Genomic DNA, 72,089 nt, shown 5'->3' with positions numbered 1-72,089 from the left:
TCTGGCAATTCAGGAAATTTCTCAACTCGGTAGCCAAAATCCGGCACGTAAATCCAGAAGTTACTGTCAGTGATTGTCTGCTTTTCCAGAGGGTGCGCTGTCGAAGTATCCAGATTGCAATAATTAGAAATCATTGAACTCGCAAGAAGTCCCACTGCTACCCTCTTTGTCTTTCTGTAATAACCACTCAAAAATTTTTAATCAGATATAACTGGGCTTTTCAACAGTTTATTAAGTTCATAATTACTACGGAACAGTCTTGTGAGCCATAGAAACAGAAAAATAGAAGGAGTAGGTCATTTGGCCCTTCGAGCCTGCTCCACCATTCAATATGATCATGGTTGATTCTCTATCTCAGCGTTATACTCCCGCTCACTCCCCATATCCCTTGACACCTTTAGAGTCCAGAAATCTATCTATTTCCTTCTTAAATATATTCAGTGACTTGGCCTCCACAGCCTCCTGTGGTAGAGAATTCCACAGGTTCTCCATCCTCTGAGTGAAGAGGTTTCTCCTCATCTCAGTCCTAAATGGTCTACTTCGTATCCTGAGACTGTGACCCCTTGTTCTAGAACCCCCCCAGCCAGAGGAAACATCATTCTTGCATCCAGTCTGTCCTGCCCTGTCAGAATTTTATATGTTTCAATGAGATCCCCTCTCATTCCTCTAAACTCCAGTGAATACAGGCCTAGTCGGCCCAATCTCTCCCCATGCGACAATCCTGCCATCTGAGGAATCAATCTGGTGAACCTTTGCTGCACTCCCTTCATGGCAAGTATATCCTTTCTTAAGTAAAGAGATCAAAACTGCACACAACACTCCATGTGTGGTCTCACCAAGGGCCTGTACAGCTGCAGTAAGACATCCTTGCCCCTGTACTCAAGTTCTCTCTCAATGAAGACCAACATACCATTTGCCTTCTTAACTGCTTGCTGCACCTGCATGCTTGCTTTCAGTGATTGGTGTTCAAGGACATCCAGGTCCATTTGTACATCAACATTTCCCAATCTATCACCATTTAAACAATACTCTGCCATTTTGTTTTTGCTACCAAAGTGGATAACTTCACACTTATCCACATTATGCTGCATCTGCCATGTATTTGCCCACTCATTCAACTTGTCTAAATCACCTCGAAGCCTCTTAACATCCTCCTCACCACCCACATTCCCATCTAATTTTGTGTCATCAGCAAACTTGGAAATATTACATTTGGTTCCCTTATCCAAATCATTGATATATATTATGAATTGTGGGGAGGCAATGGCATAGTGGTATTATTGCTGGTTTTGTAATGCTCTGGGGTCCCGGGTTCAAATCCTGCCATGACAAATGGTGGAATTCCTGTCCCACTGGCAGGACAGGCCCAGCAGATGTGGTGGCATAGTGGTATATAGTCGAGCGGCAATTGCCCTGGGAGTCCTCAACATTGACTCCGGACCCCATGAAATTTCATGGCATCAGTTCAAACATGGGCAAGGAAACTTCCTGCTGATTACCACGTACCACCATACCTTAGCTGATGAATCAATGCTCCTCCATGCTAAACACCACTTGCAAGGGTGCAGAATGTACTCTGGGTGGGGATCTTCAATGTCCATCACCAAGAGTGGCTCAGTAGCACCACTACTGGCCAGGTCCTATCACTAGACTGGGTCAATGGCAGGTGGTGAGGGCAAAACATGCTTGACCTCATCCTCACCAACCTGCCTGCTGCAGGTGCATCTGTTGGTGACAGTATCGGTAGGAGTGACCACCGCACAGTCATTGTGGGGGCGAAGTCCTGCCTTCACATTGAGGATACCCTCCATTGTGTGGCACTACCACCGTGTGAAATGGGATAGATTTCAAACAGATCTAGCAACTCAAGTCTGGGCATCCATGGGCCATCAGCAGCAACAGAATTGTACTCGAACACAATCTGTAACCTCTAAGCCTGGCATATCCCCCACTCTACCATTACCATCAAGCCAGGGGATCAACTCTGGTTTAATGAAGAGTGCAGGAGGGCATGCCAGAAGCAGCATCAGGCATACTAAAAATGTGGTGTCTACCTGGTGAAGCTATAACACAGGACTACTTGTGTGCCAAACAGCATAAGCAGCAAGTGATAGACAGAACTAAGTGATCCCACAACCAACGGATCAGATCTAAGGTCTACAGTCCTACCACATCCAGCCGTGAATGGTGGTGGACAATTAAACAACTCATTGGAGAGGGATGCTCCACAAATATCCCCATCCTCAATGATAGGGGAGCCCAGCACATCAGTGCAAAAGATGAGCATTTGCGATAATCTTCAGCCAGAAGTGCCGAGTGGATGATCATTCTCAGCCTCCTCTGGAAGTTCCTAGCATCACAGATGCCAGTCTTCAGCCACTTCAATTCACTCCACATGATACCAAGAAATGGCTGAAGGCAGTAGATAGTGCAAAGGCAATGGGCCCTGACAATATCCCGGCAATAATACTGAAGACTTGCTTCAGAACTTGCTGCGCCCCTAGCCAAGCTGTTCCAGTACAGTTACAACACTGACATCTGCCCGGCTATGTGGAAAATTGCCCAGGTATGTCCTGTACACAAAAAGCAGGACAAATCCAACCCGGCCAATTACCGCCCCATCAGTCTACTCTCGATCATCAGTAAAGTAATGGAAGGGGTCATCAACAGTCCTATCAAGCGGCACTTACTTAACCATAACCTGCTCACTGATGCCCAGTTTGGGTTCTGCTAGGGCCACTCAGCTCCTGACCTCATTACAGCCTTGGCTCAAACATGGACAAAAGAGCTGAACTCCCGAGGTGAGGTGAGAGTGACTGCCCTTGACATCAAGGCAGCATTTGACCAAATGTGGCATCAATGCGATATAGCAAAACTGGAATCAAGGGGAAAACTCTCCACTGATGGCAGTTATACTGAGCACAAAAGAAGATGGTTGTGGTTGTTGGAGGTCAGTCGTCTCAGCTCCAGGACATCACTGCAGGAGTTCCTCAGGGTAGTGTCCTCGGCCCAATCATCTTCAGCTGCTTCATCATTGACCTTCCTTCCATCATATGGTCAGAAGTGGGGATATTCGCTGATAATTGGACAATGTTCAGAACCATTTGCGACTCCTCAGATACTGAAACAGTCCATGTCCAAATGCAGCAAGACCTGGACAATATTCAGGCTTGGGCTGACAAGTGGCACATAACATTCGTGCCACACAAGTGCCAGGCAATGGCCACTCCAACAACAGAGAACCTAACCATCACCCCTTGACATTCAATGGCATTACCATCACTGAATCTCCCACTATCAACATCCAAGGGGTTACCATTGACCAGAAACTGAACTGGACTAGCCATATAAATACTGTGGCTACAAGAGCATGTCAGAGGCCAGGAATCCTGCAGCAAGTAACTCACCTCCTGACTCCCCAAAGCCTGTCCACCATCTACAAGGCACAAGTCAGGAGTGTGATGGAATACTCTCCACTTGCCTGGATGAGTGCAGCTCCCACAGCACTCAAGAAGCTTGACACCATCCAGGACAAAGCAACCCACTTGATTGGCACCACACCCATGAACATCCATTCTCTCTACCACCAATGCACAGTAGCAGCAGTGTGTACCATCTATGGATGCACTGCAGGAATTCACCAAGGCTCCTTAGACAGCACCTTGCAACCCCACAACCATTACCATGTAGAAGGACAAGGGCAGCAGATAGATGGGAACACCACCACCTGGAAGTTCCCCTCTAATTCAGTCACCATCCTAACTTGGAAATATATTGCCATTCCTTCATTGTCGCTGGGTCAAAATCCTGGAACTCTATTCCTAACAGCACTGTGGGTGTACCTACATGACTTGGACTGCAGCGGTTCAAGAAACAGCTCACCACCACCTTCTCGAGGGCAACCAGGGATGGGCAATAAATGCTGGTCTAGCCAGTGAAGCCCACATCCCATAAATAAATAAAAAAAATATTGTGAATAACTGGGGCCCAAGCACTGATCCCTGTGGTACCCCACTAGTCTCACCACGTCCCATTCTGATAAACACCCATTTATACCTACTCTCTGTTTCCTGTCTGCTAACCAATTCTCAATCCATGCCAATATATTACCCCCAATCCCATGTGTTTTTGTTTTGCACACTAACCTCTTAAATCTTGCTATGCCAATATTCAAGTGTAATGTTGTATTCGTTGAATATCAAATTTATCTATTATGTTAAGAAATTTTGCATTTTTAAAATAGTTTGATTATGATTTTTAATTGTATGTGTGTCCCCCTATCATTTATTTCACTATCTGTGAAGGATTCCTGGATTGCTGTCTATGAGAATACGTCAATGTGATTGGCTGCTTATCCTGCTTAATGACATCTCTATTGCTGGACGCCTGGAGATTCCCTTGACTTGACAAACTGAAGTCAGAAAGGAGAAATTTACACCACAGAGATTGCTAAATCTTTGTGGACAGCTTTCTTTGAGTTCTTCGGCGAGACTGTAAAATCCATCTGTTTACCCTCCTTTCTTCCTCCATGACTAGTGGGAACAGGAGGGACTGGAGTGCACAGTAAACATGGGGCACAGCATTTTGATTTGATTTGTTAAATTTCCTATTGCTTTGATTTTAATTTGACATTTGATCACTTTGGTTAATTTTACTTTGAGGACAATGTCAGTCTAAATAATATTTTATAAGAACTAACCCTACCTAGATCTCTCCACAGATGCTGCTTGATATGCTGAGTGCTTCTAGCATTTTTTGCTTTTCAATTTCAGCATCTCTAGCAGTTTGCTTTCTGTGCCAATATTCAAGTTTGGAGGTAGAGCCACGAATATTCGTCTCGAATTCAAGCCTGTTCTATACGTAAAACATTGTTAACAACTGACTACTATTGCAGAAATATATGACAAAGAATGAGAAATGGAAATTTGTTTAATCTTTTCAAAAGTTCTATAACTGTTGGTCTTCACTATATAAACTAGCCCTAACTCAATGCAGCAGTCTTGGATAGGTAAGACAAGCTGTGTTCAATCTTCCTTTCTATTGAACTTAGAAAGGCACTACAATGTGTATTACTTTTTGATCAAAACATTATACTTTATATTGCTAATGATGCAGGAAATATGGAAGGAACTTGAAAGCAGATTGTTAATGCTTAAAGCTGTTTTGATCAAATGCAAAAAATATTTTTTAGGGCTCCATTTTGTTATCTATACCTGGAAGGGTTGCCTATAGGCTGCTTCAATCAAATTAACTGTGTCTTTTCAAAAACAGAATTACCTGGAAAAACTCAGCAGGTCTGGCAGCATCGGCGGAGAAGAAAAGAGTTGACATTTCGAGTCCTCATGACCCTTCAACAGAACTGAGTAAAATTAGGAGAGGGGTGAAATATAAGCTGGTTTAAGGTGGGGGGGGGGTGGGGGGAAGTTGGGGGGGGTGGTGGTTGTAGGGACAAGCAAGCAGTGATAGGAGCAGATAATCAAAAGATGTCACAGACAAAGGAACAAAGAGGTGGTGATATTAGCTAAGAGAATGTGCTAATTAAGAATGGATGGCAGGACACTCAAGGTACAGCTCTAGTGGGGGTGGGGTGGAAAGACTGACAGGGCATTACAGGTATAGATTTAAAAATAATGGAAATAGGTGGGAAAAGAAAAATCTATATAAATTATTGGAAAAAAACAAAAGGGAGGGGGAAGAAACGGAAAGGGGGTGGGGATGGAGGAGGGTGTTCAAGATCTAAAGTTGTTGAATTCAATATTCAGTCCGGAAGGCTGTAAAGTGCCTAGAAGATGAGGTGCTGTTCAACTCTTTTCTTCTCCGCCGATGCTGCCAGACCTGCTGAGTTTTTCCAGGTAATTCTGTTTTTGTTTTGGGTTTCCAGCATCCGCAGTAGTTTTTTGTTTTTATAACTGTGTCTTTTGTTCTGTGTTTGAGAAATGAAGAAACGTTGGCTTCTTGAGAGGAAAAAAAACCCTATCCATTGATACTGGGACTTGGTACATTTGGGAAAATAGACATTTTGCTGTTATTGGCCATTAATAGCCATTTTGGACACTTCCCAATGAGTTGAAAGAAAATAAACCAACAGGCTGCTTGAATCTCAATTTTAGTGAGTATATTGCCCTTTAGGTGGTGAGGCAGCAGCTTCCAAATCCTTGTCCCAGTGAGGAAGAGGAAGAAAAATCTTAAATCTCCAAAACTGATTTTTCATTTATCCAATGGATGAAAATAAATATTCAGCCCTTGAAGAGTTAAGAAGCTAAAATCTGATACTTGATATGGGCAGTTTAGCAACCATCTGCTTTATGTTTGATAATGGTATATAATTGAATAACATGATGCTCATTACAACTGAATGTAAGTTAAAGAAGTTGATGCTGCAAATAATTAACACCTGTCCTCAAGGACCTTACTGGTAGCATTTGTACCATCCTCACCATCTACTGTCAAAGTGGCAACAAAAGCAACAGCATTAACCTTTTCCATATTCATTAGTGCTTCACACAAATTTGAACAGGCATCAAGGAGCAGCTGGTGAAATGGCATCACCGTCTCCTAACAGAAGGCCAGCAGCAAGGTTTTCTCACTATTTGATAACAGCTACCAAGTAAGGTGAAATCCTATGGGTTTTTTTTTTAAGTTTCTATATGTCATTGTGAGGAGTTTTATGATTGGTCAGCTGGCTATTTCGACAAAAGCACCAACCTATCATCTCACAAGTAACAGTCTCAAAATGAAGCTACAGAGACATTTACATAAGCTGATGTCCTGCTTGACCACCATGGGACCATTTTAAACTTACCTGCATGCTCTCTGCTCATAGGGCACACTCCACTTATCTAGTTACAGACAGCATGGGAGCCCCAAATGTGTGTCGGGCCACTGATGGAGTTCAAGCAGTAAAAACGGTGCATCTTACTTCAGACAACTTACAAGTTTCACATTACTTGTCCAGTTAATATTGTCCTAGCCACTAGGGTTATTTGAAGACAAAGGAGAAGAGTCCGCTAGGTAATGACTACCTGTGCTGATTCCATTAGTGAGCCAGGCTGACTGGCTAACCATCAACAGTAACTTGAGGTATTGTGGACCCATCTGTAAAAAAGGTAAGAATTGCATTTATACAGCGCCTTTCATGACCACCAGACATCTCAAAGTGCTTTACAGCTACAGAAGTATTTTGTTTCTACGTTGCAGTCACTGTGGGAATCTGGATAAGCTGTCGGATTCATTCACACCAGTCTAGAAATCGAAAGGAATCTGATCAATATCTTCTAAAGAGATGACAGAGCCCAAAGAAGCTGAAAGCTCAATTGTGATGCTGAATATTAGCTATGACATGTGAAAACAAATAATTACACTGAAAGAACACTGGAACTATAGATTCTTACAGTTTAAACATCTTTCACTCCTACTGAAGTGAAAGAAAACATGAATCTGTTAATTCAAGCATTAAATGAGTTAAAAGCTTCCTATGTCCCTGGATTTCCTGGGCCAGGTTTGGAAGGGGAGAAACGTGCTTGAGATACTGCAGAAGAACTTATTTCCCCCCACCACTGCTCTTTTAAAAGTTTTCCTATATTACAACAATGCTTACAATTCAAAAGTACTTCATGGGTCATAAAAAAAGACCCAGAAAAGGTGGGTGCACAAGATGCGAAATACTGAGGCCTGTGCTCTCGGGGGCCCAGCGTCAACTTGCAGCTTTTCCCTTAGCCTTTACCAGCAGCACTGCCCCTCACTGAAGTGGCTGCCAGATGCCTCAATGTGCTCACACACAAATGCATGGTGGGTGCTCCGCTCCTGCACAAAGTCCCAGCGCTCGAGATCCGATTGTCCTGGAGTGAAATCCTGAGTCCGTGCGGCCAATTGTTTTGACAGGGTGCATTCTGGGTTATGTAGTTCGCCCTTGGCTGCGCTCTTGCCCTCCTGCACAGGTGGTGTGGGCCACGGAGACCAGGAAGAGCAGCAGTAGCAGCAACAGTGAGTCCCAGGGCAGCTAGGGTGTTAGACAGGGCTGATAGGAAGCACGCCATACCGCCTTCAAAGCTGTACTGAACTCTACCTCAGTGATATTAATCTCCAAACCTCCCGGGCCCAGGGGCCAGTGAGTGAGTGTCAGGCAGAGTGAGTGTAAGAGTGAGTGAGTGTGAGTGAATAAGTGTGAGAGTGAGTGTGTGTGAGTGTGAGAGTGAGCCAGACACACGTGCAGATTGAAGGCTGCTTGGTGCGGACACACACGCACATGCACACACAGACACACATGCACACACACACACTTCCTCCCTCCCTCTCCAAAAACATATCCACACACCTAGCTGGGAGAGGCTGAAAGGCAACCTGTTTCCAACCCTTACTTTCATATGAGTTCTGCTGAGGTCAACTCGGAGTGTGTGCCGCCAGAGGCAAACGCAAGGTTGGTGTTAGTTTAACCCAACTCCTTAGCTCAGTCTCATTCCCCTCCCCATTCCTGGTGACTTGGGGCCTAGTCAGTCTCTCTCTTCCTAGCTCTGCTTTTTAAGCAAAAAGTTTAAAAAGATTTTGTTAGTTAACTCTACTGCTTGGCACTTTTTAATGGTTTTTTTTTAAATTACCAATATATCTCTTTGACATTGATTTATTTTGCTGAGCAACTTGTTTATGTTTTCTTCATGCCTTAACTTTTTTTTTTGTAATTCATGTTTAACGTTGTGCCAAACCTGATCTCAGGCAGCTGCACCTGGGTTTCTTGCTGAAGGGGAATGAGAGGCTCTCAAACCTCATTGCTTTTTGGAGGGCTGACGAAAGGTGTTATTTTTGCTCCCGTCGAAGCGGGAAGGGGTTGGAAATGCTCAGCACACCTGGCCACACCTGTGCAGAGAGAAATAGAGTTCAGGGGCCCTTCATCAGAACCAGTGCAGATCGTGAGCCTGAAGCATTGACTCTGTTTTTCTCTCCAAAGATGCTGAGTATTTCCAGCATTTTCAGTTTATATTTCAGATTTCCAGCATTTTCTGTTTATATTTCAGATTTCTAGCATCTGTAGTGCTTTTCTCTCCTATTATATGCTCCATGCTGGGCATTTGTAAGTGTGGTTAGTTTCAATTTAAAAACGAAAGTTTTTATCACTCAATGCAAAGTGTATTTTTTTTCTGTTAACAAACCTACTTTTGTGGATAGGAATAGTACATTATTGCAGGTGAATTGATTGGTGCTAATTTACTGGGAGATTTTGCCATTTTTAAGCTGGTAAGTGAAACCAGGAGTCATGGACCAATAGAATATCTCACTGTTAGTTCAAGATATTCTCATTTGCACATTGGATTGTTGTTTGCAGTGCTTGTGAGGTTCAAGTCTTTTGGATATTGCTGTCTGGATATTGCATAGGGCCAGGTTTAAAGACGCAGAGCTGGTTGCATAGTAGGAATGGCCAAACTGTGTGTAATTGTCTGACAAAGCCATGGTTGTAAACTTTATTATACTGAAACCTGAGCTTCTGATAGGCTTTATAGAGACAGAGTACAAAAGCCAAGAAGTTTTGCTAAACCTATATAAAACAGTTTGACCCCACTATGACAATGGTTCCCAATTCTGGGCACCCAAAGGATATGAGGGGGAAGGAAAAATTGGGGTGGGGAGGATAAGGGGCCCAAAAACAGGAGAAGCACCAGGGCCCATGATTTCTCCCCCTGGCCCTGGTTATCAAGACTTTGAGGTATTCTGAGGTGGTATTTCTTCCCTTAGTGACAGTCCTGTTTTAAAACCCACACCCCCAAAAAATGTCCTATCTATGCCTACCTTTTTTTGTGGAACATGCTTTATTCCAGTCCTACTCAGGCCTCACCTCATTTTCTGGTATATTGATGACTGTATCAGTGCTGTTTCCTGCTCTCACCCTGAACTGGAAAACTTCATCATTTCCACCCTTCTCTCACCTTCACATGGTCCATCTCTGTCTCTTCCCTTCCTTTCCTTGACTTCTCTGCCTCCATCCCTGGGGATTGGCTACCAACTAATATTCACTACAAGCCCACTGACTCCCATAGCTACCTTGACTGCACTTCCTCACGCCCTGCTTCCTGTAAGGACTCTATTCCATTATCCCAGTTTATTTGGCTGTTCTAACACTGCATATATCAGCGCTTCTGATATGTATCTGGATTTTCAGAAGGCTTTCACTAAGGTCCCACAAAAGAGATCAGTAAGCAAAATTAGAGCACATGGGATTGGGTAATATACTGGCATGGATTGAGAATTGGTTAATGGACAAAAAACAGAGAGTAGGAATAAACATGTCATTCTCAGGTTAGCAGGCTGTGAGTAGTGGGGTACTGCAAGGTTCAGTGCTTGGACCTCAGCTATTCACAATCTATATCAATGATTTTGATGTGGGGACCAAATGTAATATTTCAAAGTTTGCTGATGACACAAAATTAGGTTGGAATATGTGCTGTGAGGATACAAAGAGGCTTCAAGGGGATTTTGACAGTGTGCGTGAATGGGCAGGAACATGGCAGATGGAATATAATGTGGAAAAATGTAAAGTTATACACTTTGGTAGGAAAAACAGAAATGCAGAATATTTCTTAAATGCTGAAAGATTGGGAAGCGTTGATGTCCAAAGGGACCTGGGTGTCCTTGTTCACAAGTCACTGAAAGCTAACTTGCAGGTGCAGCAAGCAATTAGGAAGACAAATCCTCAACCAAGGGTTCCTCGCCACTGTGGTTGACATTCCCTCCACCATGTCCAATCCATTTCTCTCACTTCTGTTCTCACCCCTTCTTCTCCCTCCCAGAATCACAATATTGTCTTCACCTTCCATCCAATAAATTCCGTAATCAATGGATTATCCTCTGCCATTCCCGCCACCTCCAGCATAATGCCACCACTAAACATATCTTCCCCTACCCTTCGCTTTCAGCATTCCGACTTGGAACTATATCATCGTTCCTCCACTGTCGCTGGGTCAAAATCTTGGAACTCCTTAACAGCACTTTTGGTGTCCCTACACCACATGGACTGAAGCAGTTCTAGAAGACGGCTCACTAACACCTTCTCAAGGGCAATTAGGGATGGCAACAAATGCTGGCCCTGCCAGCAATGCCCCCATACCACATCCAGCACTGGTATACTGCAAGGAATGGGCCCAGCTCTCACAGCTTCTAGTGGCACCACCATCATTGTATTCTCATCCAGTGCCAGTACTGGAGGGAATCTCTTGGCCTTGGCCCATGGCCGGCAGCCTGGGGCTTTGTACTTGTACATGGCATGGGACAAAAAGCAAATATTGCGAAGATATTTACATCGCAAGATCTCCTTCAGCACAAACCTCGCAATTTGCTAATGCTGAGGTAGTACTACATAAATGTAAGAGGATGCAGTCTGTGCAGTGAAGGTATACCCCAACGTTGTTAGGGAGCTGCAGGATTTTGACCCCGTGGCAATGGAGGAATGGTGATATATTTCCAAGTCAGGATGGGAGTGACTTGGGGGGAAACTTGGATGTGGTGGTGTTCCCATATGCCTGTTACTATTGCCCTTCTAGGCAATGGTGGTGGTCACAGATTTGAGAGGTGCTGCTAAAGGACCTTGGCGCATTGCTGTTGTGCATCCCATAGATAGAGCACATCACAGCCACAGTAGAGTTTCTATCCACATGCCACCCCTGCAAATCACCAAAGATGGTTGATTAAAATCAACCCTGAGGTCTATTACGACCACTAATTACAACAGTGACTACACTTTAAAAATACTTCATTTGCTAGAAAGTGCTTTGAGGATGTTTAGATTGTGAAAGGCACCTTAGAAATGCAAGTCTGCCTTTCAGTATAAACTGAGCAGAACCAGTGGGCCCAGCATATTACAGAATAGCACGGACTTGAAGTGGTTCTGTAAAGTAAATGGGACCAGATCTCAGAGTTAGAGACATGCAACAGCAGAGCAGTTGCTGCTGTTTCAGGGGTGAGGACTGAATCCTGTTATTTGCAAAAAAATAGAGGGTTTGAACTGAGCCACTTTTTTCCCTTGATGCCCAAACACACACAACTCAACTTGGATAAACTAGGCATTGGAAGCCCTACATGTGGGCCTCACAACCCACTAAATTAAACAAATGAATGGGCAAAAGCACTTAACAAGTGAAGGACTGTATACAGCTCTGGGAAATGTTCCAGAACAAGTGAGTATGATGAACAGTGCACCTGCAGTGAAAGACTGCGAGACCCCAGACACAACAAATCCCAGAAGCAAGAGGTAATCTTTAATTATGAGGATACAGACACAGCAATTGAAGCCAAGATAAAAGAAAAATCTACAGAGGCAGGAAAGGAGAGATGGATGCAGCAAGGATGAGAGGGAAACAATTGAGCGCTGACCTCAAAACTAAAGTATGTGGAATGCAAGGAATCCGCACCATTAGCAAACGCACAAACCTTCAAAAAACCCTAAGCAGAAACATTAGCAGACACTTCAGCCCCTTGTCAACCAGACAAAACAATGGATGGAAAAAGTCACATCAAGCCCCAGGAATTCAGCAATGAAATGGAAAAATAGAAGAGTTTGTCCCAAGCTAGTGACTTGAATATTATTAGAGTTGATGATAATCTGGGACAATCAATCAAAATGTCTTTTTATATAAATACTGCTCAGCAAATTAGAAAAATGTCCTTCCACCTCTGAGCCCTGAGCTTGAATCATGTCCAGCCTGATGGGATAAGTGCAATCTCTCCTTTCCAGGAATAAGGAAGCCTCATTGAAATAAGCTCAGTCTCCAGTTTGGTTATTAGTGGGCAGACGTCCATAGTGGAAGCTGCCCGTAGTTGAGCAATCATACGCGGGTAGACCAGATGGATGGCTTACATAACAATTATAAACAACATCAACAAAAATTACAAGCATCTTTGAATGTGCTAAACAAATGATGGGCTGCAGCAGAAGAACTGGGGTAAGAGGAGCAAAAGCATGGTCAAGGAGGGAGATTTCAGAGGAGGCTTTCGAAGATGAGAAGAGGGGTAACAAGATGGAAGAGGCACGGGGGTTCAGGGAGAGAATTTTCGAGTGAAATGCTGAAGGTTCCATTACCAATGGTGGAATGGGGGCATGGTGGTTGGGGTGCATAGAAGGCAAGTCAGTACACCATACCCTGGTACGTAGCACTGGGCAAGGATGCAGAGTTACATTGAGGCAAGGCAATGAAGGATATGTAATTGAACATGAGGACTTTAAATACAATGCATTGGGGAAGGAGGAGCTGATAGAGTCGGCGAGGACACTTACTATGTGGATGATTACTTTGTGCACGATAGAATGCAGGCATTGGAGTTTTGTACAAGTTGAAGTTTACAAAGGGTGCAACATGGGAACTCAGTAATGATAGAATCAGAGAAGTGACAGCCTGGGGATGAAGGAGGCAATTGATGAGGGTTTCAGCAATGGGGATAAGGGAGAGTGGAAATAGACGATTTCCTCTTGCTAATGATTTTGACAAGGGTTTTGAAGAATATTTTGGTGTAAAAGTGGATGCCAAGGATGCACTTAATTGGATTCAAGTCCAACGTGCAGCTCGATAGGGGATGGAGTGAGGGACTAGAATGTGAAAAATATAATGGTAGATGAACAGTATGGCTGATGTTAAGTTGGAAGATGCTCTTTCCAGTTCATCAATAACTTGATGTTGTACTAACGACCAGACATCACAGAAATGGGTTTGGAGTGAGAACAAAGCTGTCTATTATTAACAGGGCAAAAAGAATAGAAGATTATACAGATAGGGTTGTTTAAATAGAATGGGAGAATTTGGAGCATAAGCACTGGAATAGGCCAGTTGGGCTGAATGTGCTGTAAATTTTATGTAATTCCAACTAATGTACATATGGCAGCTGTTCCTAAACTTGTGGAAGAATCACCCACCATGCCATTAACTCACCGTTTCCTCACTCCAGATACCATATCTAAACTGCAGCAGTTCTCAATGCCTGCAGCCCAGCACTGCTCCAGTGAAGACATGGCCCTGAAAGCCAAAAAGAGTTTAGTGACCCATCACTAGAATGCCTTTTTAGGCCTGCCGTGTTGTCCTCTACCCCTGCCCTGCCCTGCCCGCAGGAGGGTCAGAAACCCCACCACTCCAGCTGGGGAAGTGGTGGTTGTGGTGGTCAGTGGCAACGCTGCACAGGAGAGCTGCACGCTGGCCATTCAGTGCAGAAAGAGAATGAATGATCTCACCTGTGCCACCAAGGTAAGGTAACCATCTCATTACTCTAAACTCACACACTCATGAGGCCATCACACATTCACTGGGACCTCACTCGCTGCCAGCTCAAGGGACATCACCACTCACTCTCTCACGCACATCCTCACATCTCCATCTGCCCTCACCTCCTCTGGAGGCTGCATCCTCAGCCCTCACCATTGTGAGACCACTTGCACAGATCACCATGTGTCCCCACACACACCCTGGGATAGCCCACTTCCCCATTACAGCCCTGGCCCTGCAGCCTCTTCCCTTGCCTGGGGACACTTCCCCTCCCTCAAGCAAGCCCTAGCTCTGCAGCCTTTGGAAAAACCACCCCTGCCTTACAGCTGGTCTGGTAAGTAGAGACCTTCCCATGAGACCCACCTAAAAGTGATGTGGTGCTGCCTGTGAAGCCTGGTGCTGATGACTGCCAGTGCTACCCAAAGCAAGGTAGGCAAACAAGCTTCAAGGTCCTGAGGGCAGTGCAGATCGTCCAGTGCACGTCACTCATGTAGAGCTGTGAAACACATCAGCGTGCAATGATACTGACGTGCCCGGGTGATTCAGCATGATGGGATAATTCCAGCGAGCAGGGCTTATGATGAGATGCTAAAGTATTGAAATTAGGTTCCTGACTTGCGGCGGCGGGAAACGTGGCCCGCTATTGACGGGCAGGGTGGATGATCACAAACTGGTTTCATGACAGCGTAAAACCAATTTTTGGCCTTCTCGCCATATTGTCTGCTCATGCTGCCAAACACATCCGCCGCCAATGGGAGCAAAAATTCAAGTCAATGTCTGTGCTTTGAAGGGAGAATCCCGATTGTAATCATAGTATCTTACAGCACAGAAGGTGGCCAAAGATAGACTAAAGAGCTGAACTCAAGAAGTGAGGTGAGAGTGACTGCCCTTGGCATTAAGACAGCATTGGATCAAGTATGGCATCAAGGAGCCTTGGCACCACTGAAGTCAATGGGAATTGGGGGAAAACTCTCCACTGGTTGAAGTCATACCTAACACAAAGGAAGATGGTTGTGGCTGTTGGAAGTCAATCAGCTCAGCCCCAGGACATAAGAACATAAGAAATAGGAGCAGGAGTAGACCATTCGGCCCCTCAAGCCTGCCCCGCCATTCAACAAGATCATGGCTGATCTTCCCCTGGCCTCAGATCCTCTTTCGTGCCAACTTCTCATAGCCCTCAACTCCACGATTTTTGAAAAATATATCTACCTCCTCTTTAAATACTTTCAGTGATCTAGCCTCCACATTTTCTGGGCTAGAGAATTCTAGACATTCACTACCATCTGAGAGAAGAAATTCCTTCGCATCTCAGTTTTAAATGAGTGTCCCCTTATTCTGTAACTATGTCCCCTAGTTCAAGATTCCCCCACTAATAGAAACATCTTCTCAACATCTATCCTATCAAGCCCCCTCAGAACCTTGTATGTTTCAATAAGATCACCCTTCTTCTAAACTCTAATGAATAAAGGCCTAACCTGTTTTGCCGTTCTTGATAAGTCAACCCCTACATCCCAGGAATCAGCCTAGTGAATCTCTTTTGAACTGCCTCCAATGCCAGTATATCCTTTATTAAATACGGGGACCAAAAATGTACACAATGCTCCAGGTACGGCCTCATCAACATCCTGTACAGTTGTAACAAGACTTCCCTATTTTTAAACTCCAACACCCTAGCAATACAGGCCAAAATTCCATTTGCCTTCTTAATTACCAGCTGCACCTGCATGTTAACCTTCTGTGTTTCATGCATAAGAACACCCAGATTCCTCTGTACTGCACTTTTTTTGGAGTCTCTCTCCATTTAAATAATAGTCTGCCTTTTGATTCTTCCTACCAAGGTGCATGACCTCACACTTTCCTACATAAAACTCCATCTGCCAAGTTTTTGCTCACTCACTCAACCTACCTATATCCCCTTGCAGATTCTTTAAGTCCTCATCACAAGATGCCCTTCCACCTATCTTTGTATCGTCAGCAAATTTGGATCCATTACACTCTGTCCCCTCCTCCAGGTCATTAATATAGATAGTAAATAATTGAGGCTCTAAGACTGATCCTTGTGGCACTCCACTAGTTACGTCTTTCCAACCTGAAAAAGACCCATTAATCCCGACTCTGTGTCTTCTGTGTGTTAACCAATCCTCAATCCATGCTAATACATTACCCCAATATCTTGAGCTCCTATCTTGAGCAATAATCTTTTATGTGGCACCTTATCGAATGCCCTCTGGAAATCCAAATACACTACATCTACCAGTTCCCTTTTATCAACTCTGCTTGTTATATCCTCAAAGGACTCTAGCAAATTTGTCAAACATGATTTCCCTTTCACAAAACCATGTTGACTCTGTTTAATTGTGTTAAGCTTTTCTAAATGTCCTGCTATTTCTTCCTTAATAATGGACTCTAGCATTTTCCCAATGACAGAAGTTAGACTGACAGGCCAACAGTTTTCTGCCTTTTGTCTCCCTCCATTTTAGAACAGGGGTGTCACATTAGTGGTTTTCAAATCTGCTGGGACCCTCCCGGAATCCAGTGAGTTCTGGAATATTTTGACCAATGCCTCCACTATCTCTGCAGCCACTTCCTTTGAATCCCTTGGATGCAGGCCATCAGGTCCTGGCAACTTGTCTGCCTTTAGTCCCATTAGTTTGTCAAATACTTTGTCTCACGTGATACATACTGTTACAAGATCTTTCCTCCCATTAGCTCCTTGCTTATCTGATATCTTTGGGATGTTTATAGTGTCCTCCGCCGTGAAGACTGATACAAAATATTGGTTTAAATTATCTGCCATTTCCCTGTTCCCCATTATCAATTCTCCAGTCGCATCCTCCAAGGATCTCACGCTCACTTTAGCCACTCTCTTTTTATATACCCGTAGAAGGTCTTGCTGTTTGTCTTTATATTTCTTGCCAGTTTGCTTTTCTAATAAACTTTCTCCCTCTTTGTTAGCATTTTAGCCATCCACTGGGTTCCTAAAAAATTCCCAATCCCCTGGCCTACCACTAGTTTTTGCCGCTTTGTGTGCCTTGGTTTTTGATTGGATACTCTCCTTGACCATCTTTGTTAAACATGGATGGTTCATCCTTCTCATCAAGTCCTTTTTGACCAGGATAAATTTTTGTTGAGCGTTATGAAATATCTGCTTAAATGTCTGCCACTGCTCATTCACTGACCTTCCCCTTAGTCTATTTTCCCAGTCCACTTTAGACAACTCTTTCTTCATGCCTCTATAATTACCCTTATTTAAGTTGAGGACATTGGTTTGAGACCCAAATTTCTCACCCTCAAACTGAATTTGAAATTCTACCATGTTGTGATCACTACCCCCTAGAGGATCCTTAATTACGATATCTCTTATTGATCCTACCTCATTACTCATTACTAGATCTAAAATAACCTGTTCCTGGGTAGGTTCTGCAATATATTGCTTGAAGAAACAATCCCTGATGCACTCTACAAATTCGTCTTCCATGTTACTCCTGCCAACCTGATTTGTCCAGTCAATGTATTCAGATTAAAATCACCCATGACAATTGTAACACCTTTCTTACACACCTCCATTATTTCCCGATTTATGCTTTTTCCTACAGTGAGGCAACTCTTTGAGGGCCTATAGATGACTCCCACCCGTGACTTCTTCCCTTTGCTATTCCTTATTTCCACCCAAACTGATTCCATGTCACAATCTATTGCATTTATATCACTACTCACCACCGCACTGATACCTTCCTTTATTAACAAAGCTACCCCACCTCCTTTTCCTTTTTGCCTATTTTTCCGGAATGTCGAATACCCTTGAATATTGAGTTCCCAGTCTTGGTCACCCTGCAACCACGTCTCTGTACAAGTCATATTCACTTATTTCTATTTGTGTCGTCAACTCATCTGTCTTGTTACAAATGTTACATGCTTTCAGATAAAGAGCCTTAAGCTTTGACTTTTTACCATTATTGCTCATTCTGGTTCTGATTTTTGCTGCACTCTTTTGCTTATATTTTCTGCCCCTTCCTGTCACACTTTGATTATCATTCACCTCTTCATTACCCTGTACCTCTGCTTTCTCACTTCTTTTTGATTTTTTAAACTTCCCTTCAATTGAACCCTCCCCTCCACTAATTAGTTTAAAGTCCTATCTACAAACCTAGTTATCCAATTTGCCAGGACACTGGTCCCAGCATGGTTCAAATGAGGCCTGTCCCAATGGAACAGCTCTCTCCTTCCCCAGTATTGGTGCCAGTGCCCCAACAATCAGAACCTATTTCTCCCACACCAATCTTTGAGCCACGCATTTACCTTGATTATCTTACCTACACTGTGCCAATTTGCACATGGCTCAGGTAGTAATCCAGAGATCATTACCTTTGTGGTTCTGCTTTTCAATTTAGCCCCAAGCTGTTCATAGTCCCTCAGCAGAACCTCTTTCCTAGTCCTACCTATGTTGTTGGTACCCACGTGGACCATGACAACTGGATTTGTCTCCTCCCACTCCAAGTTCCTCTCCAGGCCAGAAGAGATGCCCTTAACTTTGGCATCAGGTAGGCAACACAGCCTTCAGGGCTCTCTCTCTTTGCTGCAGAGAACAGAACCTGTAACTATGCTATCTCCCTATTACTACTACATTTCTCTTTTCTCCCCTCACTTGAATGGTGCTCTGTACCACAGTGCTGTGGTCAGTTCACTCATCCTCCCTGCAGTCTGTGCCGTCGCCGACAATGGGAGAAAGAACCTTGTACCTATTGGACAAGGGCACTGGCTGAGGCTCCTACAAAGCTAAATTCTGGATCCCCATACCTGCCTCACTCTCAGTTGCACCCTCCTGTCCCTGACCACAGTCAAATTTGACATAATTGATCTAAGGGGTGTGACTGTCTCCTGAAACACAGTGTCCAGGTAACTCTCCCCCTCCCTGATGTGTCACAGTGTCCGCAGCTCGGACTCCAGCTCATCAACTATGAGCCAAATTTCCTTGAGCAGCCAACACTTGCTGGAGATGTGATCACCATGGATCACACCAGCAACCACCAGAACCCACATACCGCAGCTGCAACACATCGCCCATCCAACCATCTGTATTCTATTTAATTAATTAATTTAGATGTTAAATATTTTACAAGTGAATTTCTTAACTGTACTCTTCAGCTGTAATAACGTCTCCTGATTTAAACCACTTGGCCAATCAAAACCTATTTCTCCCACACCAACCTGTGAGTTACACATTTACCTCTCTAATCTGATCTACCTTGCGCCAATTTGCACATGGCTCAGGTTGTAATCCGGAGATTATTACCTTTATGCTTCTGCTTTTAAATTTAGCCCCGAGCTGTTCATAGTCCCTCAGCAGAACTTCTTTCCTACTCCTACCTATGTTGTTGGTACCTACGTGGACCTTGACAACTGGAAACTTACCGATCACCCACCTGTTTTCCTTTGATGTCACACTTCATCTTTGACAGGTAGAAAGAACGGGCTCTCTGCTGCTGGTTTTTATCTCCCACCGCCACTGCCTTTTTCGCACAAGTCCGCTCTCTCTCCAATCTCCACTCTGCTTTATGAGTTCTTTCTCTCTCCAAATTCCCACTGCAGGAGTTTCTCAGGGTAGTGCCCTCAGCTCAATCATCTTCAGTTGTTTCATTAATGACTTTCCCTCCATCATAAGGTCAGAATTGGGGATGTTCACTGATGATTGTGCAATGTTCAGCACCATTCGCAACTCCTGAGATACTGAAACAGTCTGTGTCTATATGCAATGAGACCTGGACAACAATCAGGCTTGGGCTGACAAGTGGCAAGTAACATTCACACCACAAAAGTGCCAGGCAATGACCATCTCCAAGAAGATAGAATTTATCTCCCCTTGATGCCAGAGGACTGGAGAACAGCTAATGTGGTTCTGCTATTTAAGAAGGGTTGTAGAGATAATCCAGGGAACTACAGGCCAGTGAGTCTCATGTCAGTGGTAGGGAAACTATTGGACAAAATTCTGAAGGAGAGAATCTATCTCCACTTGGAGAGGCAAGGTTTGATCAGGGATAGTCAGCATGGCTTTGTCAGAGGGAGGTCATGCCTGACAAATTTGATTTAATTTTTTGAGGAGGTGACCAGGTGTGTAGATGAGGGTAGTGCAGTTGATGTAATTTATATGGATTTCAGCAAAGCCTTTGAAAAGGTCCCACATGGGAGACTTCTAAAGAAGGCAAATGCACATGGGATACAGGGTAATTTGATAAGGTGGATTCAAAATTGGCTTAGTTGTAGGAGACAGAGGGTGATGACAGAAGGATGCTTTAGTGATTGGAAGCCAGTGTCCAGTGGCGTACCACAGGGATCTGTGCTGCGTCCCCTATTATTCGTCATTTATATAAACAACATAGATGACTATGTGGGGGGTAGGATTAGTAAGTTTACAGATGACACAAAGATTGGCTGGGTGGTTAACAGTGAGGTTGAGTGTCTTGGGCTACAGGAAGATATAGACGGGATGATCAAATGGGCAGATAAGCGGCAGATGGAATTTAACCCTGAAAAGTGTGAGGTGAAACACTTTGGAAGGAGTAATTTGACAAGGAAGTATTCAATGAATGGCATGACACTAGGAAGTTCTGAGGAACAAAGGGACCCTGGCGTGTGTGTCCATAGGCCTCTGAAGACGGAGGGGCATGTTAGTGGGGTGGTGAAAAAGGCATCTGGGACACTTGCCCTTATCAATCGAGGCATAGATTACAAAAGTAGGGAGGTCATGTTGGAGTTGTATAGAACCTTGGTGAGGCCACAGCTGGAGTACTGTGCACAGTTCTGGTCGTCACATTATAGAAAGGATGTGATTGCACTGGAGGGGGTGCAGAGGAGATTCATCAGAATGTTGCCTGGGATGAAACATTTAAGTTATGAAGAGAGTTTGGATAGACTTGGGTTGTTTTCGTTGGAGCAGAGAAGGCTGAGGGGCAACCTGATCGAGGTGTACAAGATTATGAGGGGCATGGACAGGGTGGATAGGGAGCAGCTGTTCCCCTTAGTTGAAGGGTCAGTCACGAGGGGACATAAGTTCAAAGTGAGGGGCAGGAGGTTTAAGGGGGATGTGAGGAAAAACTTTTTTACCCAGAGGGTGGTGACGGTCTGGAATGCGCTGCCTCGGAGGGTGGTGGAGGCGGGTTGCCTCACATCCTTTAAAAAGTACCTGCATGAGCACTTGGCACGTCATAACATTCAAGGCTATGGGCCAAGTGCTGGTAAATGGGATTAGGTAGGTAGGTCAGGTGTTTCTCCCATGTCGGTGCAGACTCGATGGGCTGAAGGGCCTCTTCTGCACTGTGTGATGCTGAGATTCTGTGATATTCAAGCGCATTACCAATGTTGAATCCTCCTGGATCAACATTCTGGGGATTACCATTGACCAGAAACTGAACCCAGCCATATAAATACTGTGGTTACAACAGCAGGTCAGAAATCTGGAATTCTGAGGTGAGTAACTCACCTCCTAATCCCCCAAAGCCTGTCCACCATCTAAAAGGCTCATGTCAGGAGTGTGATGGAATACCCTCCATTTGCCTGGATGAGTGCAGCTCCAACAACACTCAAGAAGCTCAACATCATCCAGGACAAAGCAGCTCACTTGATTGGCACCCCATCCACCACCTAAAACATTCATTCCCTCCACCGCTGACACACAGTGGCAGCAGTGCGTACCATATACAAGATGCACTGCAGCAACTGGCTAAGGCTCCTTCGCCACCACCTTCCAAACCCATGACCTCTACCACCCAGAAGGACAAGGGCAGTAGATACATGGGAACTCCACCACCTGCAAGTTCCCCTCCAAGCCTCACACCATCCTGATTTGGAAATATATCGCCGTTCCTTCACTGTCACTGGGTCAAAATCCTGGACCTCCTTCCAATTAGCACTGTGAAGGTGGCTCACCACAACCTTCTCAAGGAAAATTAGGGATGAGAAACAAATGTTGGCCTAGCCAGCAATGCCCACACCCCATGAAAGAATAAATAAAAGGCTTTTTGACCCATCAGGTTTGTGCCAATCTATGAAATAGTTATCCAATTAGCCCCACTGCTCCTGCTCTTTCCCCATAGCCCTGGAAATGGATGCTTTTAAACTACATCTCTAATTCACTGTCAAAATTATTGGTGAAGTTATAAACTGTATGATAAGATAACAAAGTGAGGGAGCTGGATGCACTAATTAGAACGGTGGTATGTGAATGTGATGAATATACAATTCTCTGCTCAGCCAAGGGGAAATGAAATAAAGATCCTGTGACATCATGTATGTGTTCCCCCAGTCATGCAATGCTAGGATCCCCTCGGCATCCATGTTATTCGGGTCACATTCCTTTGCCTAACCACTTATGCTAGTCCTGGTGCCAGGAGGCAAGATTGTTCCAGTCCATTCCCAGAGGACAACCATCTGGCACCATACAGTGACTACTGCATGCATGGACCACTTGCCTCTGCTGCATGTGCCATTGCTACAGTTTCAAACAGGCTCTGGGCACTGCACCTCAGGGAGGAGATATTGGCCTTAGATGGGATGCAATGCAGACACACCAGAGTGATGCTGGAGCTAAAAGGGTTAAATTATGAGGAGACTAGGTTTTCATTACCTTGAATATAGAAGATTAAGGAGTGATCTAATTGAGGCACTTAAAATGACTAAGGGAGTTGATAGGGTAGATGGAGAGAAACAGTTTCCGCTGGTGGGGGAACCCAGAACAAGCATAGCCTTAAAATTAGAGTTAGGCTGTTCAGAGGAGTCAGGGCTAGGGTTCATTTAACATTTCAAAACAGAGATCATTTTGTTAGGTAAGGCTATTAAGGGATTTGGACAAAGGTAGGTAAATGGAATTATGATGCAAGTCAGCCATGATCTAAGTGAATGATGGAACGGGCTTGAGGGGCTGAATGGACTACTCCTGTTTCTATGTTTTAATGTAAAGTTGAGACAAATATGTTTGAAGTCTCTGCTCCGCTTAAAATATAAATCCCCTAGTTTTCTCTCCCTTACTGCACTCTTCTGAAATAAGTCATTCAGGGCTCAATCCTATGGTTCCCTGGGCACTGTGACCTTGTGTGTAGAAGGGTGAACGAGAGGGATCGCAGGAAGTGTGAGGAGCAACAACAACAATTTGCATTTATATGGTACCTTTAATGTTGCAAGACTATGGACATTTCCCATGAGCAGTATCAAAATTCACACCCAGCCAAAGAAGGGTTAGGACAGATGACCAATAGCTTGGCCAAAGAGGTAGATTTTAAGGAGCATCTTAAAGGAGCAGAGTCAGGGACAGAGGTGGAGAGGTTTGAGGAGGTTATTTCAGAGGTTAAGGCCTAGACAGCAGAAGGTATGGCCCCCAATAGTGGAACAATAGAAATTAGGGATGCACAAGAGGCCAGAACTAGAGGATGTAGGGATGGTTACAGGGCTGGAGGAGATTACAGAGAGATTGGGGCGCCAAGACCATGGAGGGGTTCGTAAACAATGACGAGAATTTTAAAATTGAGGTGTGCTTGTACTGGGAGCCACTATAGGTCAGTGAGCAGAGGAGTAGTGGGTGAATGGAACTTGGTGCAAATTAGAATGTGGCAGCAGAGTTTTGGACAAGTTCAAGTTTGTGTAGGATAGAGGACGACAAGAGAATATTGGAATAGTCGATTCAAATGGATGCAAGAAAAGAATGATGGAATTGCAAAGGACAAGAGAAGTTGAGAGATGCCTAGAAATGTGACAGATAAAAAAAAAGTAGCTAAAATTGAAATCTTGTGCAGTCCTTTGGATAAAATGTCAAACGGAGGCCCTACTCTGACCTATATTTTCTCAGGTGGACGACAAAGAGCTGAGTGCTTTCCTGGTCCTGGCCAACAGTTGGCAATGATGAAGATGAGGAAGACAGTGCGAGAGCTGGGAATTCAGAGACACCCAACTTGAGGCCTTCTGAAGATTGCATAAATTGCAGCCAGATTTAATGATTGTATCTACATAAATTGCCACTGCCTACCAATAATCCTGGGGTTAGCTGAACCAGGTTGTGGCTGAGATCTGCACAATTTTAATTTTGCTTTATTCTGTCATGGGATGTGGGCATCACTGGCACAGCCAGCTTGCCAGGCCATTTCAGAGGGCATCTCAGGGTCAACCACAATAGATTCATTCATTGCGAAACAGCCTGATGCAGCAATGGGAAGATGGGAATGTTGACATTCTAGAAGGATCAGATCAGATGGGCAGAAGGGCCTTCTTTATTTGAACATTTCAAATGAGCCGAGAGAGATCCTGCAGCAGATGGTGCCACAGGGGGCTGTGCCTGGGGGTGGTGCTGACGGCACAGCTCACTGTTAGATATGGGATTCCGAAATTAGCAGCCAAATAATCTTCCAGGGGATTGGGTATTGAGGAAGGTAAAATGAAGGTCAGGTTAATGCAGCATTGAAGTTCTCACATTGCCACTGCCTTTCTCCTGCTTTTTAATAATTGATAAAACAATAAATACTAAATAGTCTAGTGGAGGGCAAAAAATATTGCCGAACATTTATTTAAATTGTACGACAGGCTGTCCAATTCAGATATATGCTTAGTCTGAAAAGGTTATTTGGGTTAGAAATGAGGACATGCCAATTTTGGGTACACGGTACAATCCCTGTGCCTAATAGTGAGGCTTGGACAGTAACATAGGCTGGGATTTTCCAGTCCCAGAAATTCCAGCCCAAAGTCACCTGGCCTTTGGCTGGTCCATCAAATTTTACGTTCCGCCCACGATGACTCCTGCCACGGACAGGGCCGGAAAATCCTGGTGATAGGAATAGGAAGAGGCGATTCATCTATTTGAGTCTTTTCATTCTTCATTTAAATCATGGCTGATCTGTATCTTAACACCGTTTACGTGCCTTCAGTATGTATCCCTTGACACTCTTACTTCATGAAAATCTATCGGCCTCATCCTTGAAAGCTTCAAATGACCCAGCATCTATAGACTTTTGGGGGAGAGAGAGAGTTCCTGATTTCCACTACACTTTGAGCGAAGAAGTGCTTCCTGAATTCACTCCTGAACGAATGAGTCGGAAAGGCATGGGATTAGACTTGATGGCTACTTGTCAGCCAACGGAGACACGATGGGCTGAATGACCTCATTCCGGCTATAAATTCCTTTGATTCTATGATCCTATGAAGCTAATTTTAAGTCCGTGTCCTCTTGTTCCCAATTTCTCTGAGAGAGGAAATAGTTTCTCTGTACCCTATATTGACCCCTTATCATTTCAAACAATTTGATTTAATCATTCCCTAAATTCAAGGGAATACAAGTCACTATTAAGCAGTCTGTCCCCATAAATTAATACTTTAAGGCCTGGTATTATTCCTATGAACTTGCACTGTACTCCCTCCAAGGCAAGCATCTTCCTGAGGTGCAGCATCCAAAGCTGGATGCACAACCATAGATGGGATCTGACCAAGCCTCTGTATAACTGAAGTATCATTCCCTGGGGCTGCATTTAATGGAGCTCGCTAGAGTGGGCGTGCTGGTGGGGGTGGGGGTTCGGTTTGCGGGGATGGCAGGAGAATCAGGTGGAAAGACCAACATCGGATTCCACTTAAAGCCAATTATCCCTGAGCCCACTGGAATTTAGGGGTTCTCCAAGCGAGTCTCACAAACTCGCACAGCTTTCCCATGCCTCCCAAAGGCTGCCCCAAAAACCCTGTTGGGCTTGCCAACTGCCTCGTTATTGGGGGGAGGTGCCTCACTGACAGGCATTCTATGCCCAATCGAAGGACCTGGCATTGGGAAAGGGGGTGCCACTGAAAGCTACCCCCTGTTCTTTCTTCTAAACCCCCAACCCCCCAGCTCTTCACCATCATCTCAGCTCCAGGACATCACTGCAGGAGTTCCTCAGGATAGTGTCCGAGGCTGAACCATCTTCAGCCACTTCATCAATGACTTTCCTTCCATCATAAGGTCAGAAGTGAGGATGTTCACTGATGCTTGTGCCGGGTTCAGCGCCATTCTAAACTCATCAAATGCTGCAGCTGCCTATACGTAAGACCTGGACAACATCCAGGCTTGGGCTGGTAAGTGGAAGTAACATTTGTACCACGCGAGTGCCAGGCTATGACCATCTCCAACAAGAGAGAATCTAACTATCGCCCCTTCATATTCAATGGCATTACCATCGCTGAATCCCCCATTATCGACATCCTGGGGTCACCAATAACTAGAAACTGAAATGGACTAGCCATATAAACACTGTGGCTCTAAGAACAGGTCAGAGGCTGTAAATTCTGTTGTGAGTAACTCACCTTCTGACTCCCCAAAGCCTGTCAACCATCTACAAGGCACAAGTAAGGATTGTGATGGAATACTTTCCACTTGCCTGGATGAGTGCAGCTCCAACGATACTCAAGAAGCTCAACATCACCCAGGACAAAGCAGCCCCCTTCACTGGTACCCCATCTACCACCTTAAACATTCACTCCCACCATCACTGTGGCACAGTGGCAGCCGTGTGTACCATCTACATAATGCACTGCAGCAACTCGCCAAGGCTCCATCACCAGCACCTTTCAAACCTGCAAGTTGTACCACCTAGAAAGAGAAGGGCAGCAGACTCATGGGAACACCAGCACCTGCAAGGTACAAGTTCCCTCCGAATCACACATCATCCTGACCTGGAACTAAATCTCCATTCCTTCCTTATTGCTGGGTCAAAATCCTTCCTAACAGTACCTGGACTGCATTTACACCCACATGGACTGCAGCCATGGTGGCTCACCAACACCTTCTCAAAAGCAATTAGGGATGATCAATAAATGCTGGTCTTGCCAGCAACTCCCACATCCTGTGAATGAATAAACAAAAAAGGAAATTTAACTTGGAAAGCAAAACTCAGCTGACGCAGGCTAAACCAAGACATCCTTCTGCTGCCATGGAGTCCTCCAGTACTCTTATATTCTGCGCTAAATTCAACTAAAAACATCCAGTCCCACCTCCTACAGAAATGCAGTATGTTTAGTTAGGTAACTGACCCTTCCACTCGTATGGTTATAAATAACAAATCAGCAGTTCCTATAAATTAAACAGGAATTATATGTTGAATTAAACATCCTGATAGCACCTGGAGGGATGTAGACCATGCCAAAACTGAAAGTAACCATTTGTGGTTGGTCCTGGAGTGACACCAGTACTTGTGGGTTTTAGAATAAAAACAGAAAGTGCTGGAAAAACTCAACAGGTCTGGCAGCATCTGTAGAGAGAGGAACAGAATCAATGTTTCTAGTCCAATATGACTCTTCTTTAGAACTGAAAAGAGGTAGGGATGTGATGGGTTTTACGCTGTTGAAAAGGGTGGGTGGGTCAGGTAGAGCAAAAGAGAAGGTCAGGGATAAGTTAGAGAGTGCGGAGATTGAATGACAAACATGTCATGGAACAAAAGACAAGGAGAGTGGTGGTGTTAGTAGTAAAGGAACAAAGCATTGGTCTAGAGTAGGTGTTAATAGCATAATAAAGGTCAGCGCTGTCTGAAAACAACAACATAAGAACAGGATGCAGATTGGCACTGGGGAAAAAAACAAAACAAAATGGAGGTCAGAGTTCATGCTTTGAAGTCATTGAACTCAATGAGTCCAGAAGGATGCAAAGTGCCTAAATCATAAGATGGGGTACTGTTCCTCCGGCTTGTGTTGGGTTTCACTGGAACATTGCAGCAGGCCAAGGACAGAAATGTGAGCATGAGAGCAAGGTGGTGAGTTGAAATGGTAAGCAACAGGAAGGTCGGGGTCACGCTTGCAGATGGAACAGAATGGATTTTAGTTCTGTCTGTGCCTTTCAGGTGAGGGGGGACCTATGATGGTGCAGCTCTCCCTCAATACTGCACTGGAGCATCAGCCTGGATTTTAGGCTCAAGTCCCTGGAGTGGGATTTAAACCCACAGCTCCTACCTCAAAGGCAAGTGTGAGAAAACAGAGCCACAGCTGACAGGAGGCAGTTAACTTGTTCTATGCCTTATTCTCTCAAGGAGAGGAATGTAATTTGCCTTCTTGAGTGTCATTGGAGCTGCACTCAAGCAGGCAAGTGGAGAGTGTTCCACCATACTCCTGACTTGTGCATTGTAGATGGTTGACAGGCTTTGGGGAGTCACAAGGTGAGTTACACGCAAGAGAATTTACAGCCTCTGACCTGTTCTTAGAGCCATTGTATTTATATGGCAGATCCATTTCAGTTTCTAGTCAATGGTGACCCCAGGATGTTGATAGTGGGGATTCAGCATTGGTAATGCCATTGGATATGAAGGGGCAATTTATATTTATGTTGGGGGTCTTTAATATAAAAAAGAAGCATCTGTATTACTTTACAAATATTGTTAGGGGAAATAAGTCAAGGAAGGAAAGATTTGAAGAGGTAGTCAAATGTTTGATCAAAGAAGAGGTTGTTAAAATTGAAGCATTAGACAGAAATAAGAAGAGAGAGAGAGAGATTAGGACCAAGGCAGCTGAAAACTCAGCAATAGTAATGGAATGAAAGGGGAAAGACAAAACATCAAGGGCTGAATTTTTTGCCTGTTGGGGGGTTGGGCCCCAATAAGGCCCGCCCAGCGTGACGTCCGCCGGGAAGCAGTATGCGCTCCCTGTGCGGGCGAGGGGGATTCCCCAAATGTGAGAGTGCGCTCTTTCGTGCATGTGCACATCCCCCTGAGGCTAAGTGCTGCCTCAGGGAGGTCGCTGAAAGGTTTTCAAACTTTAAAAATAGAAAAATAAAAAAATCATTAACATGTCCCCCTCATGTGACAATGTCACACGAGATGGGGCATGTTAATAAATTGCACAAAAACGTTAATAAACTTCTTAAAAACCGACATGAAACCTCATCCCGCCGGTGGATGGGGTTTCATGTTTTTTTGGAAGCCCGCCGGGACTCCTGGCCTGCCCACCAACCTTATGGTTGGACGGGCAGGGCCTTTAATTGTTTTAATTATCCTGTCAATGGCCTCAATTGGCCATTGACAGGTCGGCGGGCAGACAGCTGATTTTGCAGTGCTCCCGCCTTCCTGAATATTTAAATGGGGCGGGATGACGTTGGGGGTTCCTCCCAACGTCATCCCGCATCATTTTCGCGTCGGCGAGCGGGCCCCGCCCCCTTCTCGCTGATGGAAAAATTCAGCCCCAAGTGTCAAGTCAAAGCAGTGGAATATTTGTGTGGGATGCAGGGCAGATTGCAGAGATATGCTGAGGAAAAGCTGTGGATTGATTTATCACTCCTCTGTTCACTGACCTAGATTGACATCCAGGGGAGGCAATGTAGTGGTATTGTTGCTGGGCTAGTAATCCAGGGACCCAGGGTAATGCTCCGTTAGTGGCAGATGGTGGAATTTGAATTCAATAAAAATCTGGAATTAAAAGTCCAATGATGACCATGAACCCATTGTTGATTTTTGTAAAAACCCATCTGGTTCACTAATGCCCTTTAGGGAAGGAAATCTGTCGTCCTTATATGGTCTGGCCTATATGTGACTCCAGGCCCACAGCAATAAGGCTGGCTCTTAAAAGCCCTCTGAAATGGCCTAACTCAGTAAAAACAAACCGCTACAAAGACACAAAAAAAGAATGAAACTGGACGGACCAACCGGCATCGACTTAGGCACCGGATACAACAATGGCAATCGCAGCCCTGTCGACCCTGCAAAGTCCCCCTTACTAACATCTGGGGGCTATTTCCAAAATTGGGAGAGCTGCCTCACAGACTAGTCAAGCAACAGCCTGACACAGTCATCCTCACAGAATCATACCTTACAGATAATGTCCCAGAATCACCATCCCTGGGTATGTCCTGTCCCACCGGCAGGACAGGCCCAGCAGAGCTGGTGGCACAGTGGTATACAGTCAGGAGGGAGTTGCCCTGGGAGTCCTCAACATCGACTCCGGACCCCATGAAGTCTCATGACATCAGGTCAAATATTGGCAAGGAAACCTCCTGCTGATTACCACGCACTGCCCTCCCTCAGCTAATAAATCAGTGCTCCTCCATGTTGAACATCACTTAGAGGATGTTCTCTGGGTGGGGACTTCAATGTCCATCACCAAGAGTGGCTCGGTAGCACCAATATTGACCGAGCTGGCCGAGTCCTAAACGTACAAGATTATGAGGGGCATAGACAGGGTGGATAGGGAGCAGCTGTTCCCCTTAGTTGAAGGGTCAGTCACAAGGGGGCATAAGTTCAAGGTGAGGGGCAGGAGGTTTAGGGAGGATGTGAGGAAAAACTTTTTTAACCAGAGGGTGGTGACGGTCTGGAATGCGCTGCCTGGGAGGGTGGTGGAGGTGGGTTGCCTCGCATCCTTTAAAAAGTACCTGGATGAGCACTTGGCACATCATAACATTCAAGGCTATGGGCCAAGTGCTGGTAAATGGGATTAGGTAGGTAGGTCAGGTGTTTCTCACGTGTCGATGCAGACTCGATGGGCCAAAGGGCTTCTTCTGCACTCTGTGATTCTGTGACATAGCTGCTAGACTAGGTCTGCGGCAGGTGGTGAGGGAACCAATAAGAGGGAAAAACATACTTGACCTCATCCTCACCAACCTGCTTGCCGCAGATGCATCTGTCCATGACAATATCAGTCGGAGTGTCCACCAAACAGTTGTGGAGTCGAAGTCCCGCCTTCACGTTAAGGATACCCTCCATCATGTTGTGTGGCACTACCACTGTGCTAAATGGGATAGATTTTGAACAGATCTAGCAACTCAAGACTGGGCAACCATGAGTCACTGTGGTCCATCAGCAGCAGCAGAAATGTACTCGAACACAGCCTGTGTTCCACTTCATGGCCCGGCATATCCCTCACTCTACCATTGCCATCAAGCCAGGGGATCAACCCTGGTTCAATGAAGAAGGCAGGAGGGCATGCCAGGAACAGCACGAGGCATACCTAAAAATGAGGTGTCAACCTGGTGAAGCTATAAAACAGGACTACTTGCATGCCAAACAGCATGAGCAGCAAGTGATAGACAGAGCTAAGGAATCTCGCAACCAATGGATCAGATCTAAGCTCTGCATTCCTGTCACATCCAGTCGTGAATGGTGGTGGACAATTAAACAACTCACTGGAGGAGGTGGCTCCACAAATGTCCCCATCCTCAATGATGGAGGAGCCCAGCACAGCAGTGCAAAAGATAAGGCTGAAGCATTAGCAACAATCTTCAGCCTGAATTGCCAAGTGGATGATCCATCTCGGCCTCCTCCGGAGGTTCCTAGCATCACAGATGCCAGTCTTCAGCCAATTCGATTCACTCCACGTGATATCAAGAAACAGCTGAAGGCACTGGATACTGCAAAGGCTTTGGGCCCTGACAATATTCTGGCAATAATACTGAAGACTTGTGCGCCAGAACTTGCCGCGCCCCTAGCCAAGCTGTTCCAGTACAGCTACAACACTGGCATCTCTCCAGCTATGTGGAAAATTACCCAGGTATGTCCTATACACAAAAAGCAGGACAAATCCAACCCGGCCAATTACTGCCCCATCAGCCTACCCTCCATCATCAGTAAAGTAATGGAAGGGGTCATCAACAGTGCTATCAAGCGGCGCTTGCTTAGCAATAACCTGCTCACTGATGCCCAGTTTGGGGTCCACCAGGGCCACTCAGCTCCTGACCTCATTGCAGCCTTGGTTCAAACATGGACAAAAGAGCTGAATTTCCGACGTGAGGTGAGAGTGACTGCCCTTGACATCAAGGCAGCATTTGACCGAGTGTGGCATCAAGGAGCCCTAGCAAAACTGGAGTCACCGGGAATCAGGGGGAAAACTCTCCACTGGCTGGAATCATACCTAGCACAAAGGAAGATGGTTGTGATTGTTGGAGGTCAGTCATCTCAGCTCCAGGACATCACTACAGGAGTTCCTCAGGATAGTGTCCTAGGCCCAACCATCTTCAGCTGCTTCATCAATGACCTTCCTTCCTTCATAAGGTCAGAACTGGGGATATTCGCTGATGATTGCACAATGTTCATCACCATTCACAACTCCTCAGATACTGAAGCAATCCATGTCCAAGTGCAGCAAGACCTGGACAACATCTAGGCTTGGGCTGACGATTGGCAAGTAACATTTGCACCACACAAGTGTCAGGCCATGACCATCTCCAACAAGAGAGAATCTAACCATTGCCCGTTGATGTTCAATGGCATTACCATTACTGAATCCCCCACCATCAACATCCTGGGGATTACTGTTGACCAGAAACTGAACTGGACTAGCCATATAAGTATTGTGGCTACATGAACAGGTCAGAGGCTAGGAATTGTATGATGAGTAATTCGCCTCCTGACTCCCCAAAGCCTGTCCACCACCTACAAGGCACAAGTCAGGAGTGTGATGGAACACTCCCCACTTGCCTGGATGAGTGCAGCTCCTACAATACTGAAGAAGCTTGACACCATCCAGGACAAAGCAATCCACTTGATTGGCACCACATCAACAAACATTCACTTCCTCCACCACCGACGCACAGTGGGAGCAGTGTGTACCATCTACAAGATGCACTGCAGGAATTCACCAAGGCTCCTTAGACAGCATCTTCCAAACCCACGACCTTTACCACCTAGAAGGACAAGAGCAGCAGATCGATGGGAACACCACCACATAGAAGTTCCCCTCCAAATCACTCACCATCTTGACTTGGAAATATATCGCTGTTCCTTCACTGTTGCTGGGTCAAAATCCTGGAACTCCCTTCCTAACAGCACTGTGGGAGTACCTACACCACATGGACTGCAGCGGTTCAAGAAGGCAGCTCACCACCAGCTTCTCAAGGGCGATTAGGGATGGGTACTAAATGCTGGCCCAGCCAGCGAAGCCCACATCCTGTGAATGAATAAAAAAAAACCTCCCAGTCAAGCAATTGACTTTAAAATCCTCATCCTTGTTTTCAAATCCCACCATAGCTTCACCCGTGTCAATCTCTGTATCGTCCTCCAGCCCCACAACCCTCCAAGATCCCTGCACTCCTCTAATTCTGGCCTCTTGTATATTCTCAATTCTAATTGCTCCAGCACTGGCAGCCGTGCCTGCAGTTGCCTCGGTCCCAAGCTCTGTAATTCCCTCCCTACACTGCTCGGCCTCTCTATTTCACTTTCCTCCTTTAAGACACTTCTAAAAACCCACCTCTTTAACACAGCTTTTGGTCATCTGACCTAATATCTCCTTATGTCAGACTTTGTTTTATCATGCTCGTGTGGAACGCTGTGGAATGTTTCATTGCGTTAGGGGTGCTGTCTAAATTTAAGTTGTTGTTGTTGTGAAAGCACAGCCCGAAGTTAAGAAAGGACTCCAGGATGATGGGCGGCCTGGCAGTTGAAGAGTTAAGAGAGCATATGCAGGGAGGGAGATGGAATCATTAGACACAAAACAGAGGGTGGGGTCTTACCGACATAGGCAGCTTCAGAGGCGGGGGGAAGGAAATCTGGAAAGTTGTACATCCGTTCTGTTCCCCAACTTAATTACTCCTTTGTGCGCGAGACATGCTCAAAGCAGCAGAGTCTATCCACTTGGCAATGCCAAGTAGCCATTTAGAGGCAAGTTGCAGACACCAATGGTATTTGGAGATGGTCTCCTGGCGGCAGGTTGGGGGGGGGGCCATCCAGGATGACCAACCATCCCTTATTTGACAGGACTGTCCCATACTTGAGGTCACTGTCCCATGACCCGGGTCAAATGCTGCCAGGACGCTGTTTCTCCTGTAATTTGGGTCCTTTTAATCTGGCGTAGGTGCAGTAGCTGCTGGCCATCTGTTTGCATGTTCTTACAACCCTTGCAGAACGCCCTGCCCCACTCTCACAGCCCTGGCGTCTGCCCTTTGAGGCAGTCTCTAACATTAAATAACTCCACGGCTAAGGTTAGTGGGACTATTCCCCAAATTGTACATTTTTTGTCTGTGTGTTTATTTGGCTACTTTTAGTGCAAATTAAAGACCTGACTGAGGAAATCACTTGGAAAATGGAGTGATTGACTGGACCATTTACATCGTAAGTGCCAAAGTGAAAATCTAGCAGCAGGTTCAACTTAACAGAAGCTTGAACCAAATAAGGTCTTGGCCCAATGGGGTACTTTGTGGGGGCAGATGGACTTAATCCCCTCCGGCTGGTGGAGACAATACAATTGCTGCAATTCCGAAATCTACCCCCCCACCACACCCCCTCCGCCATATTTCCTGGAGTCCTCAGCTGCCGCAGCCCAGGCACCTGCCTGGACAGGGCAGTCGGTTTGTGAATCTGGCTGGCCTCTCTCCCCGCCTGCCAGCTGGTCAGAAGTTACAATCATTTGACAGCTTTGAAAGCGATGGCGTGATGGACTAAATGATAGAGTTTGAAGCGATAATTTCATCAAAAGTCTCCAATCCGCCAATGGTGAGCTGCAAAACTGTCAGCCGCGTATTACTTAGAATCAGTCCTTCTGCCAAATAGCATTGGAACCTCACAAAAAGTAACACATTGGAAATGTCTGTTTCTATAATGCTTGTTCTTGGGATGCGTGCACTGCAGGCAAGGTTGCAGTTATAGCCCCTCGTTAGTTGCCTGCTCCTTGAACCATTGACATTGTTGTGGTGTCAGCTATGGCTCAGTTGGTAGCTCTCTTGCCCTGTGGGTCCAAGTCTCAATCCAGAAACAAAATCAAGGCTGACAGCCTGTGCGCAGTACAGAGGGAGCACCGGCACTGTTAGAGGTGGATGCAAAAGATCCCTCAGCACAATCCTGGAGAAGGAAAAAGGACCTCTCCCCCATGCTCTGGTCAATTCTTAACCCTCAATCAACATCACTAAAACAGATTGAATGGTGATTATCCCATTCCTGTTTGTGGGAGTTTGCTGTTATACACCTGCTGCATTACTTACCTTAAGACAGTGACTATACTTCAAAGATAAATGTAAAGACAAGTCATTCTTTCTTTTCTGTTTGCTATCAGTGCTAGGTAGAGAATTCCTTGATTCCAGGTTTCTGACCCAATGATAATAAAGGAATGGTGATATGTATATATCCAAATTAAACATTCAATTTCGGGGATTGAAAGTGACCACACATGGGGATAGCAGCAGTGAAATCCAGCCAAGGCTAGCAATTACCCATTCTACAACTCATTAGCTGAATCAAGTATGGAGGGCATCCAATATCGGCCTGCATTTGACAAAGCTATTTACAAAATCCCTGGAATAAGCGCTGAGCTGAATGGGTGTGAGGGCTGGATCCTCAGTCAGGCTCATGAGAAGAGGATTACACTTTTGAAATGTGGCCCTGGTGAAGGGTCCTTAGAATCAGCCGGACAGAGCCAAGAACCAATGAATTCGTCCGCAGGAAAATCAGAGTCCAGCATCTTATGGGCTTTTAATTTTTTTTAACTCTTTCATGGTATGTTGGCATTTCTGGCAAGACCAGCATTTGTTGCCCATCCCTAATTGCCCTTGAACTGAGGAGCCTGTTCAGCCGTTTCAGAGGGCAGTTCAGAGTCAACAACATTGCTGTGGGACTGGAGTCACGTGTAAACCAGATTAGGAAAGGATGGCAGATTTCCTTCCCTAAAAAGGGATTAGTGAGCCAGATGGGCTCCTGCAACAATTGATGACAGTCATCATGGTCACCATTGCTGAGACTAGCTTTATATTCCAGATTTATTAATTGAATTTAGATTCCACCACTTGCCATAGTTGGATTTGACCCCATGCCCCCAGAGCATGCCTAACAAATTTGATTGAATTTTTTTGAGGAGGTGACCAGGTGTGTAGATGAGGTTAGTGCAGTTGATGTAGTTTATATGGATTTCAGCAAAGCCTTTGAGAAGGTCCCACATGGGAGATTTATAAAGAAGGCTAAGGCACATGGGATATTGGGTAATTTGATAAGGTGGATTCAAAATTGGCTTAGATGTTGAAGACAGAGGGTGATGGCAGAAAGATGCTTTAGTGACTGGAAACCAGTGTCAAGTGGTGTACCACAGGGATCTGTGCTCGGTCCCCTATTATTCGTCATTTATATAAACAACATAGATGACTACGTGGCGGGGGGGGGAAGGATTAGTAAGTTTAAGGATGACACAACGATTGGCTGGGTGGTTAACAGTGAGGTTGAGTGTCTTGGGCTACAGGAAGATATAGACGCGATGGTCAAATGGTCAGATAAGTGGCAGATGGAATTTAACCCTGAAAAGTGTGAGGTGATACATTTTGGAAGGAGTAATTTGACAAGGAAGTATTCAATGAACGGCATGACACTAGGAAGTTCTGAGGAACAAAGGGACTTTGGCGTGTGTGTCCATAGATCTCTGAAGGCGGAGGGGCATGTTAGTGGAGTGGTGAAAAGGGCATATGGGACACTTGCCTTTATCAATCGAGGCATAGATTACAAAAGTAGAGAGGTCATGTTGGAGTTGTATAGAACCTTGGTGAGGCCACAGCTGGAGCACTATGTGCAGTTCTGGTCGCCACATTATTGGAAGGATGTGATTGCACTGGAGGGGGTATAGAGGAGATTCACCAGGATGTTGCCTGGGATGAAACATTTAAGTTATGAAGAGAGTTTGGATAGACTTGATTTGTTTTCATTGGAGCATAGAAGACTGAGGGGCGATCTGATGGAGGTGTACAAGATTATGAGGGCCATAGACAGGGTGGATGGGGAGCAGCTGTTCCCCTTAGTTGAAGGGTCAGTCACAAGGGGACATAAGTTCAAGGTGAGGGGCAGAAGGTTTAAGGGGGATGTGAGGAAAATTTTTTTTACCCAGAGGGTGGTGACAGTCTGGAATGCACTGCCTGGGAGGGTGGTGGAGGCGGGTTGCCTCACATCCTTTAAAAAGTACCTGGATGAGCACTTGGCACGTCATAACATTCAAGGCTATGGGCCAAGTGCTGGTAAATGGGATTAGGTAGGTAGGTCAGGTGTTTCTCCCGTGTCGGTGCAGACTCGATGGGCTGAATGGCCTCTTCTGCACTGTGTGTTTCTGAGATTCTGTGATTAGCCTGGACCTCAGGATTACTAGTCCTGTGACATTAGAACTACGCCAGCGCCTCCCATAAATTGAGAAAGTATGACCACTGGAAAAGGCGGGAGTGAGGATTGAACAGACAGTTTGGAGAAGGACTGGATGGGTGGACAACATCAGAGGCTGGATGGAGAGAGGAATGACAGCAGCATGCAGAATTACAGTGAATATAGAGAGTTGCCTATGGCTAATAATGGATAGATATTCAAGACAGCCAAACCATGTCTTGATGTCAAGGGCAACTAATATTCAAATCTCCTCTTCCATTCATCTCTGTGCCTAATAATAACTGTAATAAACTCTGGAACCGCATTGTTCTGGGGCAACTCAAACTGAGCATTGGTGAACAGGTTATTGGCCGGTGGGTACATTCAATGGCAGCACAGCAATGTCCTCTTCTATAACTTTACTGATGATTGGGTGGCGGGCGATAGGGCAGTAATTAGCCAGCTTAGATTTGTCTTGTTTTTTGTGGATAGGATATACCTGGGAAATTTCCTACATTTGTCCTCCACATGTTCCAATTATCCGGGCCTTTTATCTTTAGAGATAGTCAACTGATCTTAGATGACATTCTGACAGAGAGGTATCCGTACAATTGAATATGGAGAGAAAGGTCAGAAACAGTAACGTGGTTTTGAAGTGTACGCTTTACAGCAAAAAAAATTGACATTGGTAACTTTTCTACAGAGGCTGTTCAGAGGTTATTAAACTGGGAGTTGGGGGCACCAAAGTAATCAATGGAAGCGCCAAGGACTATCTCCAATGCCATTAAAAAAGAAAGACTGGCATTTCTTCAGCGCTGTTCATAACGGTCCCAAAGCAATTTGCAGCAAATGGAATGTGGGCCAGAATTTTATCCAGAGGAATTGGCCCCGCCCCCCACATTCCCCCCCACCACCCCCCTCCCCCCACCCCACCCCAAGGTGAAAAGTTGCGGGGTGAGCTGCCTCCGCTTGGCCGGGTCACCCCGTAACGATTTCATGGCTTTGGGTCATTAATTGGCTGAGGGTGGGATTCCCGCCCCATCTGGGAGGATTTCCCACCCCTGACAACTGCCAGCCAATCAGATGACCGGCAGCCCTCTCTTCCCAGTAGCGTCGCTGGGGCCAGTGGCCACTGCTGTGACTGCAGGCAGTCCCCAATGCCAAGGAACCATGCTGCCAGACATGCAGATAAGTCCAAGGTTTCACCGGGGCCAGACTGGCAGGGCCCAGCAAAGGGGGAGTGCAAGGCCAGGTTCCGCAGGGCAGTGGGATGACCATATGGGGTAGGTGGTGGGCGTTGGGGGGGAGGGGCTGCCTTGGGAGGGCCCTCTGTTGGGCACAGGGTGCCTGAACAAGAGAGAAATTTCCCACCGCTTGCAAATAAGGCCAGGATTCAGGTAAAATACCAGCAGTGGCGAGAAGAGGTCCTTAAGGGCATTTAATTGGCCCAAGAGGTGATGGGTCAGCTGAAGCCTTCCCCTGCCACTGGTAAAATACCAGCGGAGATCCGAAAGCAATGGACATGGCACCATTGCCATGACACCCGATTTTATGGAGCCCCTCCCACCTACCAGCCCGCTCCCAGGGATTGGGGGTGGGGTAAAATTCCACCTTTAGCCACTGTTTTAAAGTAGAGAGGTGTGACAACTGCTTTGCCCACAGCAAGGTTCCACAAACCGCAATGCTTCCTCAACACTGCCCTGCAACTGCTTTGGCCTGTATGGCCCAGTAAATGGCTCTGTATCGTTATTTTCTAAAGTCTCCTTCAGTTATTTAAAATCAAGTGAGCCACAGGTGGCGGACTAGAAACTGCTTAAAAATGCTTATTTCTTGCGAGTTTTAGCCATATTAATAAAACTGGACCAGGTTGCGGGTGGCACGGTTGTGCAGTGGTTAGCGTTGCTGCCTCACAGCTCCAGGGACCCACGTTCGATCCTGACCTCGGGCGTCTTTTTGTGTGGAGTTTGCATGTTCTCCCTGTGTCTGGGTGGGTCTCCTCCGGGTGCTCCGGTTTCCCCCAACCGTCCAAAGACGTGCTGCTTAGGTGGATTGGCTGCGGTAAATTGTCCCCCAGTGTGTGTGTCTGTATGTGAGTGTGTGCCCTGTGATGGACAGGTGACCTGTCCTGGATGTATCCCGCCTAGTGCCCATTTTCTGTCAGGATGGGCTCCGACTCCCTGCAATCCTGAACTGGATAGAAGCGGTTTTGGATAAGTGAGTGAGGGAGTGTACCAGGTTGCCGCTCATAACGAATAATCATTAATATAAATAATTGCTTTCCAATATGCCAACCAACTGTGCTGATTCATGGGTAATTTTACATCCGATGAATGCAAATGAGTTTGTGACAAAATCTAGTTCACAAACCTATTTAGAGCAACTTTGTGCAAAATTTACGATTGAATTGCCGATTGCACCCAAGCACAAAGCATTTCCCCCAATTCAGCAGGATTAAGACTGTCATAGGTACTTTAATATAAATCGATAGTGTTCATCTCCTTCCATCACTGAACAGCTGCCGCTCACGCGACTTCCTAGTTACACAGTGACTTCCTGCAGTCATGCTCAAGGACAGATGGAGGCAGCTTTGCAGATTGAACGATTTTACGAATGTGCTTTCACATTACTCCTCATTTTTAACAAGTCAAAAGTAATTAACATGACTAGTGAGGAAGTGCGATGCAGTGTGGCTTGAACCAGGCCTTAATTAAGATGTTTCCAAGTACAAAACCTTTCCCTTCACGTTCCCCCCTGGAACTCACTGCCTGCAAGGGTAGTGGAGGAAGAAACCCTCAACTGATTTAAAAGGTGTGTGGATATGCACATCAAGTGCCGTAACTTGCAGGGCTATGGACCAAATGCTGGAAAGTGGGATTGGGCTGGGTGGCTCATTTTTGACTGACACAGACACGATGGGTCAAGTGACCTCTTTCCGTGCATAAACTTTCTATAATTCTAGGATTCTACATCTGTCCAAATGAAGAGCTGCGATCTTTTAATGCTCAAGCTTTGGACCGCCATCCAGAATTCCTCATCTTTCAGACTCCTTTAAATAACTGAAAAGTCTCTTATTTACATCACATTGATACCCAGAAGTCCCACGTCCCAAACAATTCATTGTCTACATTCGAATACCTGACCTTGGCACTGATTTACTTTTGGAACTGTTTCCCTAGGTAGAGCTTCACACATCGAAAGCACGTCAGGATATCAGATATAGAGGATCTGTGCACCGCGCATGATTTCCAACATGCGCTCCTGTCATGTGACATCTTTGAGAGCACCAAATTGTAAAAATTAGCTTAAGGTAAAACATTTTTTAAAGTGGATCATTATCATCTAATTGATAGCAGGCAGCTGGCACTGGCGTGATGGGCCGAATGGCCCCCCACATTGATACAAATTGCGATGAGTCTATGAAGCAGCTTAAATGGCATAGAACACTGAAAAGAGAACTATTTTCCCTTTTTTTTTGACTTCTGCACTGCTGCATTTGCACTTGCTATCGAGTTAACCACTGAATGTTCTAAAGAAAGAATACAGAAGAACTTACATTTTAGGCAGTGCCTTTCAAAACCCCAAAATGCTTTCTAGCAAATGAAGTCATTTTTGGCGTGCAGCTGTTGCTGTAATGTAGAAAAAGCGACAACCAGTTTGTGCACAGCAAGATTCCACACAAAACATTGTGATAATGATAGTGGTGCGCGATAAGTGGACAGCAGGGGGATCTCCCTTGCTCGCCATCTTGCACATCCACCCGAGAGAGGTGTCAGGGCCTCAGTTTAACATCACATCGGAAAAAAAAAAAGTATCAACTTTGTTGGAGTAGCACTGCCTTAATTTCTGTAGTGAAGCGTCGGCCGAGATGACCTCTGGAGCGTTGCTTGAACTCATAACCATCTGAGCAAAAGTTAGTGCCTCTGCATGTCAGAGCCAGTGCATGTGCTTATTGTGCATCATGACTTGAGCATTAGTGTTAATGGATTAAGTGGTTACTCTTACTCTCATTCCTAAAATTGCTGCTCGCCAGTCAGTTACAATGGTTGTAAAAGTCTTGACTCGTAAAAGTTTTTACTTGCTACTTAAGGGGAGTAATTGAAAGACCCCTTGTTGCTAAATTCCTATGGGTTAAGAGAATGTTATTCATGGCTGCGTGAAGCTGGCACTACAAGAGTGAGAGGAATTGGAAGGTACAGCACAGGGTGGCTAGAGGGAGGAGGTTGAACCAGATCCATAGGGTGATCAAGTTAGTATGGAAAGCATCGATTGCCCTAGTGGGAAACTGATGCACACACTACATGAGAATGGCTACACCACATGTTACCAGTCACAATAATCAGCTATGTCACTGACAAACTACTCTTGAAAAGGTTGAGCTGATGAATGATGAATAGCAAAAAATTCTATTAGAGTGTAAATTTTGCATTGTGAATGATTATGTACTCCGGATCAGCACAATTAATCTAATAACAAGGTATAATCGAACTTTTAATTTGGATTTTCCTGACTTTTCAATTGAAGCCAAAGGAGAGGGAATGTCATTCCAGTATGCCAACAGGACTCAGTGCTGGAGTAAAACTATTGCTACTCACAGGAACATTTACATCCAATCACACAGAGCAATCCTGCCTCTCTTCCAAGAAAAAAAGAAGTAAAAGTTTAAGTCTCATCCAAAGCATGCTCAGGAGTAAACCCTTCCCTGGTGGCTACATGTAATGACTTGGGGAATGTGTTCATAGAATTACACAGAATTTACAGTGCAGCAACAGGCCTTTTCACCCATCCGTCCTATGCCAGCGTATCTACATATCCACGGCCACATAAACCTCTTCCCACACGAGTTACGCCATGCCACCCTATCAACATACCTGCTTCTATCCCTTATGTATTTATCTAGATGCCCCTTAAACGCATCAACGCCTTTCGCTTTGTCGTGAGTTCCAGATTCTCACTACTTGTCGAGATCTCCTCCGTTCAGTATTCCCAGCAAATTGAGAAGGACAATATTTTCCAAATTTTGCGATTCACTGAAAATACTGAACAGTGAAAATCTCTGAATGGATCTGTGAGGCTGCAATGTTTAGTGATTAGAGGAACTCTCACCTCCCTCCACCCCACCCCCCCCACCCCACCCCCTTCCCCAGAAGGAAAAAACAGTTAAAATCTGGGAAATAAGAATACTAGTCCGAACTGGTCTTGTCCACCTTAAAATGGAACACCAGTAAAACTGGGAAATAAAAGTACTGGTCCGAACTGCTTATTCCTTCTGGGCCGGCACTAAGAGGGAATAACCCCCCCCGCCCCACCAGGAAAGCCACCCCAGAGCCTGGTGCGGCCACAGAATAAAACAATCAGGCATTGACTGGGAATGCCAACAAAGCTAATTTTTAATCGGAAATTTCACCAAATGATTCTATTTTCCAGGAATTTAGCAGGACGGGTTGCAGAATCCTAGCAACCTCCAGGCACGCTATTGAATATACAAGAAATGAGCATTTCCCCCCCCACACCCCCCCACCAGCACACACACACCCCCCGCCCCCCCCACCACCACCTCCCTGGATGTTTTCATTTTTCATTGCAGCATCTTTCAGTCAGCAGCAAGCCTTTTGACATTCGTGTTGTTTTGGAGCCTTTGGGCTTAGCTTGACATCTAGAAATAAAGAGTTGGATTTGCTCTCGAGTCAGCAAGTCCAGAATGACAGTGTGCTGTTAGTGTGCCAGGCTTGTCATACATTGAGGCCAAGTGGAAGATACATTCACAAGGAATGAATTTGATGAACCACTTGTCCTTCTAAGAGGAGTAATTGATGAATGTTGTTCGGTTTGGCAGCAAGGAAACATTTTCTCTGGCCACATTTAGTTTTGCTCTTCAAGCGATTACGATTTGACATTTAAATGATTTTCTTTGGGCACTTGGACTTGATTGCATCTCCTATTTAATTTTCACTTGCCAAAACAAAACTCTTTCAAGACCAAGTGCAAGTTTTATAAAGCTCATAAATGTAAGATAGCAACTAATAAACCCTTAAGGAATTGAGAAGATGCTTCTTTTGATCAGATAGAGGTGAGAATGTGGAACTCGCTCCCTGCCACAGGAATGGTCAAGGCGAATAGCATTCAATAGCAAAATATTACGGATGCTGGAACTCTGAAATAAAAACAGGAATTACAGCATCTGAAACAGAGTTAATGCTTCAGGTCAAAAACTCGGATACAGGGGTCATCAAGCTGAAACGCTAACCCTGTTTCTCTCTCTATAGGTGATGCCAGACCTGCTGAGTATTTCCAGCATTTCCTGTTTTTATAGGGGAATAGCATAGATGCATTTACGGGGAAGTTAGACAAATGAGGGAGAAAGGAGTAGAAGGATACGCTGATAGAGTTAGATAAAGTGGGATGGGAGGAGGCCCACGTGGAGCATAAGCACCAGCAGAGACCAGCCGGGCTGAACGGCCAGTAGATTTTATGCAAAGCTTTTGCTTTTGTGAGGTTTGGTGGCACTCACCAAGCTGCCATAGTGTGAGGAATGAGCAATGAAGATCCACTCAAAATAAAAAAGGGAACACAGCACTCTCAGCAAGTGCCAACGTTAAAAGAAACCACAAACCACACTCCTTCCCCTCTGACCCGACCAGCACTTAAAACACTTAATAAGCACTCTCACCAACAAGTGACTGGAGTCAAAAGAAAACTGTTCTTGAACAGCACAACACCCCGCCCCACCAACCCCCAAACCCCTGCCCCCATCCCGTGTAAAAGCAAATGTCTTCAATTGCTAAGCAACAGACGATACAGGCAATGATATTGAGAGGTGGAGGCTCTCTGTTGTGGATACAGCTTTACATTCAGATCTTAGCCAGATGGTACATTCTGACCTTAGAAAGCCGGTTTTATTAATTTCTTTGTAAATGGCAGCTCTCTGCTAGCAGGTCTTGAGATAATAATATCTTTTGAAGAGGGAAAATAAACATCTTATTCAAAACCTCTTCTGGTTTCAAAAAAATAACCCTTCAAACCTGTTGCTTGTCTTGCAGGGGGATACAGCTCGAGCAACTAATGCCCGAGCTATTCACCGTCCTATTTATTTTGAGAAGTTACCAAATCGGAGAGACTCAGCAACAAGAGCTGGGAGCAGATTACAGTATTTCCAAGATGCCTTGCTCGTGAAGTCACTTGATTTTCATTTTTGTGGTCCTGAATTTGTGATCCAGCAATGAACTCGATTTCTCCCTACGCACACAAAAGAATGGGCCAGATCTTCTGGCATCAGGTGCAGCGATGCACTGACCTTAGGCAGCATCGGGACATTCAGGAGGCACTGCGAGTGCCTGGGAACTTTGAGCTGCCCAGCACACAATGCCCACTGAGATAAAAACAAAAAATAAAAAATACCTGGAAAAACTCAGCAGGTCTGGCAGCATCGGTGGAGAGGAGCACAGTTGACGTTTTGAGTCCTCATGACCCTTCAACAGAACTAAGTAAAAATAAGAGAGGGGTGAAATATAAGCTGGTTTAAGGGGGTGGGGGGTAGAGAGAGAAGGGGGTGGTGGGTGGTTGTTGGGACAAGCAAGTAGTGATAGGAGGAGATAACCAAAAGATGTCACAGACAAAAGAACAAAGAGGTGTTGAAGGTGGTGTTATTATCTAAAAGAATGTGCTAATTAAGAATGGATAGCAGGACAAGCAAGGTATAGATAGCTCTAGTGGGGGTGGGGTGAAATAAGACTAAAAGGGCATAAAAGGTATAGATAAATGATCGGTGGAATACATTAAAAACAATGGAAATAGGTGGGAAAAGAAAAATTTATATTAATTATTGGAAAAAACAAAAAGGAGGGGGAAGAAACGGAAAGGGGGTGGGGAATGGAGGAGAGAGTTCAAGATCTAAAATTGTTGAACTCAATATTCAGTCTGGAAGGCTGTAAAGTGCCTAGTTGGAAGATGAGGTGCTGTTCCTCCAGTTTGCGTTGAGCTTCACTGGAACAATGCAGCAAGCCAAGGACAGACATGTGGGCAAGAGAGCAGGGTGGAGTGTTAAAATGACAAGCGACAGGGAGGTCTGGGTGATGCTTGCGGACAGATCGAAGGTGTTCTGCAAAGCGATTACCCAGTCTGCGTTTGGTCTCTCCAATGTAGAGGAAACCGCATTGGGAGCAACGAATGCAGTAGACTAAGTTGAAGGAAATGCAAGTGAAATGCTGCTTCACTTGAAAGGAGTGTTTGGGCCCTTGGATGGTGAGGAGAGAGGAAGTGAAGGGGCAGGTGTTGCATATCTTGCGTTCACATGGGATGGTGCCGTGGGAGGGGGTTGAGGAGTAGGGGGTGATGGAGGAGTGGACCAGGGTGTCACGGAGGGAACGATCCCTATTGAATGCCGCCGGCGGGGTGAAGGGAAGATGTGTTTGGTGGTGGCATCATGCTGGAGTTGGCGGAAATGGCGGGGGATGATCCCTTGAATGCGGAGGCTGGTGGGGTGATAAGTGAGGACAAGGGGGACCCTATCATGTTTCTGAGAGGGAGGAGAAGGCGTGAGGGCGGATGCGCGGGAGATGGGCTGGACACTGTTGAGGGCCCTTTCAACTACCATGGGTGGAAAACCTCGGTTAAGGAAGAAGGAGGACATGTCAGAGGAACTGTTTTTGAAGGTAGCATCATCAGAACAGATGCGACGGAGGCGAAGGAACTGAGAGAATGGGATGGAGTCCTTACAGGAAGCGGGGTGTGATGAGCTGTAGTCGAGGTAGCTGTGGGAGTCAGTAGGCTTGTAATGGATATTGGTGGACAGTCTATCACCAGAAATTGAGACAGAGAGGTCAAGGAAGGGAAAGGAAGTGTCAGAGATGGACCATGTGAAAATGATGGAGGGGTGGAGATTGGAAGCAAAATTAATAAATTTTTCCAGCTCCTGACGAGAGCATGAAGCAGCACCGACGTAATCATCGATGTGCCGGAGAAAGAGTTGTGGGAGGGGGCCGGAGTAGGACTGGAACAAGGAATGTTCCACATACCCCATAAAGAGACAGGCATAGCTGGGGCCCATGTGGGTACCCATAGCCACACCTTTTATTTGGAGGAAGTGAGAGGAGTTAAAGGAGAAATTGTTCAGTGTGAGAACAAGTTCAGCCAGACGGAGGAGAGTAGCGGTGGATGGGGATTGTTCGGGCCTCTGTTCAAGGAAGAAGCTGAGAGCCCTCAGACTATCCTGGTGGGGGATGGAGGTGTAGAGGGATTGGATGTCCATGGTGAAGAGGAGGCGGTTGGGGCCAGGGAACTGGAAATTGTTGATGTGACGTAAGGTGTCAGAGGAATCACGGATGTAGGTGGGAAGGGACTGGACAAGGGGAGAGAGAAGGGAATCAAGATAGTGAGAAATGAATTCCGTGGTGCAGGAACAGGCTGACATGATCGGTCTGCCGGGACAGTCCTGTTTGTGGATTTTGGGTAGGAGGTAGAAGCGGGCCGTCCGAGGTTGGGCGACTATCAGGTTGGAAGCTGTGGAAGGAAGATCTCCAGAGGAGATGAGGTCAGTGACAGTCCTGGAAACAATGGCTTGATGTTCAGTGGTGGGGTCATGGTCCAGGGAGAGGTAGGAGTAAGTGTCTGCAAGTTGACGCTTAGCCTCCGCGAGGTAGAGGTCAGTGCGCCAGACAACAACAGCACCACCCTTGTCAGCGGGTTTGATGACAATGTTAGGGTTGGACCTGAGAGAACGGAGTGCAGTAAGTTCAGTGAGAGACAGGTTAGAGTGGGTGAGAGGAGCAGAGAAATTGAGACGACTAATGTCACGCCGACAGTTCTCAATGGAAAGATCAAGAGAAGGTAAGAATCCAGATGGAGGGGTCCAGGTGGAGGGAGAATATTGGAGGTGGGTAAAAGGATCCATTGAACGGGGAGAGGACTCCTGCCCCAAGAAGTGAGCACGGAGACGAAGGCGGCGGAAGAAGAGTTCAGCATCGTGCCGAGCCCGAAATTCATTGAGATGAGGGCGTAAGGGTATGACAATGCCCACTGATCTCAGTGCTGGAGACTAGGGCTAGATACGCACCACTTACCAGGTACAGATCCTAGAAATATTACATTGCTTAATCTCTGGTGTAACTCAGTGAATAGCAGCACAACCTTACCCACTGTCCCCACACATTTACACCCAATCACCACTACCCCGAACCAACTGGACATCCTTCCAGGTGCACCTCTGTTAAAAGCAAGCAGGGTAGTGCCATGTTGCACTAATAAGTCAGGGACTTTCACACTGGAAGGTTTTTTTTCCATTTGCTCATGGGATGTGGACGTCACTGGCTAAGCAGCACTTGCCAAATTGCCCTTGTTCAGAGGGCATTTAAGAGTCAACCACATTGCTGTGGGGTCTGGAGTCATACGTAGGCCAGACCAGGCAAGGAGCACAGATTTCCTTTCCTAAAGGGTATTTGTGAATGGGCTTTTACCAATGCTTTCATGGTCATCATTAGACTTTTTAATTCCATCTGCCTTGGAAGGATTCAAACCCGTGTCCCCAGATCATTCATTACCTTGGGTCACTAGACTAGTCTAGTGACAATACCGCTACCCCATCGCCTCCCTGAAACTTTACTGTTTTGTCATATGAGAGCCTCGCGACATTACCCCTTCAGAAATGCCTGATGTTTACACCACGCCCCAACTCTTCCAGTTTCCGGATCATCAGAGACCAGACATGCCAATATGCGTCGGAACCCTAAGCAAGTCCTGATGCATGGAGATTTGTGGGAATTGCCCGGGAGTTTTAAACTTCCAACGGGTAAGTCCCCTACTCCTCAGGACGCTCTACCAACGTGTCCAACTCTGAGATAGAGTCGGAGACTCCGGACAGTTCCATGGTACTTACCTGGGAGTTACCCAGGAAATGTTAGACAGATTAAATCCTAGTCTAACGTCTGGGTAACTCCACAACTGGCCCTTCAATCACTCCCCCACCACCCAACTTTCCCCCAACCTCTTGACTACCCTCCCACCCACCCGACTACCCCAAACCTGACTAACCACCCACCCTGACTATTCCCCACCCACCCAACTACCCCCCACCCCCCTGATTATCCACTCGATCTGACCCAACTACGTAACTGACTACCCCTCTGACTACCTGACCACATCTCAACTACCATACTACGCTCCGACCCACCCGACTACACCCCCGACCCGACCCGACTAACCCCAACCACCTGATCACCGCCCCCTCGCCAATCATCTCCCCGACCACACGCCTAACCTCCCGACCTGAGTCGACTAACCAAACCACCTGACCGCCCGACCTTCCCCTGACCGCACAACTACACCCCCGACCTCACCCGATTACCCTCCGATCTGACCCCGCTACCCTTTCACCCGCCCACTGTCTTAGCCACTTACCCACCTACCATCCTACCCACCTATCCACCCTAACTACCCACCTATCCACCCACCTCACCAACTCACCCACCCACCGCACCATGTATCTACCTATCTCACCCACATACCCACCTCACCCACTCACCCATCCATCCATTCTTTCACTAACATTCAAACTAGACCTTTAAAATGACCATATGGCATCTGGTGCCATAAAAAGGGGGTGTGTCCTGTCTTCCCCTGACGCTACTCAGCTCTGGCATTCCCCGATGGACACTGCCCTGTGCATTTCTTTGATTGCCAGGATCGGAATATCCCAGAAGAAATGCACAGCAGCTTTGGGTTAGGAGAACCTTGGAGCACAGCGGCAGAAAAAAACACGGTACAGATGTAACATGCATACGTGGAACAGGTTGGAAAATGCTGCATAATAAGCAGAAACAAATAGAAAACAGCAGACTGGAAAATCAATGCAAAGAAAAAGAAACAGTAAAAAGAAAAGATGTCAAAAGGCTAACCATTGTTGGAAGGATAAGTGTGACGTTTCAGCTGTGACTCTTAGTAGGAATAAAGAGAGATACAGGCAGGTAGGATGACACACACACACGCACACACACACACGCACACAGATACGTGCACATGCACACACACAAACAGAGATACACATTCACACGCACACGCACACAGAAATGGGTGCGCACACACACCACACACACATACACACATGCACAGATATGCACCCACACACGCGCGCACACACATGCTCACACACATGCACAGATATGCACCCATGCATGTGTGCACAGATACACACACACACAGTTACGTACATACACATGCACACACACACAGTTACGTACATACACACACACACACACACACATACAGTTATGTACATACACACACACACACACACACACACAGATGTTGTCACGAGCATGGACACGATGACGGAATAAGAGCCACCTCCAAATTCACCAACTAATTCCGGGCCTTTGAACTATATAAAGACCTGTGTTTTAAACAATAACAAGAAAAGACTCTGATCAAAAGATAGTTGATACTGTAAAGGGACCCCTTCTGGAAAATTCCTATGTGGATTATACTGACAGACATGTCCTGAGTGAACATGGAATGTCACACCTGAAGAGGTGTCAGGGCCCACTTCAAACAGAGATACTTGAAAAGAAGGCATGGAAAATGCAAAAGGCTAGACTAATCTCCCATGTTTGTGATGACAATGGAAAATGTTTCCCTAGCCAGCTACATCTCATCAGACATCCAAAAACCCATCTCCTGTTGATTTATACCTCAGAATGTGTCAAAAAAGCTTCTGGGATGAAAGCAAAATGGACTTTGGATGCATTCCTCTCCCGGGAATGCACAGAGAAATGAATTTAAAACTGGCTCTGACGAGTATTTGGCAGTGACAGAAGCAAGAAGCAGCACCAGTCTTCAGAAGTCACCCCTGCAGAGACAAGCAGGCCATCTCTCTCTTTCTCTCTCTCTCTCTCTCTCTCCAGTTGGAGGCAAGTGTGTTTTAACAGAAACCGATGACAGCAGGAAGAAACATGACAATCTCCTAAGAACACTGCTGGAAAAAAAGCCGGACCTCTGTGTGTGTCTGTGTGTGTGTGTCTCCTTGCTGAAAACAAGTGCCTTCAAGGAAAACAGAGAGAAGCAGGAAAGTCTTCTAAGAACACTGCTGGAAAAGCAGGATTTCTCGCTCCCTCCCTCTCTCATTGGAGACAAGTGTTGTAACAGGGCGTAATGAAGACAGAAAATGCTGGAGAAACTCAGCAGGTCTGGCAGCACCTGTGGAGAGAGAAACAGAGTTAACATTTCGACTCCATATGTCTCATCTTCAGAAGAGTTTCCCTCTCCACAGACGCTTCCAGACCTGCTGAGTTTTTCCAGCTTTTTCTGTTTTTATTTTGCTTTTACATTATTGTAACAGGGTGTCTTCCTCAGCAGCGTGCAAAACTGAACCAAGCTAACAAATGCCCTCAACAGACTATGAAACTGCCAAAGAAGTCAGCTCCAGAACTCTACCGAAATCACCTAACTGGCGGCCGGAATGTAGCACCACTACGCCTCACAGATAGGCCAAGAACTGACTTGTATATTCTTTGTAACGTGTATTTGAACTCATAAATTTCTTACTTCAGATCTGTGTGTGGGTGTATCGCATCTTTTATTTCTCTGGGGGTTTTTTAGTAACTAAACCTATTCTTTCCTTGACTCAAGAAAACCTGGTTCAATTGGATCCTTATAAAAAAGTTAAATATATTTGAATGGGCAAAGAAATCCACGGGGAAAGAATTTTAAACAAACCTTTGTTGCAACCAACCGAGAGGGTTGAATAAAGAGGGGAGCCAGCTCATTCCTCCTCACCCGGCCATAACAATGCACACACACACAAATGTGCACGTGCACACACACTGATGCACACACACACGGATGTGGACAAGCACACACACACATGCACGCACGCATACACACACGCAAAGATGCACACACAAACACACACAGAAGCGCACACACAGATGCACACACGCACACATACTGATGCGCGCACACACACACTGATGCGTGCACCCACACACATACACATAAATTGATTTTCTCTGGCTGTTTTAATCATAGTCTCCACTGGTCGTCCCAACTCTCAGCCAGCAAAGCCTCAGTGTAAATCTAGTGGACTTTACCAAGGCCTGTTTCCAGAAAGGCCCTTGGAGACAAAGAGAGAGATTGAGATCCAGACACACAGGGATACACCAATCCTGTCAAAGAGCAGTATTGTTCCCATTGCAATGCCATCATGTCTGCCAAAAACAAAAGGTGAACACTCTGCAGTTCAGTGACATGCCCTCCAGCCCTTTGCAGGAGCACACCACTCAAATTGTAAACCGCATTTACACACTGCACATGGCAATGAGGCTTGCTGTCTGTGTGCACATGTTCTGCAGCAGCCCTGCACACTCCCGAAGTCAAACACGGCACCAGGCAAAGCGAGTGTTGATGCTCGGGCGTCCAGGGCAGCTGTTGGCTGGGAACGAGCTCAGTTTGATGGATGTCGTATAGTCGAGCTACTTCACCCCACTTCCACCACCCCTTGAAGAAATCATATAGCAGTCTTTGGAGAGTGACGTAGGGTCTACCCACAGTCTTCACTTTATATGGAATGATGGATGTGTGGGGATCTATTAGAAGATGGATGCTGCAATCCCACGCTGCTTTTTGGGCTACTTCATCTTTATCTGTGCCAACTCTGCACCAGCAAGAGAACAGAAGAGAACATAACAAGAATACACACCCCAGCCATCTGCTGCGCTGTACATGCCTGCGATATTTACTCAGACTTTTTGGGAGCATTTAGTGCTCCTGCTGAGATTTGCTGCAGCAATTGATTGAGGTAACAAAGCAGGCCACGACTGTAATTAAATAAAACGGTGTTGAGGAGGATAAAAGCTGCTAGACAATGGAAGTTACAGGGTTTCTTTCTACTACAATCCAATCTGAAAAACAAAACAAGCAATGTTTCAGAAATAATGTTAGTCAGCAGCTCAGCAATTTCAATGTTAATTGAAGGGTACATAAGAATAATCCTGTTTAGTTCAACCAAATTAATAAAAAAATTGGAAATTCTGAAAAAGGTGTGCCTAATGCAATAAAAACAGTAAATGCTGGAAAAGCATAGCAGGTCTGGCAGCACCTGTAGAGAGAGAAACAGAGTAAAAGATAATACAATTTCTCTGTCCACTGATTCTGCAGGACCTTCTTGAGTTTTCCAGCACTTTGTGTTTCTATTTCAGATCTCCAGCATCCAAAATATTTTGCTTTTATTTTAGTGTGACTAATGAAAGCTACAGTGAAAACAGGCTTTATCAAATAATCCACTCTATGATCCATACTCCACATCTTGTCCTATACTCCACACCCTGTCCTATACACACATCCTGTCCTATACTCCAAACCCTGTCCTATATTCCACACTCTGTCCTATACACACATCCTGTCCTATACTCCAAACCCTGTCCTATATTCCACACTCTGTCCTATACACACACACTGTCCGATACTCCACACTCTGTCCTATACAAACACCCTGTCCAATATTCCACACCCTGTCCTATACTCCACACCCTGTTCTATACTCCACACCCTGTCCTATACTCCACACTCTGTCTTACACTCCACACTCTGTCCGAAACTCCACATCCTGTACTATACTCCACACCCTGTCCTATACTTCACACCCTGTCCTTTCCTCCACACACTGTCCTATACTCCACACCCTGTCCTATATTCCACACTCTGTCCTATACTCCACACCCTGTACAACACTCCAGACCCTGTCCTATATGACACACCCTGTCCTATACTCCACACCCGGTCCTATACTCCACACTCTGTCCTATACTCCACACTCTGTCCCATACTCCACACCCTATCCAATACTACACACACTGTCCTATGCTCCACACCCTGTCCTATACTTCACACTCTGTCCTATGCTCCACACCCTGTCCTATACACACACCCCGTCCTATGCACCACACCCTGTCCTATAGACCACACACTGTCCTATAGTCCACACTCTGTCACATACACACACGCTGTCCTATACTCCAAACCCTGTCCTATACTGCATACCCTGTCCTATACTCCACACACTGTCCTAAACTCCACACCCTGTCCTATACTCCACAACCTATCCTATACTCCACACCCTGTCCTCTACACCACACTCTGTCCTATACTCCACATCCTGTCCAATACTCCACATCCTGTCTTATACTACATACCCTGTCCTATACTCCACACCCTGTCCTATACTCCACACTCTGTCCTATACTCCACACCCTGTCCTATACTCCACAACCTATCCTATACTCCACACCCTGTCCTATACTCCACATCCTGTCTTATACTACACACCCTGTCCTATACTCCACACCCTGTCCTATACTCCACACTCGTTCCTATACTCCACACCCTGTCCAATACACCACACTCTGTCCTATACTCCACACTCTGTCCTATACTCCACACCCTGTCCTATACTCCACACCCTGTCCTATATTCCACACTCTGTCCTATACTCCACACCCTGTACAACACTCCAGACCCTGTCCTATATGACACACCCTGTCCTATACTCCACACCCGGTCCTATACTCCACACTCTGTCCTATACTCCACACTCTGTCCCATACTCCACACCCTATCCAATACTACACACACTGTCCTATGCTCCACACCCTGTCCTATACTTCACACTCTGTCCTATACTCCACACACTGTCCTAAACCCCACACCCTGTCCTAAACCACACACCCTGTCCAAAACTTGACTCCCTGACCTATACTCCGCACTCCATCCTATACTCCAAACCCTGTCCTATACACCACACCCTGTCCTATAATCCACACTCTGTCCAATACGCCACACCCTGTCCTATACCCCACACCCTGTCCTATACTCCACTCCCTGCCCTATACTCCACACCCTGACCTATACCAGAGACCCTGTCCTAAACTCCACAACCTGTCCCATACTCCACACCCTGCCCTATAATCCACACCCTGTCCTATATCCGACACCCTGTCCTAAACACCACAACCTGTCCTATACTCCACACCCTGTCCTATACTCCACACCCTGTCCTATAATCCACACTCTATCCTATACTCCACACCCTGTCCTATACTCCACACCCTGTCCTATACTCCACACCCTGTCCTATACTCTACACCCTGTCCTAGGCTCCACACCCTGTCCTATACTCCACATCCAGTCCTATACTCCACACCCTGTCCTATACTCCACACCCTGTCCTATACTTCAGACTCTGTCCTATGCTACACACCCTGTCCAATACACACACCCTGTCCTATGCACCACACCCTGTCCTATACTCCACACCCTGACCTATACTCCGCACCGTGTCCTATACACCACACGCTGTCCTATACTCCAAACCCTGTCCTATACTCCACACCCTGTCCTATACTCCACACTCTGTACTATACTCCACACCCTATCCTATACTCCACACCCTGTCCTATACTCCACACCAAGACCGATACTCCACTCGCTGTCCTATAGTCCCCACCCTGTCCTATAGTCCACACTCTGTCATATACACTACACACTGTCCCAAACTCCACACCCTGTCCTATACTCCACACTTTGTCCTATACTCCACACCCTGTACTATATTCCACACCCTGTCCTATACACACACCCTGTCCTATACTCCACACCCTGTACTATATTCCACACCCTGTCCTATACACACACCCTGTCCTATACTCCACACCCTATCCTATACTCCACACCCTGTCCTATACTCCACACCAAGACCGATACTCCACTCGCAGTCCTATAGTCCCCACCCTGTCCTATAGTCCACACTCTGTCATATACACTACACACTGTCCCAAACTCCACACCCTGTCCTATACTCCACACCTTGTCCTATACTCCACACCCTGTACTATATTCCACACCCTGCCCTATACACACACCCTGTCCTATACTCCACACCCTGTCCTATTCTCCACACCCAGTCCTATACTACACACCCTGTCCTATACTCCACACCCTGTCCTATACTCCACACCCTGTCCTAAACTCCACACCCTGTCCTAAACTCCACACCCTCTCCTATACTCCAGACCCTGTGCTAAATTCCACACCCTGTCCTATACTCCACACCAAGACCGATACTCCACTCGCTGTCCTATAGTCCCCACCCTGTCCTATAGTCCACACTCTGTCATATACACTACACACTGTCCCAAACTCCACACCCTGTCCTATACTCCACACCTTGTCCTATACTCCACACCCTGTCCTATACTCCATACTCTGACCTATACTCCACACCCTGTCCTATACTCCACACCCTGTCTTATACTCCACACTCTGACCTATACTACACACCCTGTCCTATACTCCACACCCTGTCCTATACTCCACACCCTGTCCTAAACTCCACACCCTGTCCTAAACTCCACACCCTCTCCTATACTCCAGACCCTGTGCTAAATTCCACACTCTGTCCTATACTCCACAACTTGTCCTACACTCCACACCCTGTCCTATACTCCACACCGTGACCTATACTCCACACTCTGTCCTATACAAAAAACCCTGTCCTATGCACACACCCTGTCTTATAATATACAACCTGTCCTATACTCCACGCCCTGTCCTATAGTCCACACCCTATCCTATACTCCACACCCTGTCCTATACACACACACTGTCCTATGCTCCACACTCTGTCCTATACTCCACACTCTGAGCTATACTCCACTCCCTGTCCTATACTGCACACCCTGTCCTATACTCCACACCATGTCCTATACTCCACACCCTGTTCTATACTCCACACCCTGTACTATACTCCACACTCTGACCTATACGCCACACCCTGTCCTGTACTCCACAAACTGTCCTATACTCCACAATCTGAACTTTACCCCACACACTGTCCTATACACCACACCCTGTCCTATACTCCACACCCTGTCCAATACTCCACACTCTGTCCTATACTCCACACTCTGTGCTATACTCCACACGCTGTCCTATACTCCACACCCTGTCCTATACTCCACACTCTGTTCTATACACCACACAGTCTCCTATACTGCACACCCTGTTCTATAAACACACGCTATCCAATACTCCACACCCTGTCCTATACTCCACACCCTGTCCTATACACCACAACCTGCCCTAATCTCCAGACCCTGTCCTAAACTCCACACCCTGTCCTATACACATACCCTGTCCTACACTCCACACCCTGTCCTATATTCCACACTCTGTCCTATACTCCACACCCTGTACTATACTCCACACTCTGTCCTATTCTCCACACTCTGTCCTATACTCCACACCCTGTCCTATTCTCCACACTCTGTCCTATACTTCACACCCTGTCCTAAACTCCACACTCTGTCCTATACCCCACACCGTGTCCTATACCCAACACCCTGTCCTAAATTCTGCAACCTCTCCTATACTCCACACCCTGTACGATACTCAACACCCTGCCCTATACTCCACACTCTGTCCTATACACCACACCCTGCCCAATACTCCGCACCCTGTCCTATACTCCACACCCTGTCCTATACTCCACACCCTGTCCTATACTCCACACTCTGTCCTATACACTACACCCTGTCCTATACTCCACACCCTGTCCTTTACTCCACACCCTGTCCTATACTCCACACCCTGCCCTGTACTCCACACTCTGTCCTTTTCTCCACATCCTGTCCTATACTCCACTCCTTGTCCTATACTCCACACCCTGTCCTATACTCCACACTCTGTCCTATACTCCACACCCTGTCCTATACTCCACACCCAGTCCTATACTCCACACCCTGTACTATACTCGACACCCAGTCCTATACTCCACACTCTGTCCTATACTGCACACCCTTTCCTATACTCCACACCCTGTCCTATACTCCACACCCTGTCCTATACTCCACACTCTGTCCTATACTACACACGCTGTCCTATGCTCCACACTCTGTCCTATACTCCACATCCTGTCCTATACACTGCACCCTATCCTGTACTCCACCCCCTGTCCTATACACACACATTGTCCTACACACACAACCTTTCCTACACTCCACACCCTGTCCTATAAACACACCCTGTCCAATAATCCACACCCTGTCCTATACACCGCACCCTGCCTTATACTCCACACCCTGTCCTATACTCCACACTCTGTTCTATACTCCACACCCTGTCCTATTATCCACACCCTATCCTATATGGCACCCCCTGTCCTATACACACACCCTGTCCTATACTCCAAACACTGTCCTATACTCCACACCCTGTCCTATACACCAGAATCTGTCCTATTCTCCGCACCCTGTCCTTTACTCCACACCCTGTCCTAAACACCAGACTCTGTCCTATACTCTACACACTGTCCTATACTCCACACCCTGTCCTATACTCCTCACCTTGTCCTATACTCCCCACTCTGTCCTATGCTCCACACCCTGTCCTATACAAAAACCCTCTCCTATTCATCACACGCTGTCCTGTAAACCACAACCTGTCCTATACTCCACACACTGTCTTATACTCCAAACCATTTCCTATACACACATCCTTTCCTATACACCAACCCTTGTCATATACACACACCCTGTCCTATACACCACACCCTGTCCTATACACACACCCTGTCCAATAGTGCACACCCTGTCATATACACACACCCTGTCGTATAAACACACCCTGTCCTACAATCCACACGCTGTCCTATACTCCAAACCCTTTCCTATACTCCACACTCTTTCCTTTACTCCACACTCTGTCCTATACTCCACACCATGTCCTATACTCCACACCCAGTCCTACACTCCACACTCTGTCCTATACTCCACACCCTGTCCTACACAGACGCTGTCCTATACCCCACACCCTGTCCAAAACTCCACCCCCTGTCCTATACTCCACACACTGTCCTATACTCCACACCCTGTCCTATACACCACACAGTGTCCTATACTCCACACCCTGTCCTAAACCCCAGACCTTGTCCTATACTCCACACCCTGTCCTATAAACACAACCTGTCCAATACTCCACACCCTGTCCTATACACCACACCCTGCCCTACTCTCCACACCCTGTCCTATACTCCACACCCTGTCCTTGTATCCACAACCTATCCTATACTCCACCCCCTGTCCTATACACACACCCTGTCCTACACACACAACCTTTCCTACACTCCACACACTGTCCTATACACACACCCTGTCCTATACTCCGCACCCTGTCCTTTACTCCACACCCTGTCCTATACACCAGACTCTGTCCTATACTCTACACCCTATCCTATACTCCACACACTGTCTTATACTCCAAACCCTGTCCTATACACACTCCCTTTCCTATACACCACCCCTTGTCCTATACACACACACTGTCCTATACACCACACCCTGTCCTATACACACACCCTGTCCTATACTCCAAACCCTGTCCTATACTCCACACTCTTTCCATTACTCCACACTCTGTCCTATACTCCTCACCCAGTCCTACACTCCACACTCTGTCCTATACTCCACACTCTGTCCTATACTCCACAACCTGTCCTACACAGAAGCTGTCCTATACCCCACACGCTGTCCTAAACTCCACACCCTGTCCTATACTCCACACAATGTCCTAGACTCCACACCCTGTCCTATACTCCACACTCTGACCTATACTGCACTCCCTTTCCTATACTCCACACCCTGTCCTAAACTCCAAACCCTGTCAAATACTCCACACTCTGTCCTATACTCCACGCCCTGTGCTATACTCCACACCCTGTCCTAAACTCCACAGCCTGTTCAGTAGTCCACACCCTGTCCTATACACACACCCTGTCCTATAGCCCAGAGCCTGTCCTATACTCCACACACTCTCCTATACTCCACACTCTGTCCTAAACTCGACAACGTGTCCTACACACCACAACCTATCCTGTACTCCACACTCTGTTTTATACTCCACACTCTGTCCTATACTCCACACTCTGTCCGATATTCCACTCCCTGTCCTATACTCCACACCCTGTCCTATACTCCACACTCTGTCCTATACACTACACCCTGTCCTATACTCCACACCCTGTCCTATACTCCACACTCTGTCCTATACACTACACCCTGTCCTATACTCCACACCCTGTCCTATACTCCACACCATGTCCTATTCTTCACACTCTGTCCTATACTCCACACCCTGTCCTAAACTCCACACTCTGTCCTATACCCCACACCCTGTCCTATACCCGACATCCTGTCCTAAATTCCGCAACCTCTCCTATACTCCACACCCTGTACAATACTCCACAACCTGTCCTATACTCCACACTCTGTCCTATACACTACACCCTGTCCTATACTCCACACCCTGTCCTATACTCCACACCCTGTCCTATTCTTCACACTCTGTCCTATACTCCACACCCTGTCCTAAACTCCACACTCTGTCCTATACCCCACACCCTGTCCTATACCTGACATCCTGTCCTAAATTCCGCAACCTCTCCTATACTCCACACCCTGTACAATACTCCACAACCTGTCCTATACTCCACACTCTGTCCTATACACCACACCCTGTCCTATAATCCACACCCTGTCCTTTACTCCGCACCCTGTTCTATACTCCACACCCTGTCCTTTACTCCACACTCTGTCCTATAGACTACACCCTGACCTATACTCCGCACCCTGTCCTATACTCCACACTCTGACCTAAGCTCCACACTCTGTCCTATACACTACACCCTGTCCTATACTCCACACCCTGTCATATAATCCACACCCTGTCCTATACTCCACAACCTCTCCGATACTCCACACCCTGTCCTATAGTCCACACCCTGTCCAATACTCCACACCCTGTCCAGTACTTCACACCCTGCCCTATACTCCACTCCCTGTCCTATACTCCACACCCTGTCCTATACTCCACAATCTGTACTATACACTACACCCTGTCCTATACTCCACACCCTGTCCTTTACTCCACACCCTGTCCTATACTCCACACCATGTCCTGTACTCCACACTCTGTCCTATACTCCACACCCTGTCCTACACTCCACACTCTGTCCAAAACTCCACACCCTGTCCTATACTCCGCACCGTGTCCTATACACTACACCCTGTCCTATAGTCCACACCCTGTCCTATACTCCATACCCTGTCCTATACTCCACACTCTGTACTATACTCCACACCCTATCCTATACTCCACACCCTGTCCTATACTCCACAGCAAGACCGATACTCCACTCCCTGTCCTATACTCCCCACCCTGTCCTATAGTCCACACTCTGTCCTATACACTACACCCTGTCCTATACTCCACACCCAGTCCTATACTCGACACTCTGTCCTATACACTACACCCTGTCCTATACTCCACACCCTGTCCTATACTCCACACCCTGTCCTATTCTTCACACTCTGTCCTATACTCCACACCCTGTCCTAAACTCCACACTCTGTCCTATACCCCACACCCTGTCCTATACCCGACATCCTGTCCTAAATTCCGCAACCTCTCCTATACTCCACACCCTGTACAATACTCCACAACCTGTCCTATACTCCACACTCTGTCCTATACACCACACCCTGTCCTATACTCCGCACCCTGTCCTATACTCCACACCCTGCCCTATACTCCACACTCTGTCCTATAAACTACACCCTGTCCTATAATCCACACCCTGTCCTTTACTCCGCACCCTGTACTATACTCCACACCCTGTCCTTTACTCCACACTCTGTCCTATAGACCACACCCTGACCTATACTCCGCACCCTGTCCTATACTCCACACCCTGACCTAAGATCCACACTCTGTCTTATACACTACACCCTGTCCTATAATCCACACCCTGTCATATAATCCACACCCTGTCCTATACTCCACAACTTCTCCGATACTCCACACCCTGTCCTATACTCCACACCCTGTCCAATACTCCACACCCTGTCCAGTACTTCACACCCTGCCCTATACTCCACTCCCTGTCCTATGCTCCACACCCTGTCCTATACTCCACAATCTGTACTATACACTACACCCTGTCCTATACTCCACACCCTGTCCTTTACTCCACACCCTGTCCTATACTCCACACCATGTCCTGTACTCCACACTCTGTCCTATACTCCACATCCTGTCCTATACAACACACCCTGTCCTATACTCCACTCCCTGTCCTATATTCCACACCCTGTAATACACTCCACACTCTGTCCAAAACTCCACACTCTGTCCTATACTCCGCACCCTGTCCTATACTCCACACCCTGTCCTATACTCCGCACCGTGTCCTATACACTACACCCTGTCCTATAGTCCACACCCTGTCCTATACTCCATACCCTGTCCTATACTCCACACTCTGTACTATACTCCACACCCTATCCTATACTCCACACCCTGTCCTATACTCCACACCAAGACCGATACTCCACTCGCTGTCCTATAGTCCCCACCCTGTCCTATAGTCCACACTCTGTCATATACACTACACACTGTCCTATACTCCACACCCTGTCCTATACTCCACACTCTGTCCTATACACTACACCCTGTCCTATACTCCACACCCTGTCCTTTACTCCACACCCTGTCCTATTCTCCACACTCTGTCCTATACTCCACACCCTGTCCTAAACTCCACACTCTGTCCTATACCCCACACCCTGTCCTATTCCCGACACCCTGTCCTAAATTCCGCAACCTCTCCTATACTCCACACCCTGTACGATACTCTACACCCCGTCCTATACTCCACACTCTGTCCTATACACCACACGCTGCCCTATACTCCGCACCCTGTCCTATACTCCACACCCTGTCCTATACTCCACACTCTGTCCTATACACTACACCCTGTCCTATAATCCACACCCTGTCCTTTACTCCGCACTCTGTCCTATACTCCGCACCCTGTCCTATACCCCACACCCTGACCTATACTCCACACTCTGTTCTATACACTACACCCTGTCCTATACTCCACACCCTGTCCAATACACCACACCCTGTCCTATACTCCGCACCCTGTCATATACACCACACCCTGTCCCATACTCCACAACCTGCCCTATACTCCTCACCCTGTCCTATACTCCACACACGGTCCAATACTCCACACCCTGTCCTAAACTCCACACCCTGTCCTATAATCCACACCCTGTCCTATACTCCACACTTTGTCCTAGACACACACCCTGTTCTATACTCCACACTCTGTCCTATACTCCGTACCCTTCCTATATTCCACACTCTGTCCTATACTCAACACCCTGTCCTATACTCCACACCCAGTGCTATACACACACATTGTCCTATACTCCGCACCCTGTCCTATACACACACCCTGTCCTATACACACAACCTGTCTCAACACTCTGTTCTATACTCCACACACTGTCCTAAACCCCACAAATTGGCCTATAATCCACACACTGTCCTATGCTCCACACTCGGTCCTATACTCCACACCCTGTCCTTTACTCCACAACCTGTGCTATACTCCCCACTCAGTCTAATAGTCCACACCCTGTCCTATACCCCACACTCTGTCCTTTTCCACACCCTGCCCTATACACCACACCCTGTCCTATACACCAAACCCTGTCCTATACCCCACAAACTGTCCTATACACCAAACCCTGTCCTATACCCCACACACTGTCCTATACACAACACCCTGTCTTATGCGCCACACCCTGTCCTATACTCCACACTCTGACCTGTACTCCACACCCTGTCCTATACTCCACACCCTGTCCGATACCCCACACCCTGTCCTGTACTCCACACGCTGTCCTATACTCCACACCCTGTCCTAAATTTCACACTCTGTCCTATACTCCAAACCCTGTCCTATACCCGACACCCTGTCCTAAATTCCGCAACCTCTCCTATACTCCACACGCTGTATTATACTCCACACCCTGTCCTATACTCCACACTCTGTCCTATACACCACACCCTGCCCTATACTCCGCAACCTGAAATATAATGCACACCCTGTCCTATACTGCACACCCTTTACCTATGCTCCACACTCTGTCCTATACACCACACCCTGTCCTATACTCCACACCCTGTCATACAATCCACACCCTGTCCTATAAGCCACAACCTGTCCGATACTCCACACCCTGTCCTATACTCCACACACTGTCCAATAGTCCACACCCTGTCCTATACACCACACCCTGACCTATACTCCACACCTTGTCCTATACTCCACTCCCTGTCCTATACTCCACAGCGTGTCCTATACTCCACGCCCTGTCCTATACTCAACACCCTGTCCTATACTCCACACACTGTCCTATACTCCACACACTGTCCTATACTCCACACCCTGTCCTATACTCAACACCCTGTCCTATACTCCACATGCTGTATTATACTGCACACCCTGTCCTATACTCCACACTCTGTCCTATACACAACACCCTGCCCTATACTCCGCACCCTGAAATATATTCCACACCCTGTCCTATACTGCACACCCTTTGCCTATGCTCCACACTCAGTCCAAAACTCGACACGCTGTCCTATACTCCGCACCCTGTCCTGTACTCCACACTCTGTCCTATACTCCAAAACCTGTACTTTACACCGCACTCTGTCCTATACTCCACACTCTGTCCTATACTCCACACCCTGTCCTAATCTCTGCACCGTGTCCTATACACTACAACCTGTCCTATACTCCACAACCTGTCCTATACTCCATACCCTGTCCTATACTCCACACTCTGTCCTATACTCCACACTCTGTCCTATACACTTCACCCTGTCCTATACTCCACACCCTGTCCTATACTCCACACTCTGTCCTATACACTACACCCTGTCTTATACTCCACACCCTGTCCTATACTCCACACCCTGTCCTATTCTTCACACTCTGTCCTATACTCCACACCCTGTCCTAAACTCCACACCCTGTTCTATACCCGACACCCTGTCCTAAATTCCGCAACCTCTCCTATACTCCACACCCTGTACAATACTCCACAACCTGTCCTATACTCCACACTCTGTCCTATACACCACACCCTGTCCTATAATCCACACCCTGTCCTTTACTCCGCACCCTATACTATACTCCACACCCTGTCCTTTACTCCACACTCTGTCCTATAGACCACACCCTGCCCTATACTCCGCACCCTGTCCTATACTCCACACCCTGACCTAAACTCCACACTCTGTCCTATACACTACACGCTGTCCTATAATCCCCACCCTGTCATATAATCCACAGCCAGTCCTATACTCCACAACCTCTCCGATACTCCACACCCTGTCCTATACTCCACACCCTGTCCAATACTCCACACCCTGTCTAGTACTCCACACCCTGTCCTATACTCCATTCCCTGTCCTATACTCCACACCCTGTCCTATACTCCACAATCTGTACTATACACTACACCCTGTTCTATACTCCACACCCTGTCCTTTACTCCACACCCTGTCCTATACTCCACACCATGTCCTGTACTCCACACTCTGTCCTATACTCCACATCCTGTCCTATACAACACACCCTGTCCTATACTCCACTCCCTGTCCTATACTCCACACCCTGTAATACACTCCACACTCTGTCCAAAACTCCACACTCTGTCCTATACTCCGCACCCTGTCCTATACTCCACACTCTGTCCTATACTCCAAAACCTGTCCTTTACACCACACTCTGTCCTATACTCCACTCCCTGTCCTATACTCCACACCCCGTCCTATACTGCGCACCGTGTCCTATACACTACACCCTGTCCTATAGTCCACACCCTGTCCTATACTCCATACCCTGTCCTATACTCCACACTCTGTACTATACTCCACACCCTATCCTATACTCCACACCCTGTCCTATACTCCACACCAAGACCGATAATCCACTCCCTGTCCTATACTCTCCACCCTGTCCTATAGTTCACCCTCTGTCATATACACTACACACTGTCCTATACTCCACACCCTGTCCTATACTCCACACTCTGTCCTATAAACTACACCCTGTCTTATACTCCACACCCTGTCCTTTACTCCACACCCTGTCCTATTCTCCACACTCTGTCCTATACTCCACTCCCTGTCCTAAACTCCACACTCTGTCCTATACCCCACACCCTGTCCTATACACTACACCCTTTCCTATGCTCCACACCCTGTCCTATACTCCACACGCTGTCCTATACACTACACCTGGTCCTATACTTCATACTCTGTCCTATACTCCACACCCTGTCCTATACTCCACACCCTGTCCTATACTCCACACCCTGTCCTATACACTACACCCTGTCCTATACTCCATACTCTGTCCTATACTCCACACCCTGTCCTATACTCCACACCCTGTCCTATACACCACACACAGTCCTATACTCCACATTCTTTCCCATAATTCACAGCCTGTCCCATACTTCACACTCTGTCCTATACTCCACACCCTGTCCTATACTCCACACCCTTTCCTATACACACACCCTGTCCTACACTCCACACCCTGTCCTATACACACAACCTGTCCAATACTCCACACTCTGTCCTATACTCCAAACCCTGTCCTATACTCCACACCCTGTCCTCTACTCCACACCCTGTACTACAGTCCACACCCTGTCGTATACTCCACACCCTGTCCTATACTCATCTCCCTGTACTATACTCCACACCCTGTCCTATACTACACATTATGTCCAATACTCCAAACCCTGTCCTATACTACACACCCTTTCCTATACTCCACACACTGTCCTACACTCCACATCCTGTCCTACACACACACCCTGTCCTATACTCCACACCCTGTCCTACACTCCACACTCTGTCCAATACTCCGCATCCTGTCCTATACTCCACACCCTGTACGATACTCCACACCCGGTCCTAGATTCCACACCCTATCCTATACTCCATACCCTGTACTAATTCCACACTCTGTCCCATACTCCACACCCTGTCCAATACTCCACACCCTTCCTATACTCCGCACTCTGTCCTATACTCCACACCCTGTCCTATACACACACCCTGTCCAATACTCCACACCCTGTCCTATACCCCACACCCTGTCCTATATACACCCCCTGTCCTATACTCCATACCCTGTCCTATACTCCACACCCTGTCCTATACTCCACACTCTGTCCTACGCTCCATACCGTGTCCTATACCCCACACCCTGTCCCATACCCAAACCCCTGTCTTATACACACACCCCTTCCTATACTCCACACCCTGTCCTATACTCCACACCCTCTCCTATACACTACACCCTGTCCTATACTCCACACTCAGTCTTATATTCCACACCCTGTCCTATAATCCACACTCTGTCCTATACTCCACACTCAGTCTTATATTTCACACCCTGTCCTATATACACACCCTGCTCTATACACCACACCCTGTCCTATACACACACGCTGTCCTATACTTCACACCCTGTCCTATACTCCACACTCTGTTCTATACACCACACTGTGTCCTATACTCCACACCATGTCCTAAAACCCTTATCCTGTCCTATACACACACCCTCTCCTATACACACATCCTGTAATATACACCACCCCCATTCCTATACACACACCCTGTCCAATACTCCACACCCTGTCCTATACTCCACACCCTGTCCTATACACCACACCCTGCCCTATACTACACACCCTGTCCTATACTCCACACCCTGTCCTATACTCCACACTGTGTCCTATTCTCCACACTCTGTCCTATACTCCACACCCTGTCCTATTCTCCACACTCTGTCCTATACTCCACACCCTGTCCTAAATTCCACACTCTGTCCTATACTCCACACCCTGTACTATACCCCACATTCTGTCCTATACTCCAAACCCTGTCCTATACCCGACACCCTGTCCTAAATTCCGCAACCTCTCCTATACTCCACACGCTGTATTATACTCCACACCCTGTCCTATACTCCACACTCTGTCCTATACACCACAGCCTGCCCTATTCTCCGCACCCTGAACTATACTCCACACCCTGTCCTATACTGCACACCCTTTTCCTATGCTCCACACTCTGTCCTATACACCACAACCTGTCCTATACTCCACACCCTGTCATATAATCCACACCCTGTCCTAAACTACACAACCTGTCCGATACTCCACACCCTGTCCTATACTCCACACCCTGTCCTATACTCCACATCCTGTCCAGTACTCCACACCCTGTCCTACACTCCACACTCTGTCCAAAACTCCACACTCTGTCCTATACTCCGCACCCTGTCCTATACTCCACACTCTGTCCTATACTCCAAAACCTGTCCTTTACACCACACTCTGTCCTATACTCCACACCCTGTCCTATACACTACACCCTGTCCTATAGTCCACACCCTGCCCTATACTCCACACCCTGTCCTACACTCCACACTCTGTCCAAAACTCCACACTCTGTCCTATACTCCACACCATGTCCTATTCTCCACACTCTGTACTATACTCCACACCCTATCCTATACTCCACACCCTGTCCTATACTCCACACCAAGACCGATACTCCACTCCCTGGCCTTTACTCCCCACACTGTCCTATAGTCCACACTCTGTCCTATACACTACACAATGTCCTATACTCCACACCATGTCCTATACTCCACACTCTGTCATATACACTACACCCTGTCGTATACTCCAGACCCTGTCCTTTACTCCACACCCTGTCCTATTCTCCACACTCTGTCCTATACTCCACTCCCTGTCCTAAACTCCACACTCTGTCCTTTACCCCACACCCTGTCCTATTCCCGACACCCTGTCCTAAATTCCGCAAACTCTCCAATACTCCACACCCTGTACGATACTCCACACCCCGTCCTATACTCCACAATCTGTCCTATACACCACACCCTGCCCTATACTCCGCACCCTGTCCTATACTCCACACCCTGTCCTATACTCCACACTCTGTCCTATACTCCACACCCTGTCCTATTCTCCACACTCTGTCCTATACTCCACACCCTGTCCTAAATTCGACACTCTGTCCTATACTCCACACCCTGTCCTAAACTCCACACCCTGTCCTAAACTCCACACCTGTCGTACACTCCACACACTGTCCTAAATTCCACACCCTGTTCAATATTCCACACCCTGTCCTCTACTCCACACACTGTCCTATACTCCACACCCTGTCCTATACTCCACACCCTGTCCTATACTCCACACCCAGTCGTATTCTCCACACCCTGTCCTATACTCCACAGCCTGTCCTATACTCCACACACTGTCCTAAACTCCACACCCTGTTCTAAATTCCACACCCTGTTCAATATTCCACACCCTGTCCTCTACTCCACACACTGTCCTATATTCCACACCCTGTCCTATACTCCACACTCTGTCCTCTACTCCACACCCTGTCCTATACTCCACACCCTGTCCTATAATCCACACCCTGTCCTATACTCCACACACTGTCCTATACTCCACACCCTGTCCTATAATCCACACCCTGTCCTATACTCCACATTCTGTACTATCCTCCACACCCTAACCTGTACTCCACACTCTGTCCTATACTACACACCCTGTCCTATACTCCACACTCTGTCCTATATTCCACACCCTGTCCTATAATCCACACCCTGTCCTCTACTCCACACTCTGTCCTATACTCCACACCCTGTCCTATACTCCACACTCTGTCCTATACTCCACACACTGTCGTATACACCACACTCTATCCTGTACTCCACACACTGTCCAATAGTCCACACCCTGTCCTATACTCCACACCCTGTCCTATACTCCACACCCTGTTATATACTTCACGCCCTGTAGTATACTCCACACCCTGTCCTATAGTCCACACCCTGTCTTATACTCCATGCCCTGTCCTGTACTCCAAACCATGTCCTATACTCCACACTCTGTCCTATATTCCACACCCAGTCCTATATTCCACACCCAGTCCTATACTCCACACCCTGTACGATACTCCACACCCTGACCTATACTCCACACCCTTTCCTATACTCCGCACCATGTCCTATACACTACACCCTGTCCTATAATCCACACCCAGTCCTATACTCCACACCCTCTCCTATACTCCACACTCTGTCCTATACTCCACACCCTGTCCTATACTCCACACACTGTCCTATAGTCCACACCCTGTCCTATACTCCACACTCTGTCCCATACTCCACACACTGTCCTATACTCCACACTCTGTCCTATACTCCACAGTCTGTCCTATTCACTACACCCTGTCCTATACTCGCACTCTGTCCAATACTCCACACTTTGTCCTATACTCCACACCCAGTCCTATACTGCACACCCTGTCCTATACTCCGCACCCTGTCCTATACACTACACCCTGTCCTATACTCCACACTCTGTCCAATACTGCACACTCTGTCCTATACTCCACACCCTGTCCTATACTCCACACCCTGTCCTATACTCCGCACCGTGTCCTATACACTACACCCTGTCCTATACTCCACACCCTGTCCTATACTCCAGACCCTGTCCTATACTCCCCATACTCTCCTATGCTCCACACTCTGTCCTATACTCCACACCCTGTCCTATACACCACACCCTATCCTGTACTCCACACTCTGTCCTATACTCCACACCCTGTCCTATACTCCACACACTGTCCTATACTCCACACCCTGTCTTATTCTCCAAGCCATCTCCTATACTCCAAACCATGTCCTTAACTTCACACTCTGTCCAAAACTCCACACTCTTTCCTATATTCCACACCCCGTCTTATACTCCACACCCTGTACGATACTCCACACCCGGTCCTATACACTACACCCTGTCCTATACTCCACACTCTGTCCAATACTCCACACCCTATCCTATACTCCATACCCTGTCCTATACTCCACACCCTGTCCTATACTCCACACCCTGTCCTATACTCCACACACTGTCCTATAGTCCACACACTGTCCTATACTCCACACTCTGTCCCATACTCCACACACTGTCCTATACTCCACACTCTGTCCTATTCACTACACCCTGTCCTATACTCGCACTCTGTCCAATACTCCACACTCTGACCTATACTCCAAACCCTGTCCTATACTCCACACCCTGTCCTATACTCCACACTCTGTCCTATACTCCAAACCCTGTCCTATACTCCACACCCTGTCCTATACTCCACACCCTGTCCTATACTCCACACTCTGTCCTATACTCCACACTCTGTCCTACGCTCCACAACGTGTCCTATACTCCACACTCTGTCCTACGCTCCACACCGTGTCCTATACTCCACACCCTGTCCTATACCCCAACCCCTGTCTTATGCACACACCCCTTCCTATACTCCACACTCTGTCCTATACTCCACACCCTCTCCTATACACTGCACCCTGTCCTATACTCCACACTCAGTCTTATATTCCACACCCTGTCCTATAATCCACACTCTGTCCTATACTCCACACTCAGTCTTATATTCCACACCCTGTCCTATACCCCACACCCTGTCCTATATACACCCCCTGTCCTATACTCCATACCCTGTCCTATACTCCACACCCTGTCCTATACTCCACACTCTGTCCTACGCTCCATACCGTGTCCTATACCCCACACCCTGTCCCATACCCAAACCCCTGTCTTATACACACACCCCTTCCTATACTCCACACCCTGTCCTATACTCCACACCCTCTCCTATACACTACACCCTGTCCTATACTCCACACTCAGTCTTATATTCCACACCCTGTCCTATAATCCACACTCTGTCCTATACTCCACACTCAGTCTTATATTTCACACCCTGTCCTATATACACACCCTGCTCTATACACCACACCCTGTCCTATACACACACGCTGTCCTATACTTCACACCCTGTCCTATACTCCACACTCTGTTCTATACACCACACTGTGTCCTATACTCCACACCATGTCCTAAAACCCATATCCTGTCCTATACACACACCCTCTCCTATACACACATCCTGTAATATACACCACCCCCATTCCTATACACACACCCTGTCCAATACTCCACACCCTGTCCTATACTCCACACCCTGTCCTATACACCACACCCTGCCCTATACTACACACCCTGTCCTATACTCCACACCCTGTCCTATACACCACACCCTGCCCAATCCTCCACACCCTGTCCTATACTCCACACACTGTCCTATACTCCACACTCTGTCCTATACTCCACACCCTGTCCTATACTCCACACACTCTCCTATACTCCACACCCAGTCCTATAAACACACCCTGTCCTGTACGCCACACCCTGTCCTATACTCCACACCCTCTCCTATACTCCACACTCAGTCTTATATTCCACACCCTGTCCTATACCCCACACCCTGTTCTATATACACACCCTGTCCTATACACCACACCCTGTCCTATACACACACGCTGTCCTATACTCCACACCGTGTCCTATACTCCACACACTGTTCTATACTCCACAAACTGTCCTATACTCCACACCCTGTCCTATACACACACCCTGTCCTATACACCACCCCTTGTCCTATACACACAACCTGTCCTATACACCACTCCCTGTCCTATACACACACCCTGTCCTATACTCCACACCCTGTCCTATACACACACACTGTCCTACACTCCACACCCTGTCCTATACTACATACCCTGTCCTATACTCCAAACCCTGTCCTACACTCCACACTCTGTCCTTTACTCCACACCCTGTCCTAAACTCCACACCCTGTCCTATACTCCTCACCCTGTCCGATACTCCACACCCTGTCCTATACTCCACACTCTGTCCTATACTCCACACTCTGTCCTATACACCACACCGTGTCCTATACTCCA

Source organism: Cetorhinus maximus, chromosome 5 (assembly GCF_964194155.1).
Source record: "Cetorhinus maximus chromosome 5, sCetMax3.hap1.1, whole genome shotgun sequence".
Classification (NCBI taxonomy): Eukaryota; Metazoa; Chordata; class Chondrichthyes; order Lamniformes; family Cetorhinidae; genus Cetorhinus; species Cetorhinus maximus.
Note: the sequence above shows the minus strand (reverse complement) of the source record.